We start from the raw sequence: 58230 nt of genomic DNA on the forward strand, positions 1-58230 counted from the left end.
CTTTAGTCCCACCTATAAAATGAATTTGATAAAAACCCTCAGCTCAGTTTGTATAGTGGGTAGTTTAATTAGGTATTGAATAAAGCTCTTAAGCCTGCACCAACAGCATAAATAGTGATCAATAATGGTTGGCAACTTTTATTGCTCCTAAAAACCTCTGAGGAACTGTGATTTATGCCCTGGAACTGGCAGATATCTTGAGGGGATCCTAAATATCCATCACACCCCAGGCTTTCTACTAGGAAAATACCAGGGCTTGTGCCCTGCCACCCCTACACACACACACACGCACACACACACACACACACACACACACACACACACACCACAGAAGAAGAAATGAAAGGGCAAGTGATATCCAAGAGGAGAGCTGGGTGGAGAAAAAGGATGAAAAGACCAGTCTGCTGAGCTCAGAGAAGCAGGGCCTGGACCCAGGACTGGTCCCTCAGCACCTCTCATGTCCTACCCCCAACCTGGCAGAACCCTCAGCTCTGAGAGCAGAAGTTCACCCCCAGAGAAATCAAATCCCTAGAAGGAGTCATTTGGAAATAGAAAGAAGCAAATATGAGAGCCTAAAGAGGCTATCCTCCCTACAAGGCCCCTACGCAGTGCTGACTGAGGGGGAAAAGTGCGAGAGCAGATTCATCCACGCCCTTCTACCGCTGGGGCAATAAGGAGGCCCTGGGAAGGTCCAGTTAACACTGGGAGAAAAGCTGGATCCAGGCTCTGCCCCTCCCAGCCCAGCCCAGCCCAGTCCAGACACAGAACCCTAGCTTGGCTCTTGGACCTGTGGGGGGTCTCAGGAGAGCTATAGCATGGAGCATTCATCTGAATGCCTGACTTTTGGGAACAGAACTCTGTAATCTTGCCCTTAAAACGTGGGAGGGATGAATACTTTCCTAGGCGCTGAGCCAGAGTCTGCAAACATGGCTCCTGAGCGCTGCCTTTACGGAGGCAGATCCCGCTTCTCCTGATTAAATATTGACAGGAGCTCTACCTGCCTTATCGTGATTCCACTGAAACGCCTTCCCTGGGGAGCTGCGCAGGGCAGAATTTCCCTCCCACACCACGCACCTCAGAGTTCCCTCAGGAAAAGAAACTGCTCTAAGGTACACAATAAGTTTTCCGAATCCCATCCCTAAAATGAGATTCTCCATCAGCCACCTGGGCCTGCGGATGTGGTGGGGGGCAAAGAGCAGGAATATCACCTGTTGGACTTAATAAATCACTCATTATCTTTCTACATTGCAGATGCAGGGGAGTGGGACTTGGAAGGAGTGAAGGGCTGGGAACGGCTCCCTATACCCCGAGGCTGCTCACCAAATTCAGGTCCTTCCAACCCAGGGGTCCGTGGGGCCTGCTGGCCTAAGCCTACCAGTGCCAGGCCTAAAGGAAAGGATCAGCCTGAAGTGAAGTTTTGAAGGGAAGGAGGTTATCCTCGGTGCCGACTTGCCCAAGAAGCATGACACTGGGCCTCCAGACTGTCTCTGCCATCCAGGACCCGGGCCTCTTGCTGTGTCTTCACTGGAAACAGCCCAGCTCACTGCTCAAGACCCCTGTCCTAACCCTTACCTTCAGCTAAAAGGGGTGGGATTAGAATGCAATGATCTCCCTGGAGATGAGGAGGTTGATCCCCATCCTAAGTCTCCTTGTGAACAGAGGTCATGAGGGTCTTCCCCTTGAAGATGGGTGAGAGAGGCCTGCTCTGCAGGTGTGAGGGTAGGTTTCTTCCCCCCTACCCTCCGGAAGAGAAGTCTGATCAGAGGACAATTGCACATGACTGGGTTTTCTATTTGCACAGTGTCCTAGACTTTTCTGGTAGGATCTCTGACCCATTGTCATCATCCCTTGTTCCCTTCTACTCCTCAAAAGTCAGCAAATTATCTAAGGAGATGGGGATTCCCATGCAGCTGGGACCCTGGTGAACCCCTGGTGGAGTTCCAGAGCTCAGTGAGAGGAGCCACGTGTTCTTTTGTTGAGGGGAGAATGTTTTGGCACTGGCTTCAGAGAGGAGTCTCTGGGAAAACAGGTTTCTTTCTCTTCATCATCCCAGCCATAATCACTCAAGATGCCCGGCCTCAGGCTAAATGCTTTACATACATTATCTCATCTAATCTTCATGGCAATCCTTTGAAGGCCTATTTTGCAGATGAAGAAATAGAGCAGACTAGAGCAGAGGGACACCAAGCCAGTTGCCCACAGTCACTTGGCTCCTGAGTGATAGAATCAGAATTTGAAACCAGATCTGTCTGACCCACAGGTCATGCTCTCAGAGTCACTGACTGAGTCAGACTCCTGAGGTCACTGTAAGGTGAAATAAGTTAATACTGTGAAGTACTTAGAGCAGTGCCTAGCACATAAAAAGCAATATATAAGTGTTTATTGAATGATAAAAAGCCTTGCCCTGGCTGGTGTTGCTCAATAGTTAGAGCATTAGTTTGTGCACCCATGTGTTCAATTCCCTGTCAAGGGCACATACCTCAGTCTTGGGTTCACTCTGTGCCTGCTTTAGGGCACATGCTGGAGGCAACCAGAAAATGTGTCTCCTCACATGGATGTTTTTTGTTTTGTTTTTTCCTCTCTCTCCCTTATTTCTCTCCCTAGTAGTCTTTCTGGAAAAACAATGGAAAAAATATCCTCAGATGATGATTAACAACAACAACAATAAGCCTATGGAACCACAGGAGAAGATGACCTTGAACATCTGTATGGCCATGATGAAGCCTACAAATGAAGGAGTGGAGTGGGGCTAATCGAAGCTCCTTTCAAACTCCTGACCTTACTCCTAACCCCATGTGGTCAGAAGGTGGTATCACCTCTAGCATCATTCTAACCCCAGACATAAGAAGTTCTATCTGTACTTTTGCTGTACTTGGGGTCAGAGAGGGGAAGGTTGACCTTCTGCAGGGGCTCCCAGAAATAGGCCAATAAGCTCATAAGTCTAAGAGGTATTACAGCTGAAGTCCGTTGATACAGGGGTTGCAGGTCACTGCATCCTTCAGGAAATAAGTATGTATTATGCAAATCACTCATGCCAATATTCTCCAGAAATTACCAAGCTGCAGGGGATTGTCTAACTGCTTAACCCTTTCCACCCAGCTATAGAGCAAAATCAGACATTGCTAACCAATGCAAAGAGGTTGCCAGGCCCTAGCCTGTTTGGCTCAGTGGATAGAGCATTGACCTGTGGACTAAAGGGTTCAATTAAGGGAACATGCCTGGAACATGCCCTGGTTGTAGGCTTGATTTTCCCCAGTAGAGGGCGTGCAGGAGGCAGATAATGATTCTCTCTCATCATTGATGTTTCTATCTCTTTATCTTCCTTCCTCTCTGGGAAAAAAAAGAAAAAAAGAAAAGAAAAGAGGTTTCCAGGATGTGAAAAACTGATAAATAGAGGCTAAGACTGTTTGGGACTAATCGGTGTGTTTTTCCTTACAGTGGGTTTGAAGCCCAAGGCCTGTCTACCCGTCCTCTTAAAGGGGAAGAAATTCCTTTCAGGGGATCCCTGAGACTCCATGGGCCTTGGGAGCTCAGACTCATTTACTTTGACTGACCAGGTTGTGGGTCTTTCTCAGAGAAAATGGTATTTGAATTGGGTATTGGAGGTGAATCAACGAGGAAGGAAGGACAGGTCAAGGACACAGAGGCAGAAAGGTAAGATCCACAGACTAGGTGGCAAATAAAGGCTAAAAACAATATTTTTTTCAAAGAATCACTGTAACAAAACTAAGACTATTTAATAAAATCATAAGTTTATGTCCGCACGTTATAAAATTCACCACTTGAACAACAGAGAAGAAAAATTTCCCTAGACAGATTCCGTTCTGATGGGCATTAGAGGTTTAAAACCAGAAGGTTAGGTCTGCACAAATACCAACTTGCAATTGATATTTGCATAGTTGAGCTCCTGGGTCCAGCTGGAGCAGCCATGCCACAGGAGGACCAACAGCTTTGCCACCTGGAGCTTAGACTACCAGGTGAGAAGAAAAGGTCATTTTCTCCAGGTAAGTAGCAGCTTGAGACATCAGCTTTTCTTGGGGCTTCTGTAAGAAGGAGCCATGGAATCTTAGGGCAGGAAGCCAACCAGAGATCGTCTTATCAATCAATCCTTCTGCCTCTAGGCCAAACTGTACTACATACAACCTAATGAAGATAAATAGCTGGCTGATGCTCATCAAATGTGTGTTTTTGTCACTGATGTTCACATACCAGCCCCTCCTTTAACATTCAGAGCTCTTGATGACTTTATTCACATTCTGGCAAATGTCTCTCACCACCTGTATAATGAAAAGCTTTTTCTATAAAGTCATCCTTGAGCCCTGAAGTAGAACTGTGAGCATTCACGTCTTTGGAAGATAGAAACTCAACCACTTTCTTCACATGTACTTCCTATGTTTGCCCTCGCTTGTCATTTAACATGTCAAACAGGATTTCTCAAATTCTCCTTCCACTTAATCTGTGAAGAAAGCATATCATAGTAGCCAAAAGCCAGGCATTGAAGTAAGACAGAAAGCAGGCTCTGGAACTCACTAGCTACTGTGTTCCTGCGAAAGTCATTTAATTCCTGTGGATTCAGTTTTATCTCTGTAAACTGGAGATAACAGCATCATTTTTTTTTCCTGTAAAATTGCTATGAAGATCAAAGGAGAGCATAGAAGCTAAATCTCTTCATAAATTATGCACTATAAATATAAAATATTTAGGTATTATTTCTACTTACAAAGGAACACCAATACATTGAGCAAACGGTAAGCATAATGAGGATAAAGTGGCTACATTAACATCAAATAAACTAGACTTCAAAACAAACACTATGACTAGAGATAAAGAGATTCATTGCATAATGATAAAAGGATCTATTGATAAAAAGAAGGCATAACAACTATAAATGTGTATTTACCTAATAACAGAGATTCGACATACACACGTCAAAAGAGTCTTGGAGTGGAGTGGGGCAGAAGAGGAGCAGTGGAGAGGGACAATGGCGGGGGGGGGGGGGGGGGGGACATTTGTAATACTCTCAACAATAAAGATTTTTTAAAAAGACATATTGTGGTAGTCATAATAATGAACAGAAATTCAACAAAATTAAATGAAGAAATAAACTCAATCATAATTAGAGATTTTCACACTCTTTATTGGTACTTAATAGAATAATGAGGCAAAAAAATTAGTAAATACATAAAAGAGCTAAACCACACCATCAACCTTTGTAAATGAATTAACATTTGTAGCATTCCTCATCTAACAAGTAAAGAACTTGCTTTTTTAAAGAGAACATAACATGCTCACCAAGAAAAATCAAATGTTGGTTCATAAAACAAGTCTTAACGTATTTAAAAAGATTGTCATCTTGTAGAGTATTTCTTGTAGAGAGTATTTAACTCAAAATTAAATTAACTATATCGATATAGTATATATGATAGAAAAGATATTAAAGAAAAATCAATGATCTTAGGATAGATTTTTAAAATATAAATAAAATATAATTTTCCAACAGGTGTGATTTTGCTCTTCAGGGGACATTTGATAATGCCTAGAGGCATTTCTGATGTCTTGACTGGGTGAGAGAGAACAGCTATCATTTGGTGGGTAGAGGCCAAGGTTTGTCCTAAACATTCCCTACAGTGGATAGAACGCCTCCCACAACAAAGAATCAGAAATATCAATAGTGAAGGTTCAGAACTCTAATTAAATATATCACCAAAAACATTCCCATAGGCCCAGATAATTTCACCGGTGAATTAAATCAAACATTTCAGGGGGGAAAAATTAACACTGTCTTATACAAACTGTTAGAGAAAATGGAGAGAAAATACTTCCCAGATCATTTTTGTGAGGCCAACATAAACTGATAACAAACCTAATAAAGACATTACATAAAAAAAAAATTATAGACCAATAGCCCCCATGAATATAGACAAAAAATTACCCAAAGGAATTACATTGTGTAGAAGTGAGATTTATTCTAGAAATACAAGGGTAATTTAACTTTCAAATAAAACCTGCCAATGTAATTCACTATATTGACAGAATGAGGGGAAATACTGCATTATTATCTTAATGTCCAATATCATTAGTCATGAAATAAATGCAAATTCAAACCAAATTGAGATAAACCAAATGTTGGCAAAGTTGTAGATTAATATGAATTCTCATATGTTATTGGTAGGAATGTAAAATGGCACAACCACTTTGGAAAAGAGTCTGGCAGTTTTCTCATGAAACTAAACATGCACCTACTATGTGATCCAGTAAATTCATCCTATCTAGTAAAAGAGAAACATGCAAATTGACTGCACCTCTACTACGCCCACAAGCCAATCAGGAGTGAATATGCAAATTAACCCAACCAACATGGCAGTTAATTTGCATATCCAGGTGCAGAGCAAAGACTGAAGACATCATAGAAGGAAACCAAGCTCTGCAGAAGGGAGCGAAGCTGTGGAGAAGCAAGTGGGTGGTGGAAAAGGGAGGGTAGCAGACAGGGTGGTGGAGAAGAGAGGGAAGCAAGGTGGGGTGGTGGAGATGGCCTCAGGAAGCCCTATTCTTACAGGAATCTTTCTACAATGGGCCTCTAGTTATTATATATAATATTTACTAAAAAAAAAAAGAAAAAAAGAAATAAAAATATATGTACACACACACTCACACACATATATTTATAAAGTAAACCAACTTATACAAGAATGTTTTTAGCAACTGTATTTATAATAGCCAAAAACTGGAAACATCCCAGTATTAATCAATAAGAAAGAAAATGGATAAGCAAATTATGGTGTATTTATGAAATAAACAGTACTCAGCAATAAAAAATAACAAACTACTTATATGTGCAACAACATGAATGAATACAAAACATTATGAAAGAAGAGCTACACAAGAGAGCGCATATTGTATGATTCCACTCACGTTAACTCTACAACAGGTAACACTATGTAAAAAAGGAAAGTTGGTGGTTGCCTCTAAAGATGTGGAGATAGAGATTGACTGATAAGGGGTGTGAGGGAATTTAGGGGTTGATGCTAATGTTTTGTCTTTTGATAGAGATTTAAGTTACACAGGTGGATTCGTTGAATTTATATGTTACACGATATGTAAATTGGTCCTCACAATAAAAACAAGAACACTAATCTAATATCAGTTTAATATATACATCCTAAAGTATTTAAGAGTAAGTGTGATGATGTCTGCAACTCTGAAATACATCTAAACATAAGAGAGATTAACAAAAAAAGAGGGTAGATAGATAAATTGGACAGATTTTCAATAAAAACAGATACATGTTTATTAGAGAATCTCTGGGAGTAGATGAGTGTTTGCTGTATAATTCCTTAAATTTTTGTGCATGTTTGAAATTTTTCATAATAAATAATGGGTAGAAAAAGAAGTAATACCGGTGTGAAATACCAAAACTCTCCCTGCTAAGCTCACAGCATTACCCTGAGGAATTGAGCCAAGTAATTGAGAGATAGGCCCTACCTCTCCCCATGGCATAGCACAGCTATCATAGGACAGGCTTCTGATAGACACACATCATTGCACTGAATTTTCCCAGCAGAAAAATATATAGCATTTTCAGTAAGTCTGAGTGTACATTCTAAGTTTAATAACTGTAGTAACTGGTTTGATAAAGTTTATGACAACTACATTATTTCAGTAAATAAAAGTTATTCTTGTCAGACCTAGAGCTGTGAAAAATGATTGCTGCAAACAGGAAGAGAAATTATTTTCCAGCCAGGAGATTCTATTTCAATATCAGCTATAAGAAAACTAATCTGTGTTTAAATTTTGTTTATTAAATGTTTGTAGCATACCTGTGAGCTGTTTTTAAATTTTAAAAACTTAAGACACAAGAAGACCTTCTAACTGTCTACTTAAGAAGAACTAACATTTATGGAATACATGATATGTCAAACATCACAGTGGGCACTTTCATTATATTACCACATATATTTTCTCCATTCAAATCTAGTTTTTGTCTGCACCAAACTGATCTTCTTACCACTATGCTTCACTGCCTTGTGTGTGGTACCAAGGATTTTGACAAATGGAAGAACCTGTTACTTAATATATAGAGCAAAAGCAGAACAGTTTTTAGACATCTTTAACAATGCAATAGAGAGTCACTGCCAGCCACGACTGAAGTAATCTATGTATATATAAAACCCTAATATGTAAATAGACTGATGCCAGAACAACCAAACAAACTGGTCGCTACGACATATGCTGACCACCAGGAACATGGCAGACATTGGCAGCAGGTGGCAGAATGCAGAATGTGGCGGGAGTTGGCCATGGTAGGATGGTGGAGTAGGTGACCAAGGTAGGGCACTGGACCCTGTCATAGGAGCGAGTCTCTGGTGGTTACTGAAAATTCTTTGCTCCCATGAGCCATGGTCCCACTCAGTACTTGCATCTGCTGCTGGCATCAGCCCTGCTCACATCTGCTACTGTCACTCAGTGCCTTGCCCAATAGCTTGGCACCATCAGCGGTGTGGGCGGTGGCTGCCAGCCCTGATTGCCTCTCAGGGCTTCTCCATCTCTCCCTACTCCTTAAGGAGCAATCAGGGCTGGCAGCTACTGCTCGCACCCACTGACAGTGCTGGCCCCACTTGCACCCACTGCTGGCACAGGCCCCAGTAATTTCCCACTGTCAGCATGTCAGAGGGTGCAAGCAACGCTGGCACCATCAGCACATGGAGCAGCGGCTGCAGGAGCAGGGCTGTCAGCAGACAGGGGACTGTGGCAGGAGGGGCCAGGTGTGGGTGTGGAGGATGGGCCAAACCTGCCTCTCCTCTCACTGCAGCCTCATGGCCTACAGTTCCTTCCAAGGTGCACAAATTTGTCAATTGGGCCCCTAATCCTATATAATAAAAGGCTAATATGCAAATTGACCAAACCATACAATGACCAGTTGCTATGATGCACACTGACCACCAGGGGGCAAATGAGCAATACAGGAGCTGCCCCTTGTGGTCAGTGTGCTCCCACAGGGGGAGTGCTGCTCATCCCGAAGCTGGGCTCACAGCTGGTGAGCACAGCCGCAGTGGTGGGAGCTTCTTGCACTTCTGCAGCAGCACTAAGGATGTATGAGTATCTGCTTAGGTTCACTCTCCATGGGGAGTGGCCTAATCTGTCAGTTGGACATCCCCCAAAGGCTCCTGGACTGTGAGTGCACAAATTCCATGCACCGGGCCACTAGTGGAATATAACGGGAAAGGTCTTGTCAAGGGCTTAGGACCACAAGTTTGGACACTGGGATAAGACTCAACTGGACACATATAAGTGAGATTTCCACCCATTGTGGACTCTGAGAACTCAGAGCTCTAACCATTCCATGCTTGAGCATGGCTGTACATGGGTCATGTTCAGAGCCCTGCTAGACTTCCATTCCATTGGACAGATGCCACCACTGCAGCATCTGGCTGGGGACTGATGCCTGCCTCTTCACTGGTGGATGCCGCACTTTGAGGAGGATGTTCGCTCTGTTCTCTATGGTGTAAGCTCCTACTCTCTGTGTGTTTCCTGTGTGTGACTCTATTTGTTTATTGGGGTGGTCTCCCCTAATAAACCCTACATTGCGGAAACTAACACGCCTGTGTGAGTGATTCCTTTCAGAGATGCTCTCTTGCTGAAGACACTCTATTGCAAACATGCATGCAATCAGGACTTTGGACATGGAAGACAGCAGCAAGTCACAGCAGTCTGAACTCATCCAGAGCTTGGCAGTGAGTTGGCAAGTCTGCTCAAAAGCCCCTTCAGCATTGAGGATCCCCTGTCTGCCTCCTTGTCTTCAAGAACACAGAGCAGCCCAGCAAGCATGGCTCAGTGGTTGAGCAACGACATATGAGCCAGGAGGTGATGGTTCGGTTTCTTGTCGGGGTATATACCCAGGTGGCATGCTCAATCCCCATTACGGGGCTTGCAGAGGCAGCAGATCAATGATTCTCTCTCATCATTGATGTTTCTCTCTCTTTCTCTCTGAAGTCAATAAAAATATATTTAACAAAAAAAAAATTTTTTTTTAAGAACATAAAACAGAATTACTATTCCCTGGAGGCCAACAGGGCCAAGTGCTGCAAAACTCTAAACAATCTCTATCCTGATTTACTTCCCTAGGCAGAAAGAAGGCATGCCTCTGGAATTCCAGGTTGGCCATGGCATTTAGGCACTGTTTGTGCATCTTTTCCCCTTGGACTCTATGGGCCATGCTGAGGGGTTATGCTATTTCCTTTTTGTAAAATGGCTTGGAGATTTCTCTTTAAGGGGAATAGGGGGAGAGATATGGCCATGTGAGTCTAAGTCATTAAAAACAAAAGACAATCCCTTTCAGAATAGAGGAAAAAAAATGCCCATTTGGAATTATCTCTGTAAAAACTTCATATTGATTATATTTTTCCTTCCTTTAAAAGGCATTTTGATGCCCTAACTGGTTTGGCTCAGTGGATAGAGCATTGGCCTGCGGACTCAAGGGTCTCAGATTCAATTCTGGTCAAGGGCATGTACTTGGTTGCAGGCACATCCCTAGGAGGGGGTGTGCAGGAGGCAGCTGATTGATGTTTCTTGCTCATTGATGTTTCTAACTCTCTATCCTCTCCCTTCTTCTCTGAAAAAATCAATAAAAAATATATTAAAAAAAATAAAAGGCATTTTGAAAGAAAAGTACAGATTTGGAGACTCTAATGAATAATTTACCAGAACTAAATCTTGTGTTGAAATTGACCAAAGTGTTTTATGCATTTTATTTTAACCTCTTAAATATTCTGGTTAGTGTTAAATATTTTAGGGTACAAAGAAGCAAGGCAACAAATTCTTGATTTGGAAAGAGTCCCAGCACCAGGACTGGTATAATAGCTGCTCACTCTGATACTGTGATTAATAATAGGAAAAATATATATTTGGTCATCCTCCCATTACTGGCAAGAAGCTCCTAGAACCCTTGGAATTTCCCAAGAAAAGATAGGTGAGAGTGGAAAGATATCTTTTGTTATGTTAATGAAGTGACTCTGGAAAGCCCCAGGTTGAGACTGGGCAATCAGCCAAGTGATTAGAGGATTAGAGCTTTCAGTCCCAACTTTCACCCCACCCCCACCCAGGGGGGGGAGGGGGGGGGAAGGGGAAGAGAGAGAGGCTGGAAGTTGAATCTATCATCAACAGAAATGATTTAATTAATCATGCAGAGATAATGGACCCTTCATAAAAACTTAAAAAGGACGGATGAGGTAAAGGGAGGATTCAAAGAGCTTTCTGGTTGGTGAAGACATGGAGATGGGGGGAGAGAGGTGGGTAAAAGATGAAATAGAGAGGTCTGGAGACCGGGATGCCAGGACACAGGCTTTATTAAAGAGAAAAGTACCAATGCCAGCTACTTCCAGAGAGACAGAGCAGAAGAGAGCGAGGGCCGGGATACAAGCACTTTTTAAGGGGTGGAGAAGGGATGAGGTTTAGGGCACTCAGCACAGGCTGATTGATGGTTTCATGTAAGGCCTATGATTAGGGACCTAGGGACTTAAGAATCAGGGGCTTAAGGTATTTGGCAGGTGCTGATTGGTGGTTCAGTGCTCAGCAATGTCTGGCTGCAGGTGGAGTTTAAGCCAGTCCATCAATTTGGAGGAAGGGAGGATCTATCATTCCAGGCTTCTGGTTATATATATATATATATATATATATATATATATATATATATATATATATATATATATATATATATTTTTTTTTTTTTTTTAATTGAGAGTCTGGGCAAGGTCGGGGGGGGGGGGGGGAGAAGGTAAATCTTCCATAGCTACTTCCAGCTAAGAGGGGGCGTCGTTTGGGGCGTCTACCCTGGGTCTCAAAGATTCTGGTGTTCGGTTCTGAATTCAGTGCCAGATAGATCTCTCCCACCTTCTGGTTGGCGAACGCCTGCATTCTGTTCTGCAAAAGACTAGTGAAATAACGCATGAGACAGGGCCAAAGAGGATCTATCAATGGGCTCGCTGGGAGAAAGCATAGAAGGGCCAGGGCTTTCCCCATACCTTGCCCTATGTTTCTCCGTTTTCTTTGGTTATTAAGTAAAATGTTTCACTGAGTTCTGTGAGCTCCGCTAGCAAATTAATTAAACTTAAGGAGAAGGTTGTTGGAGCCTCCAATCTACAGCCAGACAGTCAGAAGCACAAGTGACAACCTGAACTTGCAACTGGCATCTGAAGAGAGATTGTCTTCTGGAAAAGAGCCCTTAATCTCTGGGATCTGACGCTATCTCCAGCAAGGCAAGGTCAGGATAAAGTTGTAGAATTTAACTCACTAAAGCATTTATCAAATGGCTGAATAAACTATCACAGGGCATGATCCATTGAGATGCAAAAAGAAACTGCTTTACAAGGAAAAAATATATAAAAAGATCTGCTTGTATTTAATGTGGACTGAGGTGACCAAATGTCCCAGTTGGCCCCTGAAGGAAGGGTTACCTGGAACGTGGGACTTTTAATGCCAAATCCAGGAAAGTCTAGGGCCATCAGAACTAATTGGTCACACTAATGTGGACTAATTTGGTCATGTAGGACCCACAGCTCCAAGAGGGTCCCCAGGGACAAGACAAAAGTTATTCACAGACAGAGGGGTGATGCTGGTGATGCCCTCTCTCACTCAGGACTTCCAACATCCTGAGGTTTACAGAGGATTATCAGTGTGATTCACTTTATGAGCACGATACCTTTAAGTGATACAACTTTTATAATGGCAAGAGATTCTTTTGCACCACAAAGAGAATCACTGACTTTTTCATGGTAAAGACCCTAAAGAACTATCAAACTTAAATATGAATTATATATTTGATTAAAATGCAAATATAATCATACTAAGTCATACTGATCTCTTTTGGTTGATAGGTTGATTATTCAAAATATGTAACCTTCAGATATTTTTAAAATAATAAACATAATTTGCATTTAATCTGGCCACCAAGGTAATGATAACATTTAAATGATGCTTTAGAAACCCATGGAAGAAATATTTAGAAAGTGGAAGTTTAGTGGATGTTTGGGAACATTTCTTTCATTATTTTTGCTGAAAACAGTATAGGTGCATGTCATTATAAAAACTCCAATTTTCACACTGTGTTTTTAAAAAGTGGTAGAGGACTTTTTTAGCTTGTTTAAAAATTTTTCTAAATAAAAACTGAAGTGGCTTTAACTCAATGTATTAAAAATATAAAAAGGCAACACATTTAATCAGTTGCAAGAATAGTTGACATCAGCCAAAACCAGTTTGGCTCAATGGATAGAGCGTCGGCTTGGGGACTGAAGGGTCCCAGGTTTGATTCCGGTCATGTACGTTGGTTGAAGGGCATGTACGTTGGTTGGGGGCATATCCCCAGTAGAGGGTGTGCAAGAGGCAGCTGATCAATGGCTCTCTCTCATCGATGTTTCTAACTATCTCTCTTCCTTCCTCTCTGTTCAAAATCAATAAAATATATTTAAAAAAAAAAAAAGAATAGTTGACATCAGCTAAGATGGAAATGTACTAGCCAAATTTTAAAATATAACCTTTGAATAATTGATGGATGGAATTTTAAAATGATTTTATAATATTTAGCACAACCAATGATATACTATTTTTATTTGGATCTAAATGGCTTTATGTTACATCTTTTTCAGTTATGACAACCATTCAAAGTACTAATATCAATTGAACTTAGACCCAGATCTTCAAATTGGAATATCATGAAGATTTTTAAATCAATTATACATATATATATATGATAAAATCTTCCTTCAAGAATTATTTATAGTTAATAAGTCAAAGAATTTTTCTACCATTAATAAATGAAATAGTTAAAATATTATCTATTTTATATTTATATTTTTAAATTTATATTATTATGACTGTTTTATAATAAATATTATATTAATAGAATAGTTCAAAGATACAATTTATAAGTAAATTAATATACATATACTATAATAATGGGCACACATCAAAAATAAGGTCACTGATATAGGAAATTATTTCAAAGTAGCAATCTGTAATAATTCATGATGCCTACCTCGCCCCAGAGTTGGTGCTCAATAATATATGTTCAATAAATGAATGAACCTCTTTTCAAGGTTCATAGATGTTGTCACATACTGCAGAATTTCCTGTTTTAAGGTTGAATAATTTTTCATTATATGTGTATACCACATTTTTCTTTATGCATTGAGGACATTATTCTGTGAAATAAGCTATTCACAGGACAAAAAGTACATGATTCTAATTATGTGATGTATCTAAAATAGTCAAACTCAGAGAAGCAAAAAATAGAATTGTCATTTTTAGGTGCTGGAATTAAGGGGTGACGATACTTATAAAATTTCAAGATGAGTAAGTTCTTTGGTCTGACGGACATTGTGCCTATACATAACAATACTATATTGTACACTTAAAATGTTTTACTAAAATAAATCTCTTAAGGTTGTTACCAACATTAAAAAAAGTCATTAAAAAAAATGGAAAGTCCTTCTACAGAAACCACAGCTATAAATGGAAGAACTGATGAGTAGATTAAGAACAACAGTTATGAAAGATTTCTACCCAAGCAAAAACACAGAAAAAAACATCTGAGAAGTATCATATATGTATAAGTCTAGCAAAGGAGACATCACTATAATCAATTGCAGTCATCCACATGAGTATTTCCTAAAAGGAATGTAATAGAGAATCCCCCAAATTAATTCAATTCAGTGAGGAATTATTGAGTGTCTCAAATTTGACTCACAAATGAAGTACGTTAATATGAAATGTTATCTATGATTGATGGCTTCTAGAAATTAATGTTTAGCTTTAGTGCATGTCTTCAAACTTCCATATGGAGTTGGGTGCAGACTCATGTTCAGAGAATCTGAGCCACTTGTGATTTCATTCTTTAGTAGGTGTCCAGCTGCCTCATCACACCACGTGCTCATCTTCTTCCTGCTCCTCTAGGCCATGCTGGAACTAGACAGACTCAGGGATTAGCACTTGTAAAGCACCAATCTACACCCTCCTCACCTTGCTGATCAAGTGGTTCACACTTCTTTCACATTTTTAAAAGAACTTCCCCTATAGTTGAGCCCCAATAAAGGTAGGGAGGCCCCAGCCAAGTGACTCAGTCTGTTGGAGCATCATCCCACACACCAAAAGTTTGAGGGTTCAATTTCTGGGTAGGGAATATACCTAGGTCAGGGCACATATGAGAGGCAATTGATTGATGTTTCTCTCTTTCTTTTGCTCTTTCTCTCTCAAATCAATAAATTTATTCTCAATGAGAACTTTAAAAAAAAAAATAGCTAAGGGGAAAAACGTATCTCAAATCCCTTTTCTTCCATGTATTTTTTTCTGGATCATGAACAACATGGAGAATAATAATAATAATAAACAATAAAAATATCTGAAAATAAGAGATATGGAAGAATTGGGTGGATTATTAAAAATAATACTTATTACTCAGTAAAGATTAACAATGAAGTCAGTGAGCTAAGCAGCTCTTAGTGAACTCAGAAAATCACCAGGAAAAGGAGATCCCTCCCTCCAAACTGATCTTCAGTCCATGGATTGGGGTTAGAGAGGACGAGCTGGCTTAAATTTCCATTCCATTGTGATGTCCGGCTCTATAAGCTGACTTTTAGCAGGCGAAGCATTCTGCATCTCATCACATCCCCTTGGGTTCTGACTGATGGATTTAAGAGCCTGCTGTGGAAATGCCATTGGCTGGATGTATCCCTGGACACTTAGGGTCATGAGAAGTTACTCATGTACCGTATTTTCCGGCGTATAAGACGACCCCCTAATTTTTTTTTACAGTTAAAACATAGGTTTAGGCCTATATTCGCTGTATAAGACTACCCCCCACTTCAAAGAAAAGACTTACTTTGCTGTCAATATCTGCAGGTAATTTTTGTGCAATTTTGGTCTTTTGCTCCCGATTTTCGGTAGACTTTTTTTTTGTTTTAAAAGTCGTCTTATATGCCAGTAATGTGACCGACAGGAAGAGCAATAGGGTTAAAGGACTTCCTTCCTCTCCTCAGATCTCCTCAGATCCCTGCTCTCCTGGAGATCTACCTACAGGCCTCAAATATTCTGCTTGGGAGAACTTTTCAGTAGATCAAGTTGCAAAATCAGTAAGACCGGTGAGGATACCTGCTAGGAAAGCTGCGTTCTTACAAACAGGAAGATGAGTGTGTCTGGCTGCTTCTTCCCATCAGACCCTCTATGGTACTCCTTCCTATAATGACACCACCAGACATGCTAAAGGGAGATAAATTTGATAAGAAATAAAACACTTCAGCACAGAAAAGTCTGAACAAGTCTTTATTGCAAATGTTTCCATTTTAGCAGAAAACAACCGGAAAGAAACCTGGATGGCCTACTGCAATCAAAAGGATTTACCTCATGATACCAAAAAAAAAGGACACCATTTAAATACAGGAAATACTTTATTTCTTTGCCAGTTTTTGCCAATTTATACTCCTTTTGGATATTGCTTCTGCACCCCCTCAAATTCTCAAGCAGTGAGCTAAAAAATCTTGCATAGTGTTTTTTATAAGAAACCAAGGCACTTAATTATCACCAGGCCCTACATCACTAGCGACAAAGATGGAATTTTGTCATCTAAAATACTACCTGAAGCTTCTACATTAAAAATTAAGTTTGAATAAAAACAACTCAAGGTATTTGTATTGGGATTTTAGTCAACACTGAAAAATGTGTCATAATAAACCCAAAGCAGAAGGAAAAAAAAAAGTTCTCTTAAAGGCAACTTTCTCCAGTTTTCATTTTAAATGAGGGAGTAAAAGAAACTGTCATTTCCCAGAAAAGTCCATTATTTCTACATGGATCCCACCAACTGATGTGTTTGCCTAACAGTGACAGTGATGTCATTAGCAGACAGATGTGCCCGTTTCCAATGCACACGGCCCCTGTCAGGAGCTGAGCACTCCCAGGGACAACTGTTCCCAGGCCCCAGTTGGTCTGATGTTTCTCCAGCTAAAACAAAACAAAACAAAGAAAATGAAATCTAAGGGTCCTCTGGTTGAGGCTCTCGAGACTCCCTGGAAGCATGGTGCTCCTGGAAGAGGACTTGGCTCCACATGTTGGTGACTTCCGAAGGCTTTTAGGATACGACAGAAGCACATGTGACAGCACTAAACCAGGACGCAGTCGCCACTGAGCTTCAGTGGGTCTGGGCCCACAGAGCACCACAGAGGGTCTGATGGGAAGAAGCAGTCAGAAGCACCGCTCTTCCTGTTTATAAGAGTTCAGCTTTCCTTGCAAGTTTCCCCAAAGAGAGCAGCAAAAGCACTTAAGACAAGTTTTCTTAAGTTTATTCTTTTTTTAAAATATATATTTTATTGATTTTTTGCAGAAAGGAAGGGGGAAGGATAGAAAGTTAGAAACATCGATAAGAGAGAAACATCAATCAGCTGCCTCCTGCACACCACCTATTGGGGGATATGCCCCCAACCAAGGTACATGCCCTTGAGCGGAATCAAAGTGGGGACCCTTCAGTCCACAGGCCGACGCTCTGTCCACTGAGCCAAACCGGTAAGGGCATCTTAAGTTTATTCTTAATAACCGATTAATCTGGAGTGAAGCCATTCCTCAGCTCTCCTATTATCCCATAAAACCCAATCTTTCTCTCCCCTCACATCTACCCACCCCACATATACACACCTCATATACACATACCATGTACCCATCTCTCCTCTGTTCCTCTGACCAAGCCCCAACCCACTCTGGCGTTCCTTTTTTTTTTTTTTTTTTTTTTTTTTTTTTTTAATGTTTTTATTGACTTTAGAGAGAGAAAGGGAGAGAGAGAAAAAGACAACATCCATCAGCTGCCTCCAGTACCCACCTTGACTGAGACTGAACTCAAAACTGGGGCATGTGCCTTGCCCAGTCATCAAAGTGGGAACCTCTTGGTGCACAGGACAATGTTCAACCAACAGGGCCACACCTCCCAGGGCTGGTGTTGCTTTGTCTCCCCACCCCCTGGGCCCTAGGCCTTGAGACCTTGGTGGGCAGACTGTAAAATACACATGAGAGTATTGAGGGCTCCAGAGCTGTGGCATTGGGTCTGGCCTGGAAGGTGCTGGCAGGGCCACCCCATACATCCCAACATGACAGAGGGCAGCTCTGGAAGCAGTGAGCACTCAAGAAGGGTGGTTGATCTCCAGGAAAGAAACATGGCAGAAATGAAAAAACAAAACAAAAACCCAGACCACAGATCTACAACACTTGCCATCAAATATTCCCTCTAAAATCCCTGCCATTCCTTCCCCAAAAGGAACAGAAAAGGGGGAAGGGGATGAGAAAGGGAGAGGAAGAGAGGAATGAAGGAAGGGAAGGAAATAAAGAAAGAGAGAAGAAGGGAGAGAGAAAGGATGCCAGTTTGCAATTTCTACTCTGGGGTAAAAAGTGTAGTCACAAAATGGCTACTTCACACAGACAGAAATCTGAGGTTCGATCCCGGTTTCGGGGAGCAGGATTCTCAGGTGGGGACCCTCCCTAGAAGCCTTCCACGGAGAGCGTGTGGTTGAGCGCGTAGCCATCGCTATCCTCTTCCTCCAGCAGCAGCTTGTCGATGGTCAGGGAACTGATGGGCCTCCTGGGGTCTTCCATGTCCTGAAGGACTGGCTCAGGGATGGAGATGGGGAGTTGGACAAACTGGGGCCCGGGCAGAGCTGGGGCCGGAGGCTGGTACTGCAGGGTGGAGGCGGGCAGCGTGGACAGGGGCTGAGGCCACGGGAAGTAGGTGAGAGGTGCCTGGTGCTCTGGGCCCTCCAGCTGGGGCCCCACGGCGGGTGTGGTGGCACTTCTCGTCTGCATAGGGAGACACAGGACTGAGAGTTAGCAGCCCTGGAGGAGTCACTGCCACCCTTGTCCTCTAGGGGATCTGTTTCCCTTCAACTAGGTCCTTTCCTGCTGTCTCACTCCAGGGGGCTCCACCTGCACCGACTCTGACAGGAGAAGCTCACACACACACTCTGTACCCTTACTCTGTGACTCACCAGCTCTAGGTCCTTGCTCATGCTACTTCCCCATCAGAAGCCTATTTCACTGAATATGAAGTGCATCCCAACTTCAGAAATACTAAAATCTATGAAAATACTGCATGCTATACAATAAGCCTGCCACATAGCATAGTAGCTGTAGCACAAAGGTGGCACAGTGCTACCCACAAATGAAGGTAGTCCTGGCTCCACACAGCAGCAGCAGCAGCAGCACTCTGAGGTCCCCTTGGGCTGACAGAACACAACTCACCTACTTCCCCATGGCTTCATCACCTCTCATGACCTCATCCTCTGACATCTGGGCCCCTATTGCCATTGCAGAGACCTCTACACATCAAGGCCATGCTCCCAGGTACTCTGCAAACCATGCTTCTCACATGCAGAGGACCACCCTACAAACGCAGGTCAAGCCTCCTAGAGAGAGAGAGCTTGTATTCTCACTCTCTCCCATCACTGAGGAAGCAGATGGGAGAGGAATGTCTCTGTATGGAATGATGTGTCACAGGCCTAAGTCCCCCTCTACCACTCTTGCCTTCCCTGACATATTTCTCTCAAGTGGCCACCATGTTTTGAGACTAAACCATTACAATTATTTAAGAAGATCTTATTTCAATGACCTAGAGACCTTGTTACAACAGAGATTCCAAGACAGGGGGTCAGGGGTGGAGCCTGGATTCTGCAGGTCTAATTAGATCCCAGGTAATGCCCATGTGACTGGTCCAGGGACCACAGATTTAGTAGTAAAGCTTAAGGGCTTTTCCTTATGGAATGATGGAGCTGGAAAGGGTCTCCGAAGCTTTCTGGCTTCCCAACAAGGCCTTATTATTTTCAGTATTCCAAAAGTCCAATGGAAACCCTTCATTTTTGAGTTATAAACTTGTGCAGGTTGCTTACAACTACAGGGTTTTTTTTGTTTTGTTTTGTTTTGCTCCCCCCAGGGATAGAATTACAGCAACCCAGTATCATAACAGGTCTTATCTCCTGCTGATCAGGAGTGTTCACTGGGTAACTCTAACCAGCTTTGATGAGTCAATTTACAGAGTGGCAAAACAAATAAATTATTTCTTAATAAATAAAGCTTGTTTGATACACAGAAACTTTCAAAGCAGGAGGTGGGAATGATGAAAGGATAAATAATGAAAAGAATCCTTGGTCATGAAATGGTTGGGAACCATTAAGTCTGCCACCCCCACTCCCACCCCCAGCACTCTGATATGCAAATGAGTTGCCTGGAAGAGGTGTTGAATTAACTCCTTTCTACCCACCACCATCCAGTCAGATGAGCATGGGGTAGGAGGGTTCCTGCAGGCCATGCCTGGATGAGACTTGAAGGGCAAGGGCATCAGGATAACACTTAACTCTTGAGGAAAATGCCAGGGTCTTAGAGAACCAGAGCAAGCTTTCTCATCCAGGGTGGGTTCTACAACTACTCATGAGGCCCCGGGCCCACCTCCCGTTTTCTTGGGACTAAAGTTGGACACAGTTGTAACCAGAGGACTTTTATCCTCCTAACACTTGGGGGAGAAAAGTGTTCACATAAAACTATTTCTTTTCCTTCTTCCATTCCCGGGAACAGGCTATTCCTTTCCTATCGGGCACTTGAAGGCAGCCCTTGGTTAATGTTGGTTGACTTTGAGGCAATTATAAAAACTAGCATTAATCAAGTGCTTTCTGTATGCCAGGAACTATGCTGAAACCTCTACAGGCATCAACCTGACATCAACTCTCTTGTTAGTATTCCCATTTCACAGATGAAGACACCAAGGCTCAGAGAAATTAAGTCACTTAGCCCAGGGTCAGGGATTTGAACCCAAGCTATCTGACACTAGAGGTATAATTAAAAAAAAATTACCCTACTGGTGAGCCAGATTCCATCAAAAGTACAGTTTTCGGAAAACGTGTATCACCCATTCCTCTGCCTAGAAATGTCTGGTAGATCCCATTGTTAAGTGAATGATCACCTATTAACTTATCTGACTAGAAAGAAAAGTTTGGCTGTGACAGGAGACTCCATCAAGATCTCACGTGGAAACCTATTCCCTGCTTACAGGGCAGCATGGCTGCTTCAGGACAGAGAAGCAGACATCCCATCCCTGAGGAGCACTGGGCATGGAGGGAGGCCATAGCCTTGTTGGGGAGGATATTTTAGGTCAATGGGAATGCAAGCAGGCCTCCCAGGAGGACCAGGTGAGTTTAGATGATCTAATTATCCAGGGAATCAGTAACCAGAAAGATCAAGATTAAGAATCAGGAAGCCAGCAATGTTCTTTCTAAGAGTGCCCTAGACATGAATTGGTTCAGCCCCACCCTTGAGTGACGTACCGTGACATTAGTGATGAGCGGCTGGGAGGCGTAGGTCAGCACGGAGGAGGGCCCCACGACAGTGTAGCTGGGGCACACGGGCTGCACATACATGTCCGCCGAGTAAGGGCAGCTGACAGCTTCATGGGACACATACTCGGTGTAGGGTGTCCACGGGGCCAGGGGCTGGAGGGTGGCAGGGGTAGGCTGAGAGAGCCAGCCTGCACACAGGGCCCCCTCCTCCGTCATGGTGGAGGCAGCCACCTCCATGTCAAGGCAGGAAGGACCTGTGGGAAGAAGGAAATGACAGAACTGCAGGGCCGCCAGAGGAGGGACCCGGAGGAGGCTGGGGCTGTGGGGAGAGCTTACCCACTGTGGTGTACGTGGCCAGGGGCTGATGGGGCAGCACCACCTGAGGGGGAAGAAGACCAGGGTCAGTGTTCAGCCATCTCCAACTCGCCCCCTGCAGGAAATGTGCCCCGAGGGTCCCAGGGCAGGAGCATATAGGGGAGAATCAGCCTTGTTAGAACAAAACACTTGCCCTGATCTCAACCATCACCATCAACATGTTTGAGGGATTCCCGTTTCCATTTAGCAAGAAGGCTGTGCCCTTGGGGAACTTGTATTGTCCTATCTTCCCAGGAGTTGGGGGATCAACTCGCACCAGGATGTGGGAGTCTGGCTCACTCACTCAGGCGTTAGCTTTGTTCTGTGGGCCAGCCAGCCAGCCCGCACCCCTCTCGTCCCATTTCATGAACCCACCAACCTGTTCTCCCCTAAGTCCATTCTCCAGCCACAGCTGTGGCTAGGGTTGCCTTCGTGCCCCAGGGAGCATCCCATGGGGCAATGGGATTTTTTCCTGCCCCACCTCTCCCATCCCCCACCTCCATCGCCATGCACACCGGCCACCGTAGACCCCTCACCGCGGTAGGTGTCACCGCCGTCCCGCTGCTGGCATGGCCACGTTTCCTCCTCAGCAGTTCCTTCACCGGCTCCTTCACTCGGACGCCCTGGTACGGCCGGGCCGGGGCCGGGGCTTGTTCTGGCGCTGTGGCTGTGGAAACAAGGTCCCCGGGGCTCATCTCCCTTCCCAGTCAAGTCCCACCTCCAAGTGCTGCTCTCCTCAAGGCTCTCACTAAGTGGCGTCTGAGCGCAGAGGGCCACATGGAGACTTGCTAGAATATTTCTCCTGTATTGTCACTCCTCCTGCCCCAGCCCTCCGTGGCTCCCCTCCGCCCAGAGGATGAACACCGAGCCCCTAGTCTAGATGGGAAGTGCCCCAGAGGGTGATCCCCATCGTGATCCATTTCTCCAGCCCTGTGCACACTGCCTGGGACATGAACCCTGACTCCAGCCAGGTCAACCCAGACTTCTCCACGCGTCCTCTGCCTGTCTCGCCGCTTCATCTTTGCTTGAGATGCCACATGGCCGGGATTCCCTATCATTTTTCTCAACCCGTTGATTCTTCCTAACCAAGACTGGGGCACCCTTCCTGGCCAACCGATGCAGCCCCCAGAATTTGTTTCATCCTACTGTCCCTCAAGCCCATCAGACCTACTTAGTATTCACCACAGGGGGCAGCAGAGGACGACAGTGAGAGCAGGGACTCTGAGTCAGAGGGCACAGGCTTCTAAACCTTCCTCTGTGCCATTCGAGCTGTGTGATCCTGGGCAAGTTACTATACCTCTCTGTGCCTCTGACCCTACAATTTCTTACTAAAGGAATGTTATAAGGAATAACTGACACAGTAAATGGGAAGCATAGTCTATGCTTAGTATAAAATCAGATACAGAGTAAGCACTCAATACATTTTTTTTTGTCTGCTAGGTAATAATTAGTTACCTTTTTCAGTGTCAATTTCTAATGCCCCTAACTAGATTCTAAACTTCTCAAGGTCTGATACTATACTTTATTTCTCTAAACCTTCCCAAGTGGCATATTCATAATAAGCTTACTAAGCTTACCAGTATTTGCTGATTAATTGCTTGGGAGGTAATTTAAAATGTGCTGTCTGTCAATCATCTTCCCTTCCCCTCTCCTGAGCTTTTGGAATGGGCTGGAGCAAATGGTTCCCACTTTCTCCAGGCTGCCCCCGGGATACGTGACAAATACCCAGTGGTGACCTAAGTGCCCTGGGTCTCTAGGCTTGCTGCGGAGAGAAGTCCCCTCTGCTGGGAAACTAGAACGTGGAGCTGAACAGGGCTCTTTCTGTCCTGGCTGAGCAAGTCCGGAGCAGCCATCACTGGGCAGTGATCATCTGCGTGCCCAGACAGTCCACAGCCCAGGGGGACAGGCAGCACTGGCCCTCGGGACTCATTATCATCCACCGATAAGGCCCCCAGGGACTGGACTCAGAATCAAAAGCCCGGAAGCCTGGGTATCTGTTCAACCCGGATCCGTAGCACTGCCTGGGCTGAACTTTGCTCGGTAAATACCCAGCTGATAAGCTCCCTTGCCCCACTCAGCACCAGCCACCCATCTGTGCTCTAGGCACACACATGGCCTGGCCTTGGGGCTCGGCAGGTGGAGAAGGCAACAGGAAGGGGTGGGAAGGGGTGTCTCAGAGCCCCAGGAGTCAGAGAAGCACAAACTCAGATGCATTCGTGGGGGCTTTTGGACCTGGCCACATCACAATGTAAAGTACAGATCCCCAGGCCCTGTGCCTGGAAAGTCTGGTTCTGGGGATTCAATGTTGGCCTAGGAATCCTAGAACTTATAGCAATCCCTCAGGTGATTCGGAAACTGTACCGAGGTGAGAACCACTAATAATTCATTCCTGATCTAAGGCAAGAAACTTCCTCCAGCATCCTGATAGGAAACTAATTATCCTCTTTTTAATTTGCCCTGCCATAGCAAGGGGTCTCTACTGGTATTCATTGATTCTTCCAGACATCCCCAGGCACAAGGCATACAGCACTGAAGAAGACAGGTGTGGCCTCTGCCCACAAGCATCTCGCAGTCCAGGGGAGAGATGAGTATAATGTGAATTCAGCCAGAAACAAGAGTGCATAGCAGAGGGAGCCCCCTGTTCCCTGTGCCCCAGAACCACCTGTGTGTGCGCCATCACCTTTGTTCTAAGTGGCAGTGAACGCGGGCCCGAGAACCAACAATGCCTGTCTTCATATGACCTATTGAACATCCCTGGCCTCAATGTCCTCATCGGTGAAATGGAGATTATAACTCTTCATTCACGCAATACTTATGAAGATTTAACTAAAATAATACATGGGAAACTCCCCAAACTATATCCAGCATATAGTAGATGTTAAAAACATGCTATTTCGCCTGGCTGGTGTGGCTCAGCTGAGGTTCTGGCCTTGTAATTGATTGGGTGATAATTTAAAGTTATCACTCAGGAACCAAGAGATCACTGGTTCAGAGCACATGCCTGGCCTCAATCCCCAGTGGGGGGCATGCAGGTTGTAGCCAATCAATGAGTCTCTTTCATCATGGATGTTTCTCTCTCTCTCTCCCCCTCTCTTCCTCTCTGAAATTAATAAATATATATATATATATATTTTAAAATATGGTAACAAAACACTTTTCCTTGCATTGCCTTCCAATAAAACTCACAATTTATAATCCATTAGTAGTGTCCTTATCTCTAAAAAGAAGATAATGATGGTATGTATTTTGTAGGGTAATTTGAGAATTTACATGTAAATACTTAGAATAGAGCTTGCACTGAGTAAGCACCAAATCAATGTGAGCTCATATAGGGTGGGACAAAAGTAGGCTCACAGTTGTGAGTGTGCAAAACACAGAGCTTCTTCCTGTATTATTATTTATTAATTATTACATTATTTTCCATATGAGCAACTGTAAGCCTACTTTTGTTTCACCCTGGATATTCATGAGTAGCAGTAATAGTAGCAGCCCTTCCCAGCATCTGTAGACAGATATCAAGTCCCCTGTACAGTTTCTAGCTGTTTCTTAAAGACGTGTTTTGAATCCCTCCAAACCTTCTTTCTACTCGCATTACTCCTGCACTAGTTCCACTTTCCATTTCCCCTTCTGATGGGGCGATGCCGGGTGCTGACCACAGACCCCAGGTGTGGCCTGACAGCTCAGAGAAGAGGACACCTGTCCTCCCACACTCTGCTTACTCATTCTCACGGCCACCCTCGCCACATCAACTCTGCTCATCACTCAGCCTAAATGTGTCTCTAACTGGGTTTCCAGCCATTCTTAAGTGCAAAGTCCAGCCTCAGGCATTCTGCCCTCGTAAGAAACTCAGGGCACAGGGTTATTTGGGGGTCTGAGCACTGCCGTCACACTCTAGTTGGGGATAAGAATGACTTGAGCCAAGACTGGTTTGGCTCAGTGGATAGAGCGTCGGCCTGAGGATTGGAAGGTCATAGGTTCGATTCCAGTCAAGGGCATGTGCCATAGTTGCGAGCACATCTCCAGTGGGAGGCGTGCAGGAGGCAGCTGATCGATGTCTCTCTCATTGATGTTTCTAACTCTCTATCCCTCTCCTTTCTTCTCTGTAAAAAATCAATAAAATATATATTTTTTAAAAAATAGTATGACTTGAAACCACAGGCACACATCTTAGACCAGATCAAAGAAAGGTATATGGCTAACCCTCCACTCTGCCTGATTTGCACATACATTTCAGGAGGGGGGGAAGTACACGGTGAGAGAACTGAGACCCTGAGAACATGCCGGATCCCACTATCTCCCAGGAATGGCCACTTCTAACCCTTGGCTGCAAAGTGGCCAGCTGGGCATTTAGAGGACCTTGTCAAGCAAAGGCTTCCTGCCTCCTGTTGTTTTTGAATCAATGAACAAAGAGGGCTTGGGGGAGGTGCTCTGAGCAGAGGGCATCACCCTCTGATGTCTGGAGTTCTCGGAACCCACAGTGTCAACAGGTGCGCCCTGGCACAGCCACCATATGGAGAGCATAACTATCGCAGTCACAGAGCTCCCACGGCTCCCGAGGATCTCTGACTGCCCGCCCAGCAGTCCACCAGCAGCTGCCAAAGACTCCTGTAGCAGACTGCAGGCGAGGAGGCCACGGGACGGTGCTTCTGAGAGTGTCTTTGCAAAGTGACCATGAAATTCAGAATCTGAGGCCTCAAGACAATTCCCACAGGAACCCAACAGCCAAGTGCATTTGCAAGGTGAACACTTGCTGTTGGTGCGTTTCACACTGACCTCTGTAAAACAACAATAAACATGTCTAACTCCACCAGAAGCACCGTAATCCCTACTGCCACCAGCATGAGAAATGAGCCCACGAATACACATGTGAAAGAGGGGAAGCAGTTTGTCTGAAATCATGATTGCCTTGTCTTGGGGCCTCTGGATCTTTGCATGGAACTAGCTTGAACAAAACCAAACCAGAATATTTAAAAGAAAAATGTAAGGTTATTGACATAATTTCTTAGGACAATGATAATAAATAAAAGAAGAGCCAAAGAAAATAAAACAGGAGATTGAAATGATGTTACCCAGAAGATGAAAATCCAAGTTCACAAAGTAGAGTTGGCTCAAAATTTAATAGCCCCCTGATCAAACTGCAGCTCCAGGTCATACACCCTCAGAGCCTGAAGCTTTCTCACCACGTGTCCTGTGCTCCGAAGGCCCTTCAGGGCTCCTGTGGGCATCCACGTCTCCATCACCGGGGAAATATCTTTTCGCCTAGACCCGAGCCTCTGGGCCTCTTTGGGAATCTCCTTTCTCAGGAGAACTTCAGCCATCCTGCCTTTCCACCACTGGAAATCAGTCACCAGTGGAGTTTGAAGGTGGGGGGGGGGGGGGCAGGGAGGAGAGGGAGAAACACACAAAACTCATTTACAGAAAAACCTATGAATTTGCCCCAATAAGGGCTTCCCTTTTCCAAAAAGAGCAATGAAAAAGTCTGAAGGTATAAAAAGTCAGCAGAGACATTTCAGTTCCCCCTGCCACACACCCAGACCTGCCCCACATCACAAAAATAAGAGCCGTGCAGCTGCCGTTCCGCTGGGGAGCAGAGACCATGACAACTTCAAGCCGACGGGTCTCCTCAGACGGCGCTCTGGCTGCGTTCAGGCACCGTGCTTGCTCTGCACCAGGGGCAGGGGACAAGTGGATTCTACTGATTTAAATAAGCAGGGCCCTCCGGAGCCTGGATGAAGGCATAGTGAATACCACTGAGGAAATATGCAAAACTGTCAGCACTTGTTTACTTAGTGACCCCATGCAAACAAACTGCATCTGTGCCAAAGTGAGGAAGCCGCTGGGCTAAGCAGGTAGGTCCCTCCGAATGGCCCCGAGCAGAGGAGCCCCGTACCTACCCCGTAACTGGTCCCTGTAACTTCTCCTCTGGGGGGCTTTCAAAGAGCCCTCTTCAGGCAGGGGTTCCCTAGAACAGCCTTTGAGATGCTGGTGAAAGAAGTCCCTCCTCCCTCCCAGGTCTGTGCTGTTACAGATTTCCCAAGAGCCATCCTAGCCCACACCAGTTGGAACCCCTGTTCTCAGGGCTGGGAGGGATTCAGGATAAGCCCACCTGTTCCTCACCAGGGGGCTGGGAAGAGGAACGTAGCCCACCCATCTTAACACTCTAGCTCTCTGATGCCACTTTCCATTCCCACTCAAGGCTGCAGCCACACAAGGGCATTTTGAAAGACAAAGCCCTCCTCCTCCTCCTCCTCCTCCTCCTCCTCCTCCTCCTCCTCCTCCTTCTTCTCCTCCTCCTCCTTTCCTTCCTCCTCCTCGCAGAAAGACATGTGATACACTATTAATCACTCCAAGCAACCACAGTAAATATTTTTTTTCTCTTTTGCTGCTGAATCTTCAGTATTGTTTTTATAAAAAGACCCATTAAGAAGAAATACAAATAATTTCCCCTTTACTTGTCGGAAGCCAAGCTCAAATAATTGAACAATAGGAACCCAAGCCTAGGGCCAACAAACTTGCCCTAGCTGCTAACTGAAAGCAGAGTCAGAAACGTTGCTGACCCTTTTTACCTTAATGTAAAGAAAGCTGTTTGTGTTCTAGGCCTAAGACAGCAGAGGGCTCCTGGGAAAGCCTAGCTCAGGTTGGCTAAGGGATTACTCAGATCCTTGACTGAAACACTAATGGGAGTGTTCTTCTAGTGAAGTTCTGAGTGTCAAAGTCTTCAAGTTTGTTCTTTCCATTCATGGACAATGGCTGATTTTTTTCCAAACAGGAAGAAAGAACTTGGGCTTTGGCCAGAATTAGGCTTGACACGCTACAAAAAAGGTTTTCTCACCCAATTTACACTAGATTGTAGTTTACTTTTTTTTTTCCTCCTCCTCCTCCTCCTCCTCCTCCTCCTTCTCCTCCTCCTCCTTCTTCTTCTTTTTCTTTCCTTTTTTTTTTTTTTTTTTTAATATAGGCCAACAAAGAGCTCATATGCATGCCAATGTGGGCTTTCTATTCACTATGTTTGAATTGAGAGGCCCCTGCAGCCAGGAAATAGCAACACTCTATATTCTAGCAATCTGGATAACACCCAGGCAGAACAGGGAAAGGTGGTTTTAAGGAAGGTGCTCCAAACACAGGAGAAACTGAAGCCAAAGAGGAGTAAGTCATGATGTCTTCCTGTTTCTTTGTTCTGATTGGAGAAAGGGAGGGCGCTTGCCCTCCCTGTGTCCCCATTGTAAGAGGCATATTCCCATCGACCCCCACAGAGCTCACTCAACAACATAGGCGGGTCACTGGGAAAGACTAAGGAGGGCCACAGACGCTTAGGATTTCCCCAGAGCTTTAAGCAGACCTACAGGGAACATGTGGATAAGAGAAGCCAGAGGAAGCTCCTCAAGTACTCTGCAGTGACTACAGAGGATTTTTCAGTCTCAGAACCACAGGGCCCCAGACCAAAAGGACCTATGAGTCAAGTGATCCCTACAGAAAGGAAGCCACAGCCAGCCGGCACTGTTCACCCAGGATTGCACTCCTCTCAAATTGCTAGGCTTGCAGAGAGAGCCCATTTACCCCCAGCCCACTCTCATCCACCAAGCTCCTGCCTTAGGTGCCCCCACTCTGCAGTCTCAGGATTACAAGAATTGTCTCAAATGTTCTCAACGTCCCACCCCATGAGTGACCTTGGGCAGGGTCAGCCAAAAGGCCTGTAGTGCGAGTCTTCACACTTTTTCCTCACATGCACTGCTGCTGACACACCCTTGCCCCAGGAGCTCTCTGCACCTTTCATACCATGCACCTATCCTCCTTCCAAAGCTCCTGCAGACTCAGAAGAAAGGGAGGCTGTTGCCCTCCACTCTCTGCTCCCAGAGACAGTGTCAATGTAATGTCTCTTCTCTGTGGAGACTCAAGTATGTTGAGTGAATGCATGCCAAGGTGCCATGTGTTTCCGGGTCATGACCTTAATTCCCAGGAACTCAGATATAATCACACTCACCTTTATGATGTTATGTGCCCCAAAAAGCCCTTGACACAAACGATTTCATGTGAGGCCTCACCACAGTTTCTGAAATAGGCCAGGGAGGTGTCCCTCTTAACTTCTGTTTTACTGGTGAGGAAAATGATGCTCAGAGATGTTGAGTGACTTCCCCAAGGATTTAAATAAATAACAGTGTCTTCAACTAAACCAGGACCTATGATTCCAAACACAAACACAGTCCATTTCTGCTTCACTGCTTGCTCCCTCCCTGCCCAGGCAAGTCATGTTTATTTCTCTGGTTAATACTGGAGGTCAGTCATCAAATTGTCCCCTATTCAATTCTGACCCTCCTTCCTCTAGTTGGAGTGTGAGCTTGGAACTCCCAGATTCAGTCTTCCTTGATGACTAAGAAGTGGTGTTTCCCAGGCCAAAGAGAAGAAAATAGTCCACGGAAAGCTTACTGGCAGTCTTCTCACATAAACAGTGACGAGAACTGAGAGGCCCAAACAATTCCCCACAAAGATTTATTTTTGGTATTTTCGACTGAAATGACAGTGGACAGGTCCACCTGAGAAGCCAGCTGCATCTGTCGCCTTTTACAGAAACTGGTGTCACCAGAGCAGAAAGGGCTCCCATCTCAGATGCATCCTGTCCCAGGACGGTGGCACTCCAGGAGACCACAGGCGGAGTATTCATTAAACAAGTACTTGCCGAGCAGAGCAAACTATGTCCTTGCTATCATGGAGTTTACTGTCTAGTCTAGTGGAGTGTATAGACTTAGTTGAATAATTGCAAACCTAGAATTACGAACTATGACAGAGCTGCATCTGCTTCAGAGTTGAAGTGTTCTGGCTGCACCAAGAGGAAAGAAGCACCAATGCAGAGAGATTGCTCTGGGACCAGGCTCAGCCCACATCAAGATATACAACATTGCCGAAACCAGTTTGGCTCAGTGGATGGAGCGTCGGTCTGTGGACTGAAGGGCCTTAGGTTCGATTCCGTTCAAGGGCATGTATATTGGCTGCGGGCACATCCCCAGTGAGGATGTGCAGGAAGCAGCTGGTCGGTGTCTCTCTCTCATCGATGTTTCTAGCTCTCTATGCCTCTCCCTTCCTCTCTGTAAAAAAATCAATTTATATATATATATATATATATATATATATATATATATATATATATATATATATATATATAATGTAGCCCCAGCCAGGGATCCTGGATGAACCCAAAGATGTTTCCACCAGCTGACTCTATCATCTCTTGATTAGCCCACTGGGGAAGACCAGTTCTAGAAACTCAGATTTGAAGATGGAAATCAGCTGGCTTCAGAGGTTCTATACTGAGTCTCAAATATCCTGAAATTAAAATTTTCAGGGGCTTCTGATTCACACTACCACTACCATCAATGAATCAGAGCCCACCTCCATCTAAGGGTGTATCTATTTTATTTGGGAGGGGGAAAAAACATCTAATGCAACCCTAAAATTTTTGACATTTTTAGAAATGATAAAATATAGTTTGGGACTCGAGCAGACAAGGTTTGAAATGGCTACTACATAGCTTATCACTGTGTAACTCTTGGCAAATCACTTAACCCAGGGGTCAGCAAACCATGGCTCACGAACTACACACGGCTCTTTGGCCCCTTGAGTGTGGCTCTTCCACAAAATACCATGTGTGGGCGCGCACGTACAATGCGATTGAAACTTCGTGGCCCATGTGCAGAAGTCGGTTTTCGGCTCTCAAAATAATTTTCAATCATTGTACTATTGATATTTCAGTCGTTGTACTATTGATATTTCAATCATTGTTCTATTGATATTTATTTGGCTCTGTTGACTAGTTTTTGCTGAACACTGACTTAACCAGCATGTGTCTCAGTTTCCCCATTTTGAAAAATGAGGCAATATCCACCTCATGGGATCATCATGAAGAATATGTAAAATTAACACAGTTAAAGACCCAATATATAATAGGTGCTCAACAAGTGGCTGATTCTCCATTCATCTCAGCCAATAGTCATGGTCCATCATTCACCAAAGAAACATGCCTGGTACAGTGGCTTTAACTTGCCCCTCTCCTGTTATACCCTGATACTGAGAGTCTCTATTCTCAATACACTCAGGGCCCTCTGCTTCCAGCAAGGCCTGCCGCAACCTGCCTTTATTGTTCTCCTAGAAGTCATCCCTCAGATACCTGGGCCTGACGTCCCCAAGTAGCAGGACAGCCCTGCTTAGGATGCAGGGGGTGGCCAATGATGCTACAGAAAAACTGGTCAAATACTTCATTTGTAAATAGAAAAAAGCCTGGATGGGAGACATCAAAATCCTGACATTGGCCTCTTGTAAAGTTACCGTAAGCTAAGCAGAAGAACTTCTTTCTTCAGAAGCCACCAGAGGATTACATTTGTGGCAGATTTGAGCTTTAAAAGGATGACCCCAAGATGAATCATATTAGAGGTTTTTAAGTAGCAAAGTATGGTGCAAACCCTTGTCCTGACATCAGGTGTGGCCCCTCAAGGAACCTGTGTGTATCTCCAAAAGGATAGGAACATAGCCTTCTTCAAAGGCCTTTTCCATGGTCAGAGACTGGACTTTTGTCATCCATCAGGGCAAGGCATACTTCTAGCTGACATACTGGTTTTATCAACAGCAGCAGGGGTCAAAAAAAGGGAAGGTCAGACTCACACTGAGAGTGTTGGTTCACCCATATCAGGGGCGAGCCAACCCAAGGTGCCCACACAAATAGCAATACAGCACCTGAGTGAGGAGATGGAACAGAGGGGACTGATACTTCTTTCCTTGTTAGATCAAGACCTGAAGCATGAATCTAGCATTGCCAGTCTTATATAGAACAAGAAAAACTGATGTTTAGGCAGCTGGAGGAGAAGAAATTCAACTGCTTGTCCCTTGATTTTAAACAACACCTGGTTTGGAATTTTCAGGACTAAAAAGATTCCTTTTTTAATCCTTACCTGAGGATGTAGAGTGTGTGTGTGTGTGTGTGTGTGTGTGTGTGTGTGTGTGTGGTGTGTGTTTAAATTATTGATTTTTAGAGAGAGGGGAAGGGAGAAAGAAAGAGTGAAATATTGATCAGCTGCATTCCAACCGGAGATCACACCCTTAACCTAGGTATGTGCTCTGTCCTGGAATTAAAACCAAAAGATGTTTGGTACATGGGACAATGATCCAACCAACTGAGCTACCCTATCAGGGCAAGACCAAAGGGATTCTTACAAAAGAAGTAAACTTTTCCTGAGACACTCAGGTATGGGCCATTTCCTTGGAGGAAGGACTCTTCAAACTCAACATCAGCTGTGCATTTTGGGTCCAACCCTGGCTCTTGGTAGCTTGGGATACAGTCTATGTAAATGCAAATGGCTCTGATCATAGATTCATGATGTGAGATATAACTGCCAGTCAAGATGAGCTTTTTTGCCAGGTCTCTGGTTTACTAACCAATGTCCCCGTGATTTGGGAACATTCCCTTGTGAAGGGCACTGGAGAAGTTGTTAGAATGCAAAGCCTGGGCCCTCGCTAGTTTGGCTCAGTAGATAGAGAGCAGCCTGTGGACTGAAGGGTCCTGGGTTTTATTCTGGTCAAGGGTACATGCCCCAGTTTGGGGCATGCAGGAGGTAGCTAATCAATAATTCTCTCTCATCATTGATGTTTCTTTCTTTCTATCCCTCCCCCTTCCTCTCTGAAATCAATAAAAATATATTTTTAAAAATAAGTAAAAAAGAATATAAAGCCTGGGGAAGAAGTCACTAGCTCAATCTTTGAGGAATGTATCCTCCTCCTAATTCAGAAGATACCCACAGAGTCTGAAAACATGAAGTAACCAAGGACCTGTGACCAGCCGTGAGGGATCTTGCTGAAGGAGTGGAGGATTGGTTGAGGTCAGAGCTGACAACTTGTGTAACTTAAAGAACCCTGAATAAGCAAAGGTGCCTGTAGTTGCCAATAAAGAGAAGGAAGCAGAGGTGTGAATGAACAATCTGAGTTCTGATGTCCCCACAAAGCTTCTCCATTTTTATTTTTGTATTGAAGCTCTGCAGTAAATTTTGTTTAAATAAAGCAATTTATTGCAAAAATGTTGTAAATGCCAACCTAGATATTCTCTGATTTCCTTCCCATACTTTATGTCCTAAGATGCCACCTTACTCCCAGTTTCTATGCAAAGAGTCTAATTATCATTTATTCTTTTTTTCTTTCAACATATTTTTATTGATCTCAGAGAGAGGGAAGAAGAGGAGAGAGAAACAGAAATATCAATGATGAGAGAGAATTATTGACCAGTTGCCTCCCTCACACCCCACCACTTGGGACTGAGCCCAGGACCCCGGCATGTGACCTAACTGGGAACTGAACTTTGACCTCCTGGTTCATATGTTGATGTTCAACACCGGCCAGGCTGATTATCATTTATTCTTGAGGCTTCATATCTAATGCTACATGCTCTGTGGCACCTTCCTTAATTCCATCTTCACTTCCCTCCTGCTGAAGGTAATTTATTTTATTAGTTGAATTCTCTACTTAGAAATAATTATATGATTGGATAGATGCATGCATGCATAGGGTGGTAAAGAGATGGCTGATTTTCCTTGTACACCTTTCTTTCCTGCACTAAAATTTGCTCCTATTTTTTACCCTCTTGCTTCCCCTTTTTTCCTTTCTTTTCCACCTCCCCAGCATTTTTCAGTTCTAAAAAGTTATTACAATCTTTGGACTTTTTCTCTCTTCAAATTATAATAAATCTATGATTCTTTACAGAGGACTGAAAAGTAATTCAGCTTCATCTACGTGTGGTCAGATCCTCTTTGGTCCCAACACCTGGTCTGAGAATGATTCTGGTTTATAATGCTCTGGCTATGTGCTCTTCCCAGAAAGCGACACTAATGAAACCATTACTAAGAAAAGAGGCAGCACATTGCTGTTTCATTTTTCGGTATCATTTGTGCTATTTTTTGCATACTCAAGTGTTAGCCTTCCTGCAGCAAGATTATAAACACCTCAGTTCAATCTCCTAAAATAAAAACAAATACAAGCTTGCCAGTCAATACCATCCTTAACCACCATACCGTACAGGGTTGCTAGGAAACGGTGGCTCAGGTTCCAAGTGTGGTCACAGAATGGCCCACTTAACCATTAGCCCTGGTCACTAACCTCACCCTGAATTACCTGGAAAGGCGTGTCCTGCTATTTCACAAAAAGTGCAGAACTCAAGAGGATACACAACTATAATCTAGAATTAGTTGCATCACCATTGTCCTCAGAGGTAAAAGTGAGAAGGCATGGAAAAGTAAAAATAGTAACTAATATCTATTGAGTATTGACTTACAGCCAACCACTGTAGTGCTCACCTATCACACCCTGGGAAGAACTATATGCCCACCACATATGTAAGGAAATGGCCACAGTGCAGGCAAATGGACTTGCAGTATCATACATCAGTGAGGCATAAATCTAGGGTTCAAATTCAGGTCTGCTTGCCCCAGAGGCTATCTGTAAACTACTGAAGGCAAAGAAAGAACAAAGATGTCACTCTCTAACTCAAAATTAAACCTTACTCCCTATGCCTTGTTTTACATACACACACACACACACACACACACACACACACACACACACGGATACCCTAATTCTTCTGAAGTCTGATCAGTTCAGAAAAAAGAACACATGCCAAGAAGGCAGACTTGGCTCCCAGCACAGGCTGCCACAGAGGACTCTCCAGTAGTGCTGTCCAAAAAAACGGGTGAGCTGGGTTATTTGGGGGAGATTCTAGGTCTTCTCTCCGTTTGTTTGTTTTTTTTGCCCCGCATTGCATCTAAAATATCTGCAAAGCGTCCCACCAAGCTGATGCTCAGCATCAGCCTGCGGACTGAGAGGTCCCAGGTTTGATTCCAATCAAGGGCATGTACCTTGGTTGTGGGCACATCCCCAGTAGGAGGTGTGCAGGAGGCAGCTGATAGATGTTTCTCTCTCACTGATGCCTCTAACTCTCTATCCCTCTCCCTTCCTCTCTGTTAAAAATCAATAAAATATATTTTTAAAAAGAGCCCCACTGAGGAGGTGTAGCAGCAGGGCAAAGACCTTATTTCCTTCCAAAGGTGAGCTGAAACACAGGCAGCAAAAATAAGTTTTCAATATATTGAAGGGCATTTACATCTATTTCCATTTTCCTCTATTCTAAAGTGCACCAAACATCCTTTTCAATGTTTTCCATATTAATATAAACATATACACAGAAAAGTACATTAACATGTATATGTAGTTCTATAAATTATTAACTAGATAAATAGTTCAAGGAACAGAATATTGAGAATCCCAGACGTTTTCTTCACAGCCCCTCCCAAACATTCCTCTCACCTCTCCAAAGCTTATAAGAATTATGGTTTCTAACATTGTACATTTGTTCTTATTTTTACATTTAACTTTACATAAAGAGAATAACCCAGTAAATAATTGCTTATTTTTCTATTATTTGGCTATAATTGTTGGATTCATTTATTTTTTACATGTAACAGTTATAGTTTAACATTTTTATTGTTGTTAGTGTTTCATTGACTTACTATTTAGAGTAGATGGATATTTGTGTGGTTATTGGTTTTTAGCTATTGTGATTAATAATTCTACAAATAGTATTGTATATGTGTATTCTTCTTATATACACCAATGCATTTTTGGTAGACACTGACAGATTATATGTTATGTTCAAATTTAGTTAATAATGCCAATATGTTTTCTAAAATGTTTGGAGGAATGTTTGATCTACATTCTTACTAAACTTAAATGATCAAAATTTTTATTTTTAAGCATTTTGGTGAATGTGAAGAGAAAACTCATTATTTTACTTTCTATTTTACTGGAATTAATATAGTTTTATATAATTATTGTCCATTTTATGAAGTACCTTTTCATATATCTTGCAATTTTTATTAGATCATCTTACTAATTTGTAATTGAGTGTAACTTAGGTTAAAATAGGTTTTAAGATAAGAACAGATATCTGCCAGGTGGTACAATTTTTTATTTGTATTTGCCATTGGTTCTTTGTCTGTCACGGAAGGTCTGTGTTTTTACCTCAGTCCTGCATGTGAGGCAAGAAGCAAAACAAGGAGACATGGAGATGGGACAGCTTAGCAAGACAATATTCGGGGTCTGATTCACATTGTTTGCATGTTGTAGGAGGGGGCAGTGATAGAGAGGTATGCTTTTCTTGCTTTTCCCTTTTCTTCTTCTTACTTCTCCAAAACACAGATGCGATGGCTGGAGCTATAGTGGCAACTATGAAGCAATCTTGAGGACAAAAGTCCCATGCGAAGGAAAGCAGACCAGGAAGACAGAAGCAGCCTGAGATGCCGTGGGCACTGTAGAGACTCCACACAGTCCTGCCCAGCCCACTACAATTTCTTTTATGTGAGAGAACGTATAACACTGTCGTATTTAAATCCATATTGCTTCAAATCCCTTCACTAGCAACCAAATCTAATCCAGAGTGATCCAACAGAATGTTTGATACTCCGCACAACATCAAATAAGTACTCAGTGGCCCATAGCTGGTATTTATCCCTATGAAAAGCATTGCACATTTTCTGCTCACATCAGTACAATGTGCAAAAGTGTACTAGAAGCCATCAATTTCAACCTCCAGGTCAGTCATTTTCACATTGACCTCCCATTAGAATCACCTGGGAGGCATCTAAAAATCGGATGCCTGGCACCATTTAAAGAGAACTGCTGGTTGGGCCTAGGCATCAATATTTCTTAAATCTCCCCAGAGCATTCCGATGTGTAGCCAAGGTGGAAAAGGATTGCTCCAAGCAGATGCAAGAATCCCTTTAGTAAAACTAGGAATTTGTGTTTGAAAGCATATATTGATTTTTTTTTATAAGCACTCATGAAACCTCAGCAATTAGAGCTGGAAAAGGAGTTCAGTCAAGTTCAACCTCTTTGCCCTGAGCAGGGAAATGTGAGACCATTTTACATCAGGGGCACTGGAGACTCAGAGCAAAGAGGTAGCTTGCCTACACCCCACACTTACTACCCATGGACTCGAAAGCAGGATCACAAGAACAATGCTTCATCCACAGCTTTATACAACCAAGACCACAGGGTTCAGAGAAGGCTTCTCCATCCCAAGCAGGCCCACTCTTATCAAGCAGTTCTTTTATAAAAATGCAAAAACTGGGATGTTGCTAAATATAACATAAAGGTGAAAATTATGTCAATAATCAGAACCAATTGGTCAATTTTGGTTTGGTTGGCTTCAAAGTGAGAAATTGATGGACATCTCTATTTTGTGGAAAAACAAACTTTAGAAATAAGTCAGAGGAAAAAATAAAATCTAAACCTTGACTTTGAAAAGTTTAAAAGCAAAAATATACAGGACTTTTAATGAAGTGAATTAAATATCCAGATATTTAGCTAATAATTGTAGACAACGTTGGGTCTTTTTTTATCCTTACAACAGAACAGATTTGCAGCTTTGAACTGGAAGAAAGCTTTCAAAATCTCTGACTCAGGGACTTTCTGAGTATAGAGGGAAACAAAGTTGGCTTTTTTTTTTTTTTTTTTTTTTTTTTTTTTTTTTTAGTAAATATAGAGAAAAGGAAGTAAAGTTCCCACCTTGAAAATCATCTGCTCTTTTACTAATTAATCTGTGGGCTTAGTACATATGTGTCACTTATTGAATCCCTGTGTGTCTTTTAGATACTACTTGCCCTTATCAAGAAAACCACTGAATCAGTCAATAAACTTGATAAGAAATAAAGGTGCTTATTAGGCTTATTAAGTAAGCACAGGTGATAACAGAATAGAAATATTAAGAGGCAATCCACAGACCTAAATTACTTCTTGTTGTAAGTTTGTCTGAACTTACGCAGGAGAAAGACTTCTAAAAGTTACATGTATGTTATAGATTTTTCTTATCTTTGACTCATTTTTAACTGCCTCAAAAGAGCTGGCCACTTAGTGGAACCCTGGAGTAAATCCAGAGGTCTATGTTAATGAGAATTTTGAGATCTTAATTTACCTGTATGCTGAATCTCTGCCCTGTTCAAGTTGTCTAAAAGCAAAGGCACATCCATACCATAGAATTTGACATAACTCTTCCCCATTCCTAAGGTGCCTCCTTGAGCACCACAGCAAAATGTCAAAGCCAAGTCTATGGGACATCAAGACAGCCAGGCAACTCAAAAAAATCAGTCAGGCCTGCTTTTCATCATTACATGGGCCTTTCCTTTAACAACAGTAAAACATAAATAAATAAATAAATAAATAAATAAATAATCAATAGTTTAATTCGTTCATCATTTTCTAATAGGTGGTATTGAGTTCATTATACACAATTTAATTGCTTTTAAAGAGGAAGTCAACCACATCTAATTTAGGGATTGTGTAAATCATTTAATCAATTGACTGCAAGCTTTGTCTCCATTAGTGTTGGTTCTGTGCAAGCCCAGAATATTGAGTGATTTAAGAAAGTGAATACCAAAAAAACCACCCAAATTAGTGTAGACCTGAGGCCGGCAAACTTTATCTGTAGAGGTCCAGGCAGTAAATATTTTAGGCTCTGCAGGCCATATGGTCTCTGTGGCAACTACCCAACCTCCCTGTTGTAGCAAAAGCGGCCCATGCAACATGTAAGCGAATAGACGCGGGTGTGGTCCTGTAAAACTTGTGTTTGCAAAAACAGGTGTGTCGGCACAGATTTGGCACACTGGCCCTTGCCCTTGTGTGCAGACCCCTGATTTAGGCAGAGCCTGGGAAAACTATTTGTAAGATCCTACCACTCAAGAATATTTTGGTTGTGCCCCTTTAACCATTTTAATCAAACTGGAAAGCCACAGACATGAAGGAATCTGCAGCAACCCTGATTGCTGGAGATGGGCCCACGGAAGTGTCGCTGGAGGGAAGGGCTCTCTCATCACTATCATTACTTATCAGGAGACTTGACAACATTCATTTAGCTCTGGCAAAATCCTTGTAAGGCGGTGATTAGAGCCCCCATTTTCTAGGCATTTAAGAATAGAAGGTGAAATAATTCCGTTGAAGAGCCAGTTTTCAACCCCAGACTCATCTCACTCCATCGCTCCTGCCGTTTCCGCTCACTGTTAGTAATTGGCCTACACTAGGTTTCTTGTTGGGGTGGATGTTAGTGCTTCGCCTCCACACAGGACCTGCAGGACCAAGTGCAGAAGCCAGGGGGAGAATTTGCAGATTAAGTGACTACTTTATCCCATTGACCAGTCAAGCAAAGCTCAATTCCATGAGTGGGGCTTGAAGATTTCCATTTCTTTGTGCCAGCAGCTCTGAGCTGATCTGAACTAAAGCCCATGTTCACGTTTAGTCCACAAACGAGGGTCGTGGGCCAGGTAGGGAGGAGGCAACAATTACAAAGTGAATGTTTTCTTAACCTTTTCCAGAACCTCAGAGCACAGTCATTTCAGCTCGTGCCTCCAGGGTGTTTTCTGAAAAAAGAAAGTGCCCTTTCAGCACTCTTGGTGTCTGATTGCAAACCCTGCCCTTCCACCAGGTGATTCTGAGCGGGCTGACACATGCTGCCCTATTTTCACTGCTTTTCCCACAGGGTTTAGTCACCTCGGTGCCCTCAGTGGCCTAGACAAGGGCCTTACTTGGATCCAGGGTAAGAGCATGGCTCTGGTGCCTGGGGCCTTTCCTAAGTCCCTTTAAGATGCCAAAGGACAATGAGAGAGAATCCTAATTATGTGCATCTGTTGTGGAGAAAGTTTGCCCAGTTATTCCATGGACGAGCTCACAGTGCGGTCTCCCTGAGGATGGAGTTTTGTGGCCCCTGATTGGACCTCCATGGTATGAGCAGAAAACATGTCTCTAGATCCCATCTTATGAAACTTCTAGTCTCTTAGGAGGAAGGAAAGAAGAAGGAAGGTAGGGTGTAACCAAGAGGGGAGAATATGAATGCAAGAAGCAGCCCCTGTCCCAGACACCGAAGCAAAACCAGGGCAATCAACATCCTTTCCACAGAATCTCAGCTTCCTAAGGGGGACTCTGCAGAATGGCTGGTACCTGTACCCCATTTTACATGGATAAAGGAGAGTGCCCTGCTCTGAGTAGATAGGAATCAAAGCAGAAGTCCCTCCAGGGGCTCACATATAGCCCACTGACTCAGCTCTGAGTGTAAGGGCATAGGGACCCACAGCAGCTCCCAGTAAAGGCAGTGATGCCCACCCGCCCTCGGCCACAGGCACATCCATGGGGCTGGCTGCCATTGTCCCCGAAGGCCAGGGTCTTGCTCTATCCTCCTCTGGTAGCAGTTACACACCACCCTTACTAGAATATCCCCAACTCTCTTGGAAGGATTCCATAACTCTCAAACCCAAATTAGAATTTATTTCTTTTTATTTTTTTTTAAACATCTTGCCAATATCAATGATGAGACTTCATGATCTGAGAAATTTTGAAGCCACTCCTCCATATTACACATTAACCAGCTCAATTCCAGGGAGTTTGCACAAGAAATAAAGGAACAATGAATTGGTGATAAAGGGATTATAAGTTATATTTTATGTTTTAATCAATGAAGGTATATTTTCAGAACTCTAATAGAATATCTTTTGTAAAATAAATACACTCCCTAATTTATCTTTTTCTGTAAATCTAAATTTTCTTATATTAAGTTTGCTTGAGGTAGGGCATACCTGAACTCATGAAAAGGCATTTTAAAATGACTGATAGAGCCATTTTTTAGTAATACTTCTTTCTGGAGGAAGTCCAGAACCGAGCCCCAATAAGATTCAACTCTCATGAGGCCACTGAGTTGACTTTGTTATTTCAAAAAAGAAATGTTGTAGATAATCTCTGTATGATTTCAATTATTAGTAACACGAGTCTTTGTTTGGTCCCACAGAATGGAAAATAAAGATCACAGTTGTTCCATCCCACTCCATGGATAAACATAAAGGTAACAGATAAACCTGCTGTCCTTTTGCACCCACCTCGCCACAGAATGGGGAGAATGACAAGAGGCAGGACAGTGCAGTGACAAAGCCCACCTCCCACTGTCCCCCCACGTCCACAGACACAGAGCACGCCTGCCTGGCCGAGGCTGAGCGACTCAGAGAGAAGCAGCCCACAGAACTGAACCTCGGGCTCCAGAGCAGCTGCTCATACAATAAAGTCATGTATAAAGACCTCTCTGACTTCCCCCTCCTGGCCCCAAACCAATATCACAGTTGACTTTTGTTTTGTGAATCATAAACCGCCCTTTTTCCCCACAGTGATTCATGCCCAGCAGCCCAGGGACCACGGGCCTTCCCACCTGGGAACAGTAGTTCGTTCCCCTCCAACCTGGCAGGGTGCTTTCTCCACCGGCTCTGTCTCACCCATCTCCTTCCTCCCTGCTCTCCTGGCCGGGACCCCAGACCCTGCTTCCACCTCCTGCCCCACCCCTCCCAGTTTCAGGCTAGCGGGTGAGCCCCCCGCCCCTACCCACGCTGATGGGGCTCTGACAGCCACAGGCAAAGCACTTACATTTTTGCCAGAGCATGGCCTGTGACAGGATGTTGCCTTTTTTCTTTGAAGCAGACAGTTTGGCTTCTTTAATGTGAGACCTGCGTGTGCTTTCCTCCAGCGTAGCCACTGCCTGCTCAGGGCCGCTTCCTCGGCTTTTTAAAGGCCGGGTTCCCGCTGCGCACAGCGTCATCACATCCTCCCCCCGGGCCCCGCGCGTCCTCAGGAGGCTGCCTGTCACCCAGTCACCCACCCGCACCCCCAGGGCCCGCCAGCTGCATACCGCTGGCCGGAGCCGCCAGCTGGACCCGAACCACCATGAGCCCACCAGGCCGTGGCCCTTCCCGTGTGGCCAGAGTGATGTGCCCTGTGGTGAGTGGGAAAGGGCGAAGGAGTGGGACCTGTGTGCGTTGTGTGCCCAATCCTCTGTGCCCCCGCACAAACGAGGAGCCCCCAAAGTCCTCGTTTGGAAAACTCTGGGTTTGCTGTGGTCCCCCTCCAGGCATCTATACCACCAGGATGTGAGCGGGCACTCAGTCCACCATGGGCCCTGCTCACGGGAAATGCTGTTCCCATGGGGTCACTGGTTCTCACTTGCCGGAGGAAACACCTGTAGCCTCTTCAAGCCTCACTAAACAACCTCCTTGTTCTTTTAGTATTGCTTTTCTGTTGGTTCCATTTTAAAACTCAGCAGCCCCTCTCCTTGCCCCCCAGCCACCACCAAAATGGCACGTCTTACTCGTGGTTAAGTAGGGGGAGACTGGGTCAGAGGGTCCTCAGGCCCACAGAGGAGGCCAACTCACTCAGGGGGGAAAAAAGAGGACCCCGTGCCCCCCAGCTGGGCTGGCTTCCCAGTGGGAATCTGCAGGCGCACTGTGAACACAGGGCCCACCCACCTATCAGCATGAAGCTCCCGGAGGAAGGTAATGGGATCATCATCAGGTCGTGTTTAGGGTGTTAGGCTATGGCTCCTTCCCAGTTTAGAAGCCTTCAGCCATGTGTATGTGAAGTCCACATGCTCGGGCCCCAGTGACCCACAGCTTGGGATCCAGACCAGCTAGGGCCCACCTTGCTGCTGTGTCCCAAGACTGCCTCAGAGCCATCTTACACAGCCTAGACTGGCTCATGCCATTCCCCAGGTTAAAAAGCTTTCCCCTACTCCCTCCAGTCCAGAGCTGGAGGCACACAAGGCCTTTCACAATCTAGCCCTTTCCATCTTTCCAGCCCCATCACTCACCACCACCCCTGCCACTGGCCCCCAGTGACTTCTAAGCTCCACTCTGCACATCCACCCAATTCCCTGCCTTTGACCTTGTCATCCTCTCTTGCCAGCTTCCTCTTCCCAGTTCCTTCTTTTTCAATATCTAGCTCAAGTAGTACCTTTTTTTGGTGAAAAATGTTCTGACACACCAAACCGCCTAGCCAAGAAAATATTAGGCTCTTTCTCAGCTTTTGGAGTACTTTGTTTATTGTATGACAGCAAATTGTTGCATGGCTGTAGGTTCCTCAAAGAGGTTTCCCTGTCTCCTGGTTCCTCACATGGGAGCATACCTGTCCCTCAATAAAAGCTCAGTTGACGGAGTAACAGGTTTAATAAATTACTGTCTGCTAAGGGGTTGCTTTGAGGGCAGGTCTTGAGAAAAATTATCCACATAAAGGACTCATTGAAAACTGAGAAGTCTACCCGGGTTTTGAGCCCTCACGTGTGACTCAGATCAAAAGTCAAACTACAGCCCAGGCCTGTGTGGCTCAGTTAGTTGAGCATGGTCCCATGCACCAAAAGCCTTTGGATTTCAGGACAGGGAAGGCCCCAGGTGGCCAGTGGCTTGGCAGGGAGCAGTGTCACAAGGCCTTGAGCCACTGAGAAGTGTCCACTGGAAACACACCTCCATCAGGTCTGGCTGGTCATAGGAGATGCTGGTTCCCATGGAGGCTTTGCCACTCACTGGCTGTGCCCCCCCGGCCATGTCCAGTAACTCTTCCAAGCCTCAGGCTCCTTGTTTGTAAAATGAAGAAGCTGCTCTCAAGATGTTTCATTCGGTTCTTAGGGGGCTATGTGATCTCACAGGTCCCCTCACATTGTTCTGTATTTTGGGCGTTTGTCTTATTCTCTCCAAGTTCACAAAATTAAGAACTTTTAAAAATTCATCTTTGCTTCCCTGTACAAGCCTAGCTAGCATAATGATTTCAATGAAGTAATAATAATGACTACTTATTATGGCCCCAAACTCCACGTTAAGCCCTAACCATCTAGTCACCACAACTCTGAGGAAACTTCTATCCATATTGTTCAGCGAAACAAGCATATGTTTAGGAAATTAGATTTACTCAGGGCCACAGGACTGTTAGGCGTAGGCAAGGTGTCAGAACCCAGTTCATATAACTAGAGACAGAGCTTTAAATACTAATTGATATTCATTAAATGGAGATCAGTGAAAGCCAAATTCAGCCATGTTTATTAGTACCATGTTTCCCCTAAAATAAGACATCCTCCGAAAATAAGACCTACTTACAGGTTTCCTTCTGAGTGAAATATAAGGCATCCCCCAGAAAATAAGGCCCCCCTAGGCTAAACATGAGAGATTTGGTCCACTGATTCTGAAAGAAATATGGAGTCACAAGAAATTCAGGAATTGGATTGTTATGATGATGTTCCAGAAGATGATGACATATTTGTCATTGAATAAATGAGTAAATTCTTGATACTGTAGGATTCACAGTTTGTCTGGTTTGTGTTGACAACTACCGAACTATCGTACTGTATACAGGTAATAAATTTCCTTTATTTTCATTTAACAATAAATGTGCACCGTATTCTTCTTCATGGAAAAATAAGATATCCCATGAAAATAAGACCTAGCACATCTTTGGGAGCAAAAATTAATATAAGACACTGTCTTATTTTTGGAGAAACAGGGTAGTAACATAGGATCACTGATCTTAAAATTTGAAGCAGATCAATAGATGTTTATATACCCGGGGACAAATCCTTGTCCTCAGAAAAGAGGGGAGGAAGAAGACAAACCCAGAGGTGTCTGACAAGTCAAATCTCGTACAGTGGCAGAGGAAAAAAAATCTCAGTTGGCAAGTCCAGCATCATGCCAATAATAAACCCTGCCACGTCTGACAACCTCGAAGCTCAGAAAGCAGATTCCAGCCCAGTGCTTCCAACAAAGACCTTAGACATCCATGACCACACATGGACAGATACTTGGGAACCAAGACTTGATCTAAATGACAAACATTTGCTGAAAAGACATTTCCTGTGACTCAGATCAAAAGTCAAACTACAGTCCTGGCCGGTGTGGCTCAGTTATTTGAGCTTGGTCCCATGCACCAAAAGGTCGCCAGTTCAGTTGAACAAGGGGTACATGCCGGAGGAGACAACCAATTGATGTTTCTCTCCCTCCCCCTCCTTTTCTCTGTCTCTAAAATCAATATAAACATTTTTTTTTTTTTACAAAGTCAAACTACATGGCAAAGTTCAAAAGAGGACAAGCTGTCCATTTTTATGCAACGTCTCAAGAAGCAGAGAAATTTAAAAAATCTGATAATGCCATCCATATGTGCTCACATTTTCAAAAAATTGGTATACCAAAATTAAAACTCCTGAAATAATTCAATAAAGAGCATCGATTCACATTGCAAAAAGAACTCTTACCTTCCAAAATGGATTCACCATAGATTTAATTTCTTCCTTCACTCAACAAATATTTACTAAATGCTCATTATGTGCTGGCATCTATATCAGACCTTATTTTTCTCTTTTCATTTTGGCTTTTATTATCCTCTTTATCCCCAGCACTTTATCATCATTGGTCCAAAAAGTCCCTCTCTTATTTACTCATTCTTCTTTTGTTTATTCATCATTCATTCATTCATTCATTCACTTTTTTGTATACCTTCCATGCATATTCTTTTTTTTAACATTAATTAGGGGGGGGGGGTGTTTGTTTTATTTATTTACATTTTTTATTGATTTCAGAGAGGAAGGGAGAGGGAGAAAGATATAGAAACATAAATGATGAGAGAGAATCATTGATTGACTGCCTCTCCTGCACATCCCCTACTGGGGATTGAGACCAGAACCTAGGCATGTGCCCTTGTCTGAAATCGAACCTGGGACCCTTCAGTCCATAGGCCAATGCTCTATCTACTGAGCCAAGTCGGCTACAGCCTCCAATAGTCACCTATCATTCACCTCCAATAGTCACCTATCATTTCAATCAAAGCAACGGTTCTCATCTGGATGATGTTAATTCTTTTATTTGTAAGTAAAATATATTTGCAACTTGTTCTTGAAAATCTGTACTTTTTTGCCCTCCTAGATTTTTAATTGATGTAGGTGCTATAGTGTTAGAAAGCTCATACTGCTTCTTATCTCAAAACTGTTGTAAGATCCATCCACATTGCTATGCATACTTTCCATCTGTCATTTCTAAATGCTTGAAAGTATTTCATGGAATGCAAGCACCACCTTTTACGTAACCAGATTGTTTCCAGCTCTCCCTCCAGAAAACATCAATGAACATGCTGACATGTATCCTTGTACAGAGGCATGTGAAAATGTCCTTGGGGTTACATGCAGAGGCAGAATTCCTAGGTCAAAGAACATGCATAAATGCGGGCTGACTAAACACAACTAAATTGCTCTCCGGGCTCCAGGCAGCAGTTTGTGAAGCTTCCCTTTTCACCACCAGACTTGGCATCAGCAGCTTTCTAATTTTTTGCCAACCTAACAGGTATAGTAATAGTTCACTGTCGTTTTATTTTACATTACTAACAGTAATAAATTTGAGCATCTCTTCATATGCTTGCTAACCTTCTGGATTTCTTCTTTTTTGAAATTTCTGTTCAATCTTTTGCCAATTTCTCTATTGAGTTTGCTGCATTTTTCTTATTGATGGGCAGTTCATTGTATATTCTACAAGTGAAATTCTAGATATTATCCGTTTTAAACAATGCAAATTTCTTCTCCTAATCTGTAATCTGTAAGCTTCACTCATGGTGTCTTTTTTTTTTTTTTTTAATATACTTAACATTATGTATATGGGCCTGCCTTTGAGTTATATTTTATTTCATTGACTTCATTGTCTGTTTTTGTACTAACACTTTACAGGTTTAATTATTATTTATTACAGTGAATCTTAAAATTTTAGAATAAGTACATCAAATTCCTAAAAAGAAAAAATCCAACTGGAATTTTGATTGGTTTTTATTTAATTTACTAATTGCTTTAAGGAAGGTTGGTATCATTATAAGAGTAATTTGGCCCATCTAAGCATGGGCTAGCTTTCCATCTACTGAGATCATATTCCATGTTCTTTACTAGTAGAGTTCTAAAATTTTCTCCATGGAAGAAAAGTGTATTCTTTTTTTTAATATAGTTTATTCTTAAATAAGTTAATTCTTACTTCTTACTTAATTACTTACTAACTTTTGAAATTGTGAATAGCCCCTCACTTTTTATTATATTTTCAAGTTGGTTATTATTGGTGTAAAAAAATTCTAATATTTGTGAGTTTATCTTAATTTTGGCAAACTTGTTGACCTCTCTTATTTAGGGGGTATTAAAATTTATATAGTTTGTCCATTGATTATGGTGATTTTTCTAGTGTAGGTAGATGATCATCTCTTCTGAAAACAATTCCAGTTTTATTTTTTTTCCTTCCAATCCTACATCTCTAATTCTTTCATTTCCTTACAGTTTTGTCCAGTCCTATGATAAATAGTGGTGGTGGTTATTTTTGTCTTATCCTTTTCTTGAAGTTACAATGAAGATAAATACCTAACATTTTAAAAAAATATGAAATATATAAAATTAAAACTGCTCTTGAACAGTTAAACAGTAGAGATAAAGAAAAACTAACACCTGTACCCATTATAAGGTAATTTAAAAACAACTAATACAAAGAGGAAATTCTAGAAGCTTACTTAGGTATATTAATAGTTGAGGAAAAGAACTGTATTCATGGTATAGTTCTCAACAGAAAAGCTAGATGCAAACAGAGAATTAAGAAATATTTTTTAAGTATTGAAAATAATATTGAACTTATAAATTTAATATAGCCAAACTGTGATTTAAATATTATAACATAACAAAAGTATTCACAAGCATACAAGGTCTCACATTACAATTGCTCTTAGGGAAAGCAATCAAATAAAAAAGGCAACCCAGAAGAATGTTACAAAAACATGGGAGCAAAAGGTGGTCAAATATCTGGATAAAGTTTATTATAGGAATTCTCTTAAAGCTGAAAAAGGGAAAAATACATCCACAAGAACTCAGAACAAAACGTACAGAAAATAGCCACATTGATTGCACAAGTTCGGGGAACACCATTCACATTTTATTTTTATTTTTTTATTTTATGACTTGATTTTATTTGTGGAGGAGTGAAATGTGTGGGTTTAAAGGAGATCAAAGGGAAATTAAGATGTAGCAACATTTTTGTTTTATAAAGTGGAAAAATGGCTGTTGATCAATTTAAGAAATTAATAAAGAAAAGCAACTAAGTATGAGGTAAGAGACAACTGCCACTTTTGTTCTTACTATAAGAACAGAAATAGAACGTTTAATTTTTAAGACAGCTGAAATAAAAAACTGGGTCTTTCTACCAAAACAGGAAAGGGGTATTAAAATTTATATAATGAATGGAAAATAGAAATAAGATAATAGGATAAGTTTGCATAGTACAGCAACTATAATAAATATAAAAAAATAAGCTCACCAATTAAAACATACAGATTCCTGGATTGAATTTAAATTTTTAAAACAATCCAACAATATGTTGACTCTTAAATATAGTTCAAACAAAAACCAAATCTCAGGTAGTTTTCAAATAAAAGCCTAATGTAATTCTTGATTTCAAAACTAAATAAGGTCAATACAAAAGAAAATATAGGCCCATCTAATTTTTGAAAATTTTAATTTATCAAAAATCCTAAAGAACATAATTAGTTTGCTGAATTCAATGGTATATTAAGAAATAATGTCCAATGAAACAATAATAAAAATGCATTACAATAAAGTGGGATTTATCCTAGGAATGAAAAGATGATTTGTTCTTAGAAATTTTATCAATTCACCACACTAAACTGTAAGATAAAAAATATGAATTTACCTCAATCAATGTATAAACACTTGGTAAAACCTAACATCTATTTGTAATTTTAAACAAACAAAGAAACAAAGAAAACCAACCTTTTAGAAAATTAGGACTAGAAGAAAACTTCTTAGCTTGGTAAGGTTTATATATCTACAGTGATATATATAATGAAAAAATTATAGATAAAATTCTTTTGAGAACAAGTTGATCCTTTACATTTATGTGATTAATTTCTAAACATTTTTCACCCAACAATTTTCTGAAACATCTACTAAACACAAAAAAATAAAACATATAGTTTATACCATGTAATTGTGCAAAGTTCTGTTCTAGGCTTTAGGGATATAGCACTAAACTAAACAGAGAATTTTAGCATCACATAGTCAAGTAGTTGGTGTTGGATAGATAGAAAATCCATATGACTTTTCAATAGATGATTTCTCATAAATGTAGATATGGACAGACTAGAGCACATGTGTCAAACACAAGGCCCGCGGGCCAAATCCATCCCGCCAGGCCTTGCAATGTGGCGCGCACCGCGCTGTCATCACTGCACTCCGCTTCGTTTCCATCACAATGACAGTTTATGACTGTTCAGTAAACCATTCGGCCCGCGATTTAGGCTGGATTTTAGATTTTGGCCCCTTCTCTGATTGAGTTCGACACCCCTAGACTAGAGCATAGAAAAATTGATGGCCTACAGGTTCAACAACCCCTAGACTTATAAAGATTGTCTCTGGCTTAGAAATTCAGAACAATTAGATTTCTTGACCATAGAGGTGGAGTAGGAGAGAGGGGAGGACCTGGGTAATTTTAAAAAAGGGCGGGGCGGGGACAAATGGGTTCTGTGTGCATATATACATTTTCCTTGGCAGACAGTTCACAGAGTTCATGAGAATTCCAAGGTTAAGAACCACTGTTTATTTTAGAGAAATAGTATGATATGAAATGTTTACATAAATTTTTTTTTAATAAATGTTTACAGTTAGAACAGTAATGGGCTCCCTGTGATGTGGGTAGCGTATCAAACTCCATTGCTGCCTGCAGGCAACCTTCCAGGTTTCTTCACACACTAAGTATGATAGTCACTTCTAAGCCAGGTAAGTCCATTTGTCATCTCTCCTGCCAATGACTATCACTTCATTCTTCCATGGAATTTGCCTCTGGACCAGGCAGCAGGGCATAGTGAAAAAGTTACTTCATTTAAGTCAGGAACCTGGTTCAGAATCTGGCTGCAGTGTGGTCTTGGGTAAATTGTTTAAACTCTCCTAGTTTTAGTTTCCTTCTTTTCTAAATAATACTAATAACAACAATAATAAGAGTTGTTATTAGTATTATTAGAGCTAGGATTTGTACCTAGCTCTAATTCCAGAGATCAAAATCTTAATTGTTTTTTTTTTGTTTTGTTTTTTGTTTTTGCCTGTGTCATCTGTGCTGAGTGTTGCTAAGGGCAGCGTTTGAGTTTAAGCTTGGAGGAAGCTTTCTAAGGGGTGGCTGAGCTCTCTGAGAAAACCTGGTTAAATTTCCTGCCTGTATTTCAAAAACATATAAAAAGTTTGGAGCAACAGAAAATGGAAGTGTTAGTAACAGTATGAGTTTTGAGTGTGTGTGTGTTTTTAAGTATATTTTATTTATTTTTACAGAGAGGAAGGGAGAGGGATAGAAAGTTAGAAACATTGATGAGAAACATTAATCAGCTGCCTTCTGCACAACCCCCACTAGGGATTGAGTCCATATCAAAGGCACCTTGACTGGAATTGAACCAGAGACCCTTCAGTCCGCAGGCCAATGCTCTATCCACTGAGCCAAACTGGCCAGGGCAATAAGAGTGCGAGTTTAAGTCTGTTGTGGTAACTGGAGCCATGATACTCATCATCAGCATCCTAACTTCCTGGGGCTTAGTGCCATTGATGATTTCTATGTCCCTTAGCTGTCCCATAGAGGAAGGTTTTTTCCTTCCTTCCTCCCTTCCTTCCTTCCTTCCTTCCTTCCTTCCTTCCTTCCTTCCTTCTCCCTCTCTCCCTCTCTTCCTTAGTGTTTGCATTTCCCCCACCTTTATTGAGATATCATTAACAGATAACATCATATAAGTCTAATACAAAATGTTCACTTGGTATTTATATATTGCAATATGATTCAATCATAGCCTTAGCTATTACCTCACATCACATAATTCCTCCATCACATCACATAATTACCATTTCTTAATTGCTATTTCATTTTTGTAGTGAAAACATTTAATATCCACTCTCTTCACAACTTTCAAGTATATAACATATTATTAACTACTAGGGGCTCAGTGTACAAATTTGTGCACCTTGAAAAGAACTGTGAGCCAAGAAGCTGCAGTGGGAACAGGGGCAGGTCTCAGCCCATCCTCTGTGCCCCCATGCTCGCTCAGCCCCTCGGACATGGTCCCCAGTCCCATCTGCTGGCAGCTCTGCTCCTGCTGCAGCTCCCACATGCAGACGGCGTGAAGCGATTGGAGCCAGCACCAGCATTGGGTGTGAACGGGGATGGCATAGGCAGCAGGTGCAAGCATCAGGCAGGATTTTAGTGCCTGTGAGCAAAGAATTTTCAGTAACCCTGATGACAGCAACTGCCTTTGTCTGGCCTTTCCATTCACCTGCTCCACCATCCCGCCACAGTCAACACCCACCATGTTCCTCTTTCTGCTGCCTGCTGCCAATGCCCACCTTGTTTTGCACATGCCCCCTGGAGATCAGTGCACATCATAGTGACTGGTTGTTTGGTTGTTCCACTGTTCAGTCTATTTGCATATCAGCCTTTTATTATATAGGATAATCACCATAGAAATGATTTTCTGAATGTGTGCAGTGGAAATATAAGGCTTGAGGCCTCAAGATGTTGATTTGGAAAGATATTTTTTGATCCTCTACTGTTCTTCTCTGGTGGGATGGTATTTGTGATATCTCTCCTTCATCCCTTCCTGCCCCTACTCTGACTAAAATGTGGACTCTTTGAAGTCAAGGACCTTACTTTTCTTTTTCACTGCTGTATTTTCAGTGCCAGATACAGATAGTAGAATAATAGTCAACAAATATTTGCTGAATGAGTGGATAGATGAATGAGTGAATTAATGAGCAAATGGATGGATGGATGGGTGGATGGGTGATAAATAGATGGATGGAGAGATTAATGCAGGGATAGATGGATCAATGATTGGTTGTGTGGGACTTAATTCTTTTGTGGAGAGATAGTGTCATGTAGTGATAAGAACTGTTCTTATCACAAGAAAAATGTAACTATTTGTGATGATGGATGTTAACTATACTTACTGTAGTGATCATTTCAATATATACATCAAATGGTGTGTTGCCCACATGAAAATAATAAAATATGCCAATTAAAAGAAGGAAAAAATAAAAGAAAGACAAAAGATGTGCACTCAGATTGCCCACGTTGGATCCCTGGCTCTTTGTATGACCTGTGTATTTTAGACAAGTGTCTTAACCTCATTCTGCCTGTTTCCTCATCTGTAAAATGAGACTACTACTTCAAAGCACTGTTATGAGGATACAACAGAATAATATGTACAAAGTATTTAGAACAGTTCTTGGCAAATAGTCATTGGCCAGAAATCTTGGCTATCACTGGCTTTTCAAACTGTACATGTGAAGCTCTTGAAGTTGTTTGATCTCTATCCCCCTTCCCCCCCCCCTTTTTTTTTCAAATAGTTTGACTGTGTCTATTTGTGGACCATGCAGATTTGTGGGTTTTAGAAACAAGTACTCATGTCAATCAATTTATACTTATTGTGTGCCTGTTATATCTCTGACCCTGTTTTTGGTTTGTATTTTCTCCTTTAGAGAACAGTGGTGACACTGGGCCCAAGTCAAAAACTTTCATATTCATTATTAATAGCAATGATGGTAACAGCAATAATGGCTACCATTTTCAGAGTCTTTGCTATGTGCGGGGCATTGTATACTTTGATGGCTAAGTCATTGCCTGGACCAGGAGATCCTGGATACTCAGATACTGATTGACTGTCAGTATCTAACTTTGTCTCTGGACTCCCTGAGGCCAGGCTTGTTACCATGTCTGTTGTTACCATGGTCACACATGCCTCACATAGAGTTACTGCTCCATTGAATTAACTGCTTTGTCTTTGGAGGCAGATCTTTGTTTTTCCTTTGAACCTTCAAAATGTCTAAAATCCTGAATTGCCTTCCTCCATTTCTTTTCCTTTTCTTCTTTTTCCACTTATATTTCTATCGCCTTTTCATCTTCTAGATCTCCTCAGTCATTCATTCAAGTTGCTCCCCCTTCAAATTAGAGAAGTGGCAGTTCAAAAAAAGCAGTCCTGCTGCCCGCCAAACAGCTCCACCCGTGACTGAAAGTGGCCCAGGACCATGGCACGTATGCAAATAGACTTGTCTTGACATTCTGGAGCCTTCTCCTTTTTTTTGCAGCACACTACACTTTTGATTCACAAGGAAATGGACTTAGACTTTAATGAATTTCTTATTTCCATAGTGTTTGGAAAACCATGACCTACACTGGTGAAAACCCTGTCGCTGGAGGGCTTGGTGTTTCGGGAAGAGGAAAAGGAGGGGGTTCTTTGTTGCATTTTCAGGACAGATGATTGACATGCATCACCTCAATCACTGGACAGACTTCCTTCACGTTACTCCATTTAGCCTGTAGTCCAAGTGGAATAGGGCCAACTGCCTCCCTGATGTTTACTGTTTTGGTGTCTCATCCCTTGGGGATCTTTGAATGCTATACAGAGAAGCAGAGCAGCTCAGGGCTTTGAGTCATGGGTGTGCAGATTGGCTGCCAGGTCACATGGTCGCCTGATCACTATTCCTTAGCTGGGGGCTTGGTGGGGGGGAGAGGGAAGGGGGGACTATAGGAAGGGGATTGCCTCTGGGTGCCGAGCATTCATGGTGCCAAGCTCCCTCCTGTGCATGGGAAATAATGGTTATGTGCTTTGTTAGACAAAGGATCTACCATGCTACACTTACCCTGGAGATTGTTTTTCTTCTTAATCAGGGCTTTCTAGGGGCATTCCAATTAATAAGAGTTGAAAGAGGATAGATGGGAAAAGAGACATTGAGAAAAAAAAAGGGATGACTTGTTCTTGATTGCTTCCAAAATCTCAAAGTTATGCCACCTGGATTTTTTTTTTTTAATCTCATCCAATGATATGTTTACTGATTTTTAGAGAAAGGAAAGGGGTGAGACAGAGAGAGAAAGAGAGAGAGAGAGATTGCATCCACAACCTAGGAATGTGCTCTGACCTGGAATCGAATCTGTGCCTTTTGGTGTACAGGTTCCAACCGCCCAGTCAAGCATTTTCTGTTCAAAAAAAAAAAATTTTTTTTTTTTACAAAAATAACCAACCAACCACCAAGTCATGCGTTACTCCAGATCTACTGAGTCAGTTGTTGTTGTTTTAAAAAAAAAAAAAAAAAAAAAAAAAAAAAAAGAAATTTATTTACACACTTTTAAAAAAATGAGCTGACTGTAGCCTTGAGAAAATGCAAAATATACAAACTTTGTCCGTTAAATGAAATGTTAAATTGAGATTACAACTATTCACATAACTGTTCCATGTAGGACTCAGTAGTCAACACTAAGTACAACTTTATTTTCATATGCATCTTTAAGTCAGAGCACTTCTGGCACATTCCCTCTTGATCCCTAAATACTCACAGATATTTTCAGAAATTACTACAAAACTGATAAGGAAGCTAAAATAATTTCTGAAGACAAATAGCTATGAAACCTGGACAGAAATCTATAAAGAGATTCACAAATCATTTGGAAAATCAGCCTAGAGGTAAACTTAAAACACACTTCCGTCCACCCTTGAAGTTGATCGTTCTCCAGCACCTGTCTTTGAAGATGGCAGTAAGCCTGACCCTGATACTCAAGCTCTGGTTCCCAGTCAGTTTACTGGTTTGGATTGGTCAGGAGTCACTTCCTTCGGCATCTTCATCAGTGAACCTGTGAGAGTGCCTTAGTATTATCTTCTCTTTCTGCTCTGCAACCTTTTCTGCTAGCAGTGGTTCTCAACCTTTCTAATGCCGAGACCCTTTAATACAGTTCCTCATGTTGTGGTGACCCCCAACCATAAAATTATTTTCGTTGCTATTTCATAACTGTAATTTTGCTACTGTTATGAATTGTAATGTAAATATCTGTGTTTTCCGATGGTCTTAGGCTCTACAGGTCGTGACCCACAGGTTGAGAACCGCTGCAGTAGAAGCTACAATAAGACCATCGGAAAACACAGATATTTACATTATGATTCATAACAGTAGCAAAATTACAGTTATGAAGTAGCAAGGAAAGTAATTTTTTGATTGGGGGGTCACCACAACATGAGGAACTGTATTAAAGGGTCGCGGCATTAAGAAGGTTGAGAACTACTATGCATGATGTTACTATCCATCTCAGATGCATTCACAATGGGTTTTGTTTTTAAGAGATAACACACCATTTTGCTGCTGGAAAGGCAGAAGTGACCTCTCAAGGCAGCCAGGGCAGCCCCGGTACAATACAGATGGAAACCAAGGAAACCCCACAGGAACTACAGAATAAAAGGCGTAAGTGCTGCCTTTGAATAAATCTTCAGTGTCAACCAGGAAGGGAGCTTCTGAAACTAGGTTATTTGTAACCCTCCAGAAGATAACGTGGTGCCCCGAGTCAGGGAGCCAGGCCTGGCTCTGTGCGTACTGGAACAAAGCACACCTTGGGCGGCAGCCGGCAGGACAGCCGCAGGCCTGATGGCAGCTCCTTGGTCCCTGCCCTGCAGGGCTGGGTGGCCAGGGTCCCTTCACATGACCCACTCTGTGGAATTTTTGAAAGAAGGTTCGTCAGGTGCCATCACAGAAGTCACCCTCCCGCCACTTCGCTTACCGAGCAATGGCACCAGGCCTGAGTCGGGTGTTCTGAGGGTCGGGCTCAGGAATATCCCTTTGTAATAACTATCCTGTGTAACTTGGCTGGGAACTACTCTAGGAATTCTTGTGGGGCTTTCCGTTATTTTTTAGAAATTAGATTTCTCACACCAGTGATAATTCCTTGAGCACAGGGGTTGTGGCTTCCTCACCTTGGTACCCCCAACAATCTAAATTAATTCCCAGAGCAGAGCAAAAGCATTTGTAGAAGCATCATGGAATATATTTCTCAAAGGTGGCCATCCGCTGTGAAGGCTGTGGGGGAAGGTACAATATTATTGGCAGTATGAGGTGAAAACTATCAAGTTAAGACTGTTATTCAGGGTGTAATGTCAAATAAAGGTAAAGCAAAACAGACCAATAAAACACTCCTCTACCTCCCTCCCTTCCCAGCCCCCCCCCAAAAAAAAAACAACAACAAAACAAAACCCTCTTTGCCTTGGAAGGCCCACAGGGTGGGTAAAATAGCCTACAGATATTTTCTTTGGCAAAGGCTGTTTTCCAAAGCTCCAAGGTAACAAGGGCATCAACATAGTAACCACTAAGTTATTGTTTTAAAAAACTATCTTCCAGGACTATTTATGGCAGTCTTGGGCTATCAATAATTATTAAAGATATTTGGCCCTTGGTTTTCTCATTGGCAAAATGGGGACATGGATACTTACCAGCTGCCTGTATTAAAGAGAGTTGTCAATGTGACTAGACTTCACCTGTCTAGCTTCAGACAGCATTCAAAGACAACCATGAACAGAGCTGGGCCCCCTCCCGCCTGCACAGAGCTGTTACATACAATAAAGCTTCTGAGCACTGGTGCTCATCCAGGCCACTCTGGCTTCGGGTCTGTGCAATCTCTATCTCATCAGAACAAATGTGACTTCCTTTTTAATTGCTCCTAGTCATAACTTCTATGTAAGGCACAATAAAGCTGGAAATCCCAACCATTATGTCTATTCCTAAATTAGGACTTGCCATGCAGCTGTCAGTCATGTTCGCAGGTGGTGAGTGGGAGCTGGGATTAATGAGGTGTGCTCAGGATCTTACGATTTCTTTGATGGGAGGAGGGTGACCTGCTTTTTTTTAAAAAAAACTGTGATACCTTGGGCAGTTCACCTAACACTCTGTGTCCAGATTTCTACATCTGTTAAATAATTCCTCACCTGGCTGTCATCAGGATCAAATCAAATACTGCATGGAAAGGAGCACCACAATGCCAGTGGTAATAGATGCCTAACAAACAGAGACCATTATATTACTAAACACAGCCAGAGACTATACTAGGAATGAGCCCCGAGAACACCAGGCATGGTGAGGAAGCCCAGCCAGCAAAGCACAGCTTGCTCCAACCAGCTCTTTGGATGGTCCACAGATCCTGCTGTTTTCATTCATGGTGTTCACATTAATGCCAGATGTGCAGCCCATCTCCACTGCCTCCTCATTGCTACTGTTTAACTCCATGTGGATCCATCCTGACTCCTTCCTTCAACCCTTGCACCCCAGCCCCACGCCTGGTCTGAGAGGCGAACTCCACCCCAAGGACTGATACTAGGAATGGTGCTGTTTTATCATACTATTCCCACTCACCTAACTACAGTTATATCTGCGTTGGCCCAACAGTCTTACAACAGTGGGAGAGCCCCAACACAATTATAAAAATTCATTTCACATAAATGTCAACGACAGCCTATGAGGTGTCCTGCCCCAGGGGACCCTTCCCTCCTGGAAGCTGTTCCATTAGATCCTAATCCACCAGCTCAGGAGTGTCTCAGATAGTGAGGCCATGAGGCAGCTAAGGGAGAAGACTGAGCAACCCGAACACAATGGAGAATCCGTCCAGAAGTTGGGGGGTGGGGTGTGGGGAGGTCAGTGGGAGAGTGCAATCCTCAAGCAAACCAGGGAATAAGGAAGGAATTGGCCTAGCCAGGTGGTTTGGGATAGTCTTTCCAGCAACCGTTTCTGCCATCTCCCAGGTGCCCAGGGGCTCCACAGCAGGTGTGGCTAGGATGTGTGCCAGTGGAGGCTGGCTTGGGATTCCCTGTG

At 42.8% G+C, this 58230-nt stretch overlaps 1 protein-coding gene and 1 pseudogene across 2 annotated transcripts; both read right to left on the reverse strand.

Moving 5' to 3' along the window:
- Positions 1–18060: 18060 nt before the first annotated feature.
- POU2AF1 (POU class 2 homeobox associating factor 1) lies at positions 18061–42360 on the reverse strand. 2 transcript variants are annotated; one of them, XM_045577721.1, is made up of 5 exons: positions 42174–42360; positions 22235–22365; positions 21681–21774; positions 21333–21598; positions 18061–18819 (listed from the first exon to the last, which is right to left on the reverse strand). In XM_045577721.1, exons 1-5 carry the CDS (start codon positions 42343–42345, stop codon positions 18505–18507), a joined length of 978 nt encoding a protein of 325 aa, XP_045433677.1. In that variant the 5' UTR covers positions 42346–42360; the 3' UTR covers positions 18061–18504. The 2 variants fall into 2 exon arrangements, with proteins under 2 accessions (XP_045433677.1, XP_036283756.1); XM_036427863.2 differs by having other exon boundaries at positions 18065–18819; positions 21681–21723.
- Positions 42361–54916: 12556 nt separating this feature from the next.
- Positions 54917–57648, reverse strand: LOC118713792 (annotated as a pseudogene).
- Between the last annotated feature and the right edge of the window lie 582 nt (positions 57649–58230).

The sequence above is a fragment of the Pipistrellus kuhlii genome, unplaced genomic scaffold, assembly GCF_014108245.1.
Source record: "Pipistrellus kuhlii isolate mPipKuh1 unplaced genomic scaffold, mPipKuh1.p scaffold_m20_p_9, whole genome shotgun sequence".
Lineage (NCBI taxonomy): Eukaryota > Metazoa > Chordata > Mammalia > Chiroptera > Vespertilionidae > Pipistrellus > Pipistrellus kuhlii.

Bases quoted from the DNA above. Each gene is read 5' to 3' on its own strand.
- POU2AF1 (XM_045577721.1), bottom strand. From the start codon at position 42,345: ATGACGCTGTGCGCAGCGGGAACCCGGCCTTTAAAAAGCCGAGGAAGC. The intron at 22,366-42,173 runs GTAAGTGCTTTG...TTGTTTCCACAG, and splicing joins GGCCATGCTCTGGCAAAAAT to CCACAGCGCCAGAACAAGCC. The intron at 21,599-21,680 runs GTAAGCTCTCCC...TTCTTCCCACAG, and splicing joins GGCCACGTACACCACAGTGG to GTCCTTCCTGCCTTGACATG.